General features: G+C 44.2%; 2 protein-coding genes across 3 annotated transcripts; one reads left to right on the top strand and one right to left on the bottom strand.

The window, feature by feature from the left end:
• Positions 1-14,186: 14,186 nt before the first annotated feature.
• Positions 14,187-26,963, top strand: ACP6 (acid phosphatase 6, lysophosphatidic). Its single transcript, XM_033146808.1, has 10 exons — positions 14,187-14,644; positions 19,588-19,716; positions 19,803-19,933; positions 20,270-20,349; positions 21,378-21,465; positions 23,154-23,289; positions 25,254-25,354; positions 25,629-25,724; positions 26,180-26,339; positions 26,758-26,963. The coding sequence occupies exons 1-10, from the start codon at positions 14,444-14,446 to the stop codon at positions 26,869-26,871; spliced, it is 1,236 nt and encodes a 411-aa protein (XP_033002699.1). The 5' UTR covers positions 14,187-14,443; the 3' UTR covers positions 26,872-26,963.
• Positions 26,964-28,877: 1,914 nt separating this feature from the next.
• Positions 28,878-65,505, bottom strand: BCL9 (BCL9 transcription coactivator). 2 transcript variants are annotated; one of them, XM_033146805.1, is made up of 10 exons: positions 65,324-65,505; positions 56,259-56,345; positions 48,361-48,437; positions 45,904-46,201; positions 43,715-44,031; positions 40,394-40,583; positions 38,881-38,977; positions 36,464-38,696; positions 32,641-32,901; positions 28,878-31,024 (listed from the first exon to the last, which is right to left on the bottom strand). In XM_033146805.1, exons 4-10 carry the CDS (start codon positions 45,954-45,956, stop codon positions 29,943-29,945), a joined length of 4,233 nt encoding a protein of 1,410 aa, XP_033002696.1. In that variant the 5' UTR covers positions 45,957-46,201; positions 48,361-48,437; positions 56,259-56,345; positions 65,324-65,505; the 3' UTR covers positions 28,878-29,942. The 2 variants fall into 2 exon arrangements, with proteins under 2 accessions (XP_033002696.1, XP_033002697.1); XM_033146806.1 differs by lacking the exons at positions 56,259-56,345; positions 65,324-65,505 and adding an exon at positions 50,272-50,354.
• Between the last annotated feature and the right edge of the window lie 1,319 nt (positions 65,506-66,824).

Raw genomic sequence — 66,824 nt, 5'->3', positions numbered from 1 at the left:
TATTTTGGACAAATCCTTAAACTAGCAGACCCTAACACTCTGCTATTTAATAAGGAGGTGCCATTGATTGTGACATCCACTATTTCTCTCCTCTCAAATAAAGCAGAGACACTGACTTGCTGAGCTAAACCTTTACTTCCCATATGAGGCTGGTTTCTTATATGCAGCACTGACCTGATGACTATGGGCCTCTGCTCTTCCACTTGTCCACTTCTCTTCTAGCATCATTTTCAGACATTTTGCAAGCACACCATGGGGCAGCTTCCCTTTTCCTAGAAAAATGAAAAATAAAGTGGTTTTCCTCCTCATCTTTCCACTGGACCCCACATACTATTCCAGCTTGCCCTACTTATGCCAAGTAAATGTGCAATGAATTCTACTTGAATTTTTGATATGTTTGTATATAACTACTTTAGAATTTGAATAGCCTCCTAGATAAAGACTAGCTCTGTATGACAGTAACTGAATAGACTTACTAGAGTTGTTTCAACAGAAATATTTACTCAATGGAAACAATATTTCCCATGGAAAATAATACTTCAATGAGAAACATGAAGAAATAATGCTTTATTTCTAATAATGAGAAATAATACTTTAATGAGAAGCAACCCAGTGTGGGGAAGCACATTCATATTTTGTAGTTTTTAAAATTTTGTACTCTTTTTAATCCATTCTTAATTTTAAACTTAGCGGTGATGTGTGTGTTTATTTGTTTTTGTTTTTTTAAATGGTCATGCAAGAATACACTCAGGATCAAAAGTAGAGAATGCAAGGGTTAAGAGGACCATTCCAACTAGAATGGCCTCTTGTATGCACAAAGGAGATGAAATGTTTCATCAAGAAACAGGAGCCAAGCGGATGTGAATTTGCATAAAATTTGTGTGTGTTAATTTATAGAGAGATGCAAATTTAGAACTGATTCCTTTAATTGGTAATAGTACACTTTGGGTTCATCCACACTTCTGGTTGTCCCATGCCTTGGGAAGCACAGGTCCAAGAGGTTTTCTCATGCTATATAGACACTGGTCTGAGCAATTTTCCATTTGCCACCTTCCCTGAGAAAACCCGCTCTTCACCAGTGAATGGGAGCAAACGTCAATCTGCAGAAAACCCAACTGATGTTTGCTCTAATTCACCGGTAAAGAGCAGGTTTCCCTGGGGGAAAGTGGCAGGACAAACAGAAGTGTGGACCAGAGCTACATCTCACCTTAGTGGGGAAGTCTGTGTGCCTGCTTGGTTTTCTGTTCAAATGTTAACTATCACAGCCACCTTCAAGGCACCTGCTCTCCCTTCTTTTGGTTTTTTAGCTTTAAACTGGACTTGGATCCAGTTTATGTCCCTGGACTGGATATCCCTGGACTGGATATAAGTAAGAAGGATAGCCCCATTTGCCCGATTGAACCAACCTCCACTGCTTGGACCAGAAAGCCCTTCAAACAGAAGGTTGTCCTCTGGCAGACCTTCACACAGATGACTATTCTCAGTGAAGTAGGATACATGGCCACCAGAATTTCAACATCATTTCTAGAGAGCTCTAGTCTAAACCATTTCTGTACTCAATTAGCTGATCAGGAAGCACTGGCAGAAGCAGATGAGAACTAGAAAAACCATATAGTTTTGGCAGCTGGAGAAGGAGAGTGAGGGAATCATGAGGCACCCACCTTACAGGTGCAGCAGTCAGGAATTGGGTCCAAGCAATTTCTAGAGCCTCTAGCACTGACGAAAGTCTAATCAGAGCTACAGGAAATTAACTTTTCATGAGTTAATTAGAATGATATGTTTCCTTATAGCTTTTCCTAGGTTCCCTGGAGTGGCTGTGTCTGGTCTTCATGCTCCATGAGTGACCAGGAAGGACCAGTTTGATACACTTGGGACGCCAAAAGCCCCTGAGAAGCCTCACGAGACCTATAACATGATTCACTCATGCAAAGCCTTCACTGTCTTGCAAGTTCACTTCAACTTTGCCCTCACGTGACCTCTTAAGAGGGGGAATATTATCTAGTGATGGAGTGTCAACCATGGCTGACACTTATTCTTAAAGAAACTAGAAAAATACTCAGTTCCATCCCACACCACCACCTTACAGTTTAGACTAGATGCTCAAGACAGCAAACACCACTAACCTTGTAGACTGCTCAGATGACACCCAGGAATAAGGGGATTAGTTTGTTTATCACAAAACTCAGATAAGGGATTTTTTTGTCATACTCTTTCAGGAGGATCTAATTTCCAAATAGTAATGTGTTCTGCCGCCCTTTCAAAAACATGTGTTTACTGAATTAATGTTGCATCCCACCACCTTATATTGGGCAGAGAGAACAAGGGCAATGATGTTATTTGTGATAGAAGGGTGGATGAGAAACAAAATTGTGTGCTTAATTAACATTTGCTTCCCTTATGGCCCCTGATTTCTCTATATTTCAAGAAGGAGGGTGGGAAGATGCATGTTCTCTTTTAAAGAAGTTTCAAAACTATGCTTTGTTTTGTCCTAATAAAGTTTGGACTACAACTTCTCTGATTTGTGTCTGCTCTCAACAAAGCCAAGATGGGAAAATTTAAAACGCTACATAATAAAGCTTCACACAGTGGATGAATTGTGGCCCTATATTCTGACCTTCAAAAATCATAACTACTAGAAAGGCCTTTTATTTGGTAGGAGGAAATTCCAGCAAGTTAGCCTGGTTAGTTTTCTGCATTAACACAGCAATTCATTATGGTAAAAGTCCCTATGTCCAGAGACCATGTCGTCAAATCTTTCTTCCATTTTGCTAAACAGCTCTAGCATTTCATAGCAGACAAGCAGAAATGAATTGGAAAACATAACAGTATAATTATAAGGTATATACCAAGCACAGGTTCATTGATATATCATTATATTCCGGGTAGACCCAAAGACAGACAGCAGAAGACAACTATGGGTCTTTCCCATCCTTTATTATATCCACCCAAAAGCCTCACCATAGGGTTGGGGGACCATCCTGAATAGTATGGGCTGCGGTGGAAGTGACTGCTATGGTAGGGTGACTTTTTTCACTTATGTGAGACTTTTAACCATTCCCTCCTCTCACTGCAGTCCTCTAGTGTATCAGGAAGGTCCCCCAATTGTCCAATGAGGCTTTTTGCAAGGTGAAAGGTTGAGGAAGTGACAGGAAAGAGCCATTGCTTGAGTGGTCTGCTCACCTAACTTTGGATTCAACACAAGATAGTGAAAGATATGCAGATTCTACACCGGAAGTGTTTGTGTTCCTGTGTGAGTCGCACTCCTGTTTGTAACACTCAGGCAGACACTCCCCAAAACATGTGTGCCTTCCCCACTAGAACACCCTAGCATGGACATCAGAAAGTTGTGGTGCAAATGTGCAGCCCATGCTAGCCCTACAGCATCTTTGACTGCAGCCCCTGTGCACAGGGATTTTGTGAAGATCAGGTGTGCTGCACAAACACATCTTATATCAACAACAATTAAGACCTCATCCTGATGCTTGGAATATGCTAGTTCTGTAAAGTTTACACCCTGTTGCTTTGATCGGTGGCCTGTCTTCACAAGGGACAAAGGATCTTCAGTTGTCTTAGTTCAAGACACCACTGAACGCAACATAGTAAAACCCTTTGCCCGCAAGCAGCATCACTGGTTTTGTTTTGTTTTTTAAAGCACAATGCCTCTTTCAAGAATCAGACTGCAGTCTGATTCTTCCCTTTCTCTTTCTCCACTCTGCACTTTTGTTAGTGCTGTTCCCTTTCTCCCTTTCCCAAGCTAAGTACTGTGAATCATACATCTGTCCCAAATGTCTCCAGGGGTGCAGTGCTAACAAAGGGAGGAAGCTCTGTTGAGCACAGGGAGATTTATAGAATTGCACTATAAACTGAGACAATCTGGGGACTCTGTTTTCAGCTCACCAACAAAGTGCCTATAAATCCAGTGCCTAAAAATCCAGATGTAGCATTCCTAATAGGGAATCTGTGGTCCTCTAGGTATCTGCTCCCATCGTCCCTGACCATTGGCCACACTTACTGTTGCTGATGGAAATTGCAGTCCAGCAACAACTTGTGGGCCACAGGTACCTCATCTTTGGCCTAGAATTGGTTGCAATACCCTAGGCCTTTATGAGACTTGTACAGCTATTCCTTTTCAAAAATGAAAATGATGCAGAGGATTTACATATCTCCATTCTGGGATGTGACTTGGAAAGGGCCTGGTACACAGAGGTGGAGCCAATCCAGTACACCCAATAGGGCAACCACACCACTCTGGACTCCCCACTGCCTTTCCCTCCACTTGTTAACCAGCAGTGATGCACAACACTGACACATCACAATGCTGTGCGGACATTTTTGCTTCACATGCAGAATTCAAGGACAGACACAGACATTTGGGAGCTGGTACTCCCGGCACTGTAACTCCTTCCAGAGAGGTTCAGCCACCAATCAAGCTCCAGCATCCTGTCCAACTCCAGATTATTCCAGACTGTTGGCTAGGGGTGGAAGGCTCTGTAAATGTTGGTTCTCTCAGTTTCTCATTTTTCCCATTATTTCTCGACATTTCTGCACCAGTTTGTGGATTTTCTTTTTTAAAATCCTCTTGGAAATTCTTCAAAACCTTAGTGCACACACACACACACACACACACACACACAGCACAATTTTGTATGCAGTTTTGACTGGTGCACTCCTTTTTGCAAGCAATTTCTCATGATGCAATGCATTTTTGTATGTTATTTTTACAAAGATTTTCATTTTAGGCACAATTTGACCCAGTATAAGGCATTTTTAAAAGCATTAGCTGGTTGGAGAACTGCATTGCAAAATTCAGATGTGTGAATTTTGAAAAATGGCTCTGTTTCAATTCTCACATTATTTCAGAAAGCAAAGCAAAATTCAAACTGGGCTGCATTCTCTTCATTTAAGGTGGCAGCAGAGAGATCTATAAGATCTGAGGGAAGTGGGGAATCCAGGGTGTTCACTCTCACGGAGCGAAAGAAAGAGGAGGTCCTTCTTTCTGCTTCCCTACTTCCAGCCACTTACTGAAGACTGGATAAGGAACCCACATAGTAATATTATTGGGGAGAGAGCATAACACGGCTTTGTTTTTGATGGAGAATGAAGAATTGTTTGTAGGGCCACCTTAGACCTTCCTAAATCTTTTATTAGAAGCAACTTGAAGTTGGCTGTTTGGTTTGTGGGCTGAACTGGGGATCCTGCCCTTATGTGGACCTACTTTACCATGGATTTTCCTATGTGCCTTCTAATCATGTGGAACGCCACCCCACTCTGAACTATTTTATAGCACTGATTTTAAAGCTGTCTGATGATCAGCTGTTGAGACCCAAATGCCATTGCTGAGCCTGAGCTGCACAAGTAAAGGAATTCAGAATTAAGCCAAGAACTTCAAAGAGAAACAGAAATGATTCAAGAGAGAGGAGGAGGGATGCACACTCGTCATAAACCCATGAAATCAATGGTAACTACACAGGTACAAATGTTCCCTCTAATTCCTTCAAATGAAATACTACGTGGGAGACACATAATCTGAACTCCCCATGCATTTTTCTTTCTACAAAAGTAGCTACAGAAATGTGTTTGTGAATTTGGATCCAGGCGGAGCCATGACAGTTCTATAACCTAAATCCACTCTCTCCCCTGCAGAAAACAACCACCACTGCACTAGGCACTGCACTTTGTTACTTGAAAACACTTTCCTTGGTTCTGTGGTTTATTCAAAATGTGGTTGTTCCCCACCTGGTTAGTGAACAAGGTGTTGTAGAGGTGAATTCTTACCACACATCTATTCAGAGTCCCTGTTAGCTGACACTCATCTCCTTCCAGGTCCTCAAAGCCATTGTTTACATTCGAAATTTCCCGCATCACTATGAAATGATTTATGAAACAGAAGAGTACTTTGCGATAGAAGAACCTCCAGGGTTGTGCAAACTGGCCATACTAAATTAGTACATACATTTGAATGATACCCAACCAGGCATCAGCAGTGTTGGAGGAATGGGGGCAGTGGGGGTGGTCTGCCCTGGGTGTCGTCCCTGAGGAGGGTAACATCGCTGGCCTGCCCCCCTGGGACACTCGCCGCTCGCTGTGGGCCGGGCAGCACCCCCCTGGGATGCTTGCTGCGGGCAGATAGCCCCACCCTCACGGGCAGCTAGCCCTGCCCCCAGGTGCACAGCATGTGCGCCACTCCGCATGCCGGAGCAGCTAGCTTCACCTCTGGATAATCAGTGGTTTGTTTTCTCTGTAATTTAGATTGGAATCTTATAAGAACGCAGGAAATGCTCTGCTGCATCAGGTCAAAGGCCCTTTTAGTCCAACATCCTGTTCTCACAGTGGTCAGTGAGATACCCATGGGACGCCTGCCATCAGAACCTGAGCACCACAACACTTTCCACACCACCAGTTCCCAGCAAGTGGTATTCAGAAACGCACTGCCTCTGACAATGAGACATAAGTAGTCATGGCTAGTAGCTGTAGATAGTCTTATGAATTTGTCTAATCCTCTTCTAAAGCCACCCTATCTGGTGGTTATCACTGCCCCTTGTGGAAATGAACTCCATAGTTCAACTGTGTGATTTAGTCAAAACAAAATAAAGAATAAAAAAATTCCTTCCAGTAGCACCTTAGAGACCAACTAAGTTTGTTCTTGGTATGAGCTTTCGTGTGCATGCACACTTCTTCAGATACACTGAAACAGAAGTCACCAGACCCTTATATATAGTGAGAGAGTGGGGAGGGGTATTACTCAGAAGGGTGGTGGGAATGGGTGATTGGCTGATAGGTGTGGAAAACCTGTTGACGACTGTTAACAACTGCAATTAGTCTTACAGGAAAAGGCAAGGGCTAAAGATAGCTTTGTCATGTATAATGAGATAAGAATCCAATGTCTTTGTTCAGACCAGGTCTCTGCATGGTTTTAAGTTTGGTAATTAGTTGCAATTCAGCAACTTCTCTTTCCAGTCTGTTTCTGAAAGATCTCAAAGTAGCTGTCTTACAACAAAAGAATTTTTTAATTTTTTTTATTTTGTTTTGAATATGGCAGACCAACATGGCAACCTGCCTGTAACTGTGTGATTTAGTTCAAATTTGTATAGGTACCTGGAAAGTACTAAATAGATCAGAGGGTAGGGAAGAAATTGATTAGAACTGAAGAAGGTGTGTTGGACTGGGGAGAGAAAGGGGGGAAAGGGGACTTTCTGGAACTCAGAAGCTGTACATTTAAAGGTCTCCTTCCTGTGGGGAGGGGTTGGGGGCACCCCCTTCTTTGTGCCACTTCCTTCTGAAGGAAGACGTCTGTCTCTCTGAACCAAAGACACCTTCAGGAAAATGAAGCTCATAATACCTTCTACTGCTAGTTCTGGGGTGGTTGCTTAACCAAGCCTTTACCTCCCTCCTGACCAGGGTGCTTCCAGGGTTACCTAAGAACAGGGTCATTTCAGCACATTTCGTTTCACCATTTGAGGCAAAATGGGAAGTGCCACCTTGCCCTGCTGCTGCCACCAACTGCATCACTGATTTCCAATAAGATTTTGCAAGATCTCGCCAAAGTTAGTGCCACTTCTCCACCCCATGGAGGGCAGGAGTGCCTTGGGACTTCTGCCGCCTGAGGCATGGGCTTCACCTCACCTAACGGCTGGGTTGTCCCTGCCCAAGAACACTGTCAGGAGGGAGACCAACCTGCTGCCAATCGCAGTCTGCTTGGCAGAAAAGCACAGTTGACATTGTCTGATGATCATGTATTGTAAAGGTGATGACATCCAAAAATTCAACAATTCCTGATAACTTCTGAAAACCCCATTTCAGGCCTAACTGATAACCATCAGTGGGCAGGAACACAGCAAGAGAAAGAGAGACAGAGAGAGGGAAAGAAGTTAAGAGGGTATTTGTGAGCTACAAATAGAATGAGAGGTTATGAACCTTTCAAAAAAAGGAGATTTATAATGGAAACTTTGACAAACATAACTATTCTGGCTGTCTTGGCCAGGCAGCGTTGTAATCTGCAGCATCTTTCAAATCAGTTGGAGCCATATCTGCTAAAAATATGTTCAGAAGTGGGGAAATAGATATTGTTAAAAGAGAGACAGGTGCTGTTGGGAAACAAAACTCGAAATGGGTCACACCCTTGGTTTAATTTAAGGCATTCCCATGGCCATTCATAAATCCAGTGTATTCCTACAGCCCTTTGGAAGGAACCTACGCATTCCAGTGGTGATTTGCACTGCAATCCTATACCTGTCTATATTCAGAAATCTCACTGAGTCGAATGGGACATTCTCCCAGGAAAGTATTATAGGATTGCAACCTCTTTTTTCTTCTTTAGTATCTTGCCTTCAAAAAGTCATGCCTACTCTTACCCAATCTTTGGCTCTTTTCTTCAAGATTTTGCTAGGCTGCAAATTGATATCATCTCTTTGAAATGCTCTTGCCTTTGGGACTTCCAGAGCCTCTGCACCTCAGCTACCCGGCATATTCACACAATTCCACCCATGACCCCCCTAGGGATTACTGAGCTTCTGAAAATAACACACATGCAACAGCTGGGAAGACCAGCAATGTCTTGAATGTGCATACCACGATCCCTAAGACAAGGCTAAAGCCCTCTCTATCCATTGCTGGATCCCCACCCATGTCCAGTAGTGGGGTGGCAATGGAAACAGACAGCAGTTCAGAAGGGGATGAGAAACATGGTCCACATAGGAGTACCAAACTTTATTTACATCAATTGCTTGTTGGGTGTAGCAGCAGTGGGAGTATACTACCTTTCAAACCTTTAAAATGACTGAAGACTTTTCAACACCATTGCACATTGGAACAAACTTATGACAGCAAATAAGTGCTTAAGATTGAACAGACAGGCATGGGGGTTACGTTCCTGGGTACCAGGCATATATGTGAAATATCATATAGTTGGGAACACCACAGAAAAAGCCTGTAAAAGCTCTGGAAACCCTTGAAGCCCCCTTTTAAAAAAACAAACCAGCAGCACTCACCAGACTGTCAAGAATGATGGCTCTCAGTCTTTCTCGTCACTGGAGGACAAAGTGTCAACAACAACAAATGGGGTACATCAGTACCTCAAAGTGCCTGGCAGTGATTCAGAAGTAGACTGGTACCCTGAAGTATTTTGGATTACTAGATGTTTTCCCGCTCTTTTGGGGCCATTTTTTTCAGTTTTCTCACTCTTTTCAAGCCATTTCCCCACATAATCTTTTTGCAGTTGAAATTGATTTATTTAGTTATTTTCTGGTGCCATGCGCAAGTCACATGAGCGTAAGTGGGGAGACGCCTATATTGTTATGTAATATTCCCCAGCTACCTAAGAAATGGATGAGAAACAGTGGAATTTTGAGGTATCATTGTAATAGTTCCTTCACTTACAAATTTCCCAGGTCTGAAGGTACATGAGGCCAACACTCTTGCTGAAGCTAAGCAGGCCTGGCTCTGGTCAGTGCCTGGATGGGTGACCATTGAAGAACTACTAAGGGCCCCTTCTGGGCACCCTTTTTATTGTGCATTCATGATTATTTGAGATCCCACTTTAAATACTGTCTGAATCTGCCAAAGTTTTGGGGTGGTCACATTGCCACGTTTCTGATCAGTCCATATTCATTAACTTCCTGCTGAAATCCCTTAAGTTTTTATATCACAACTACCCTGTTTCATTTTTGTCTCACTTTTGTTGCACGATATCCCCTCCAGGTAGAAATAATGTGGCAGCATTGGGGAAGCATAGCAGAACAACCTAAAGCGAGAATAAATCCTCCACTAATACAGTATTATTGTGTCACGAACATGTTGCAGAAACATCCGCGATAAAAAAACGGTCTGGAGGGCTCCCCAGTTACTTTCCCCTTGGCATAATACCTTTGGCAGCCACCTGAAGGCAACTGCCTATGGAACAGCTTCTTAATAGAGCAGAGCAGGTAGAAATGCTCAGCCTTTACTGAAGTCACAATAAAACAAAATAAAATAAAAAATTCCTTCCAGTAGCACCTTAGAGACCAACTACTGGAAGGAATTTTTTATATTATTTTGTTTTGACTATGGCAAACCAAAACGGCTACCTACCTGTCACAATAAAACAGTTCACAGTTAAAGCGCCATAGGGCTTATAAATGTTTTGTATCAATTATAGGCATTCAAGGCAATATTTGTGAAACTGTGCACCTCTTCCAATTAAATGCTGGATCTTCTCCACATACACACACTATCTGAGAAACTTGCCTAGTTCAGAATGTGCGCGCACACTCTCTGCACTGCTTTCCCATTGTCAACCCAATCAATTTCTCTCCCTCTCTCTCTCTCTCTCTCTCTCTCTCACACACACACACACACACACACACACACACTTTTCATACTTGGTCCCCATATGCACCTCTGACTGCTTATAGGTGTATTGCCACTACAATGTGCCAAATTATTACCGGTAGCACCCTCCCACTGCCTGGTAGCTGTCTACCATCACTCATTTCACCTCATTCTCATGTATAGGTTTTGAAGGGAACCTGGGGGTGGAGCTGCTCTGCATTGATAAAATATTATTTACAAGGAACTGTCAGCTGCTAAAAAAAATTTATGATTGCCTGTTGACAAGAAGGAAGATTACTTTCCTTATCTAGTTCTTTTCCCCCATTACACCCTCCCACCCACCCCTTTGGGTGCAGAGAATGTCTCTGGGGCATTTGGTTTAAACCCAGGAACATTTTGTTACAGAGTTTGCCTACTGCTTAAATGCACAGACCATGAAATATCCAGCTTGGTTGCATGGGAAATCTTGCTGTTTTCTACCACTTAAAAGGAGAAGGAACTGTTTTCCACTCTTGGTTTCAACCCAACAGAAGGGTTTTTATTGAGAAGTACAATCGATTTCCAAATCCCACTATTGCTCTCTAGTGGACAAAAATATTTTGAACACTTTATGCAAACCCACATTATAATTTCATATTAGATACTACTACTTCTCTTACCTCCTCCTTTCCTTGACACCAGCAGCAGGGCTTTGGGGGAAAGGCGAGAGAATGGATAAAGACACGGAACACATAAAGTGAAAATACACCCCAGAAGCCTCTGGTTTGTGGGGAATGTCCTCGGCACAGTGACAGGACCAGCTAAGTTAAAAGCTTTCTGCAGAGTGGTTTAGTGGTTAGTATGTTGGATTAGGATCCAGGATATTGGAGTTCAAATCCCCACTTGGCCATGAAGCTCACTGGGTGACCTTGGGCCAACCACTCACTCTCAACCTACCCTACTTCACAGGAATTTTGTGAGGCTAAAATGGGGAAGAGAACTATGAACACTACCTTGAGCTCCTTGGAGGAAAGGTGGGACATATAAATGCAATAAATCAGGCACCCTCTATCTCTTTCATATTACAGGGGCAGAGGCGCTGATCAATAGGGATCTTAAGGTGTATACCCTGGAGGAAGGCCGTGGGTAGGGCATGGAAGCGGGCCATAAAGAAAGCTCTTCTTAATGCAGGCTCCATCAGGTCACTCAAGTAACTGGCAAATGATCTTATGGCCTTCACTCTAGGGAACCACATTGAGAGGCGGGCTGACTTGGGACCGTGCCAAGTCCATAGCTTCGTCTTTAGCTAGAATCCAGTCGTGAATTTTATCTTGATCCCAGGATGACAGCTCGGGAAGTTCCAGAAGGGAATAACTCAGGGTGTGCGACCTAGCTCAGAACTATCACCACTGTCCTCATTTTGTTTTAGTTCAACCTTTTGAGCCTACCCCAGGTTTCTATTTGCTTGGTATCTATTAGTAATTTTAGATAATTGGCCTCAGGTGTTCTAGATATTCTATCTATCTGTTCTATCTGTTTTATTGACCCTGATGTTGGGAAAGATGGAGGGCACAAGGAGAAGGGGACGACAGAGGATGAGATGGTTGGGCAGTGTTCTCGAAGCTACTAACATGAGTTTGGCCAAACTGCGAGAGGCAGTGAAGGATAGGCGTGCCTGGCGTGCTCTGGTCCATGGGGTCATGAAGAGTCGGACATGACTGAACGACTGAACAACAAGTTTTATTATGCCACGCTATGTCTGCAGCTCAGTGCAACTTATGTACTCTGTTGTTTGTATTCGGTATTGTTTGTTTTTGTTTGTTGGGTTTATGCTATGGCTAAACGCTAATGCAATAAAGAATTTGACTTTGACTTTGAAATCAGGCATTCCCAAACTCGGCCCTCCAGATGTTTTGGGACTACAATTCCCATCATCCCTAGCTAACAGGACCAGTGGTCAGGGATGATGGGAATTGTAGTCCCAAAACATCTGGAGGGCTGAGTTTGGGGGTGTCTGCAATAAATAAATAAAGCCAGCCAGGCAACAGCTTTCAACTTGGGTTAGTTCCTATCCTCTGTCCCTTCCAAAGAGGGCTGAGAGAAGAACAGTAGTCTGGTTTGGTAAGTCCCCACTCAGAGCCTTGCCCACCCATGAGGCAGCATGAGGTGGCTGCCTCAGGCGGCACCCCTCAAACCATGGCACCCCAGTTCCGCAACCCAGATTTACCACTGGTCTCCCTGGCCTCTAAGAACAGAGAGGGACTGGCAGCAAAGCTCTGTGGAACACTTCCCCTCCTGCCAAGATTACCAGTACTTTCTTCTTGAGAATCCTTACTGAGTTTGCTGACTCCATTGCAGGGGCAGCAGTGAAGCATTTTCGCCCCAGGTGGCAAAATGCCTTGGGCCGCCCCTGCCCATACCCATGCCACGCCACTCGTGAAAAGCCCTTGGCAAGTCAGAGTGTCATGGAGCAATATATATGGTGTGTGAGCATGAACGGTTGTACCAACATGTTCCTCTGACTTGACAAGAGCTTAGAACATGCTGAATGCATGCAGAAGAACAGAAGAGGAGCCTTTCTGGATCAGGCCAACAAGACGCCTATGGGAAGACCACAAGCAGGATCGGAGCACAGCAGCATTCTCATCTCCTGTGGTTTCAAGCAACTGGTATTAGGAAGTATACTGTATCTGCCAGGTGCGCGTGCCTATGCCAGTATAATCAAATGAGAAGCCAACATTGTTCCTTTATGGGTGAAATGCTCATACAGTGGTACCTCAGGCTATATACGCTTCAGGTGACAGACTCCGCTAACCCAAAAATAACACTTCAGGTTAAGAACTTTGCTTCAGGATAAGAACAGAAATTGTGCTTTGGCGGCGCAGCAGCAGCGGGAGGCCCCATTAGCTAAAGTGATGCTTCAGGTTAAGAACAGTTTCAGGTTAAGAACAGACCTCCAGAACGAATTAAGTTCTTAACCCGAGGTACCACTGTATTATGATGGGAAGACATGTACCTGTATATTGTAGAAACTCTTGCCTCTGGTGATCCCAGCATCTGGAATAGGTCCTACGACTCACCACCCTCTCAGTGGCATCCCGTACAAGTTGACCAATATATCTCAGTTGGAGCCACTGAGTACAAGGCAGTTTCGATCTGCGCGAGAACCTTAAGAATGGAAAGCAGGGACTTTGGAAGTTGCTCATCAACAGTCAGCACCTGGACAGCTGGTTGATGGTCTTCCACACTGTGGTGAAATGTCCTGTTTTCCTATTTAAAGAAATCCTTTCTAAATCTAGATTTATAAAAAGCACGTACAAATGTTTTGCGAATCCATTATGCATTTCCTCCCCCTCCCCACCATGGGGGAAAAGTTCATGCAAGGAAATTCCACTGAACAAATTTGGACTTACATACATGGGATTCGACTGAAAGTGTTCAGAACTTCCCAGAGGCAAGGAATGGCAGCTAACTGGACAAAGCAGAATAAAGTGCCCTACCCATTAAAGAATAATTTGAAAACTGGACACACTGCAAAACCCAGCAAGATGCGAGAGCATAAATAAGACGAATACTGTACAACAAGATCGCCCATATGGTCCTGGGGAGAGATCTGCAAGACATCTCTCAGATCACAGTGCCTCTCATGTTTGCTGCAGAGACCAACCAGGGGGCGGATTAAGCCCGAAGGCAAAGCCGTCCTCCCGCTTCGCCGCCTGCAACGTGCTTACAAACCTGGCCGTGGGAACTCCCACGCCATACACGTGACCGGCTGGGAAAGAGCGCCCCGACGCCCGCTGGGAGATGTAGTCTTCTGGTGGCTCCTGTCCGGGGCAGGCGCCCTGCTGAAGAAACCGCATTTCCCAGGGTCCTCCTGGGGGTGGCGCCGAGTCTCCTGCCCGCGAGCGGCTGCACCCGGGCGGCGTTGCTGAACAGGGGGAGGAGGGAGGAGGTGTCTGTTCCGCGAGCCTCGGCGTTTCCTCGCGCCAGCCCTGGAAGAGGAAGGCGGGCTTCCCGTGAGGCAGCAGCAGCAGCAGCAGCAGCAACTTTTGCTTTCGCAACTCTGCCGGCAGCTGCGCAAGCGGCGAGCTGCCCCGCTCCGCTCCCTGCTCTCGGACTCGCTACGAGGGTCCCGCACCACCTGCCTCGCCCGGTCAGCATGAGTTTGTGGGCTCGCGTGGGCATCTTGGGCACCCTGGCGTACTGCGTAGCGAGCAAGAGGAGAGCCCTGGCCGAGCCCAGGAGGAGCAAAGTGCCGCGCGACGGCGACGGCGGCGACCCGCTGGAGCTGAAGCTGGTGCAGGTTCTTTTCCGGCACGGCGCCCGCACTCCGTTGAGACCCATCCCCGATGTGGAGCAGGTGAGGGGGGCCCGGCCGGGGGGGGGGGAGAGGGGCTGCGGGGAGAGGGACGGAGGTGGCAGAGCAGGGCTCGCCGTCCCACTCGGCCACCACCGAGTCAGCTTGGGCCAGGCACTGCCTGCCGTCCAGCAGAACCTGCCTCCCAGGGTCGTCGTGGGGATGAAATAGGAAGAGGGGGAAACCATCTATGCCGCCTTCAACCCCATGGAATCAATACATACATACATACATACATACATGCCTCTTTCCTTTCCCAAAAACAAGGGCCATGGGGGAAGCATCAGCTGGGGGGGGGGGCATTGCTATATACCCCGCCCTGGGTTTGTTCGACTCCTCTTGGCTTCTTGCCTCCTGCCATAGGTGCCAACTCCTAGTTCCCCCCAATAAAATATTTGAGGTGGCTCCCCCCCTAAGTTGATGGTCATTGCGATTCAAATTGAGTGTGTGTCTGCAGTGTCTTGTGATCAATTATATGGGGGTGGGGCTCACCTGCCGCCCATATTTTATTCAAGTCAGCACCCCAGCACCCCCCCACACACACTGTCTATTCACTTGCATGTGCGCGCACCCACACCCATCCACACAAGTGGGAAGCACAAGGTGAGGATCCCTTGTGCTCTCCTCGCTGTTTGCTGGCTAGGAAGATCTACAGCAGGCTTCCTCAACCTCGGCCCTCCAGATGTTTTTGGCCTACAACTCCCATGATTCCTAGCTTGCAGGACCAGTGGTCAGGGATGATGGGAATAGTAGTCTCAAAACATCTGGAGGGCCGAGTTTGAGGAAGCCTGACCTACAGAGTCAGACCACTGATCCGTTGTCCACACTGGCTATGCTTCAGGCAGGAGTTTTCCCCAGTCCTACCTAGAAAAGCCCAGGGTTGAACTTGGGAGTTCCTGCATGCACAGCTGATGCTTTGCAACTTTCCTGTTCCTAAGAGGCCAGGTGAGCAATGACACGAGGTCCAGCAGGGCCAGGAGGCTCTGCAAGTGGGGGCTTTGAATGGAGCCCCCTGGTACCTCCCCCTCTGGTGCTGCCCCTGGATCTGTGCAACACAGGCAAGCCTCAGCCACGATTACACTGGGGGGGGAAACAGCTAGTTGGGGGTGCCTGATTGTGATAGTAGTATAAAGGGGGGGGGGGATTAAAGGAACATGTTAATATTGTGTCCTTGAGTGTTCAAAGCATCTCTGCTACATTGTCTCACTAATCTTTGTAACAACCCTGCCAGGTATTATGCCCTGTGTTTTTTAAAAAATGCATTTATAACCCAGTGCTGTAAATGGGCATGTAAAGCAGCAGCTTGTCGAATAATTATCAGGCATGTTCATGCAGAAATACTAGTGGAGCAGAAGATGCCCTAGGCTTGGAAATTCCTGATGCTAACAGCAATCAATTCCTAAAGAAGTAGCTGCACTTTTATTTATTTATTTAGCTGAGCTAAAAAGCCATTTGGCACATCAGGAGCAGGTTGGAGGAAGCAGAAGTGGTTCGAGGAGCAGCAGAGGTTGCTGAGCTTATTAGCTCAGGGCTGTTAGTGTGGGCATATTCACGAGGCAGCAGGTGAAACATTGGTGGAAAATTTGGCTTTGCTCAGTGCCAGTACCCACCAAGCGGAACACAGGCCAAAGTACAGAAGGCACAGCAATAATACACCTTTATACCGCCAACCCACAATCTGATAAAGTGGCTATTTGCCCCAGAATGCCTTGGCATTCTCTGAAATTTAGAGAACATGGAAACAAACGTGGGAATTATGTTAAAATGTGGGCTGCTGCAGAGCTAAAGGAATGAGCTCCATGTGAGGTCAACTCTATTGTGGTCACTTGCTTAATGCCTGCCATAACTTGGGCTGCTCTGCTGCCTGTCAACAATGAGATGCTTCCTTCATTACAAGCTGGGCGCCCCAAGTTGTGAGCGCTGGGAGGTGTAAATGCAACTGTATGCCAGAGATGGGGATTGTGCAGTCCTCCAGACATTGCTGGACAACAGTTCCCATCATCATCCCTGACCACTGGCCATGCTGAAGGAAGTTGGAACACAACCCCTGCGATATTCAAAATTATATGTTATATGCCTATTGATGAGTGAGAATAGTGACTCATTTATAGTGCTAATTCTCTATAGCCTTGTTTTGTGCATCTCCTTACCAACCCATAGGCTAACTAACCAAGTACTATAAATAATTCGATTGGGGTGCTTGCCCCTTGCCCTTTTAACTTCAGGATATGCATGCATAAACATGCATTTGCATTGGTGCAGGATAGCAGTGAACATCAATCAGCCTTTATAGTCAGATTTGGAAATTTATCACTCTGCTTCAACCAGATCAAAGTTTGTCTGTGTCACTGTCTTTCATAAACAGGTGATGAGAGAAGGCATTGCAACTTCTACTTACCCAGTTTATGAACTACTCACCCAACATCTGCATTTCCTCTTGATTTTGTAACTGGAATAGAATTAATGGGTGTGTTTATTTTTCCTTGTGCACCATGTTCCTCTCTTGGCTCTACCTAACAACTTGTGATAACTTCTGGTGATGAACAGATTTGGCAGATTTACCACCTAGATCAGTTGTGAAGAAACTGAGATTGCTCTTTTTAAAGTTCCTAAACTCATACACTTTAAAGTGGAATTTCTGGGGAAGTGGCCAAGAACTATTGATGGCAGATATGCTTCTTAGGATGAATACAGAGAAACCCTGATATTTTAAACATTCCAGATATGTGCAAACCTCATTTACCGTATTTTTCACTCCATAAGACACACTTTTTTCCTCCTAAAAAGTAAGGGGAAATATCTTTGCGTCTTATGGAGCAAATGGTCGTCCCTGGAGCTGAATTGCCCAGGGGCCAAAAGAGGATCATGCTTTTTATTTTACAAAGAGAAAAGGGGGTGTTGAAAGGACCCCGCTCAGCAGCTGATCTGCAAGAGTTCGGGAGAGAGATCCCTTTCAGCCCCGCCCTCTTGCCCAGGCCTCCATTGTTGAATGTGCTGCAGAGGGAGGTTGTTTGTTTCCCCAGCAACATGTGACTGGCTGATTAGATTATCTGTCTGGAAACTGTAGAAAAGGCTCCCTTTCCTTTAGAAGCTGCAGAAATGTGAGTTAAACCCCATAAAAATGGGGCTTTTCCTCTTTGCTTTTCCCCCTTTGCCAAAAAAGCTGCAAAACTTTTAGCTGATCCTCAAAAAACCAGGGATTTTCCCTTTGCAAAAAAAAACAACTGCAAAACATTTGGCTGATCCTCAAAAAAACAGGGCATTTAGAGGAGGAAAACCAGAAATATATATATTTTTTTCTTGTTTCCTCCTCTAAAAATGAGGTGCGCCCTATGGTCCGGTGCGCCCTATGGAGCGAAAAATAGAGTATATTTTCTGTGTTGCAGTGTTTCCAAAGGCAAGTGCTTGGAATAGGGCAAGGATTGGGAGCCCCCCATCCAGCCTACCAGCTTCTCCTCTAAGGACAAGCTGTTTAATAACTTAAGAGCCCTGCTGGATGAAGCCCATCTGGTCTAGCACCCTGTTCTCACAGTGGCCTACCAGATGCCCATGGGAGTCCCATAAGCAGAACTTGAGTGCAACAGTGCTCTCACAACACATACCTGTAACTGATCTTCAGAGGTATTTTGTTTCAGACAGTGGAGGTAGAACATAGCCTCCATAGCTGGTGGCCATTGATAGCCTTATCCTCCACAAATCAGCTGAGCAGGGTGGGAACACCTGCCATAGGTGATGCTTTAATTGAGGCATTGAGCAAAGACCATGACTTGGTTCTCTGTATTTGTAACCCTAACTAGAAGAATTGCAAGCAATCCTCTCCGGAGAGCCAGTGTGGTGTAGTGGTTAAGAGCGGTAGACTCATTATCTGGGGAACCGGGTTCGTGTCTCCACTCCTCCACATGCAGCTGCTGGGTGACCTTGGGCTAGTCACACTTCTCTGAAGCCTCTCAGCCCCACTCACCTCACAGAGTGTTTGTTGTGGGGGAGGAAGGGAAAGGAGAACGTTAGCCGCTTTGAGACTCCTTCGGGTAGTGAAAAGCGGGATATCAAATCCAAACTCTTCTTCTTCTTCTGTTGACTTTTTAACCAGCAAAAGAGTTGAATATAGTATTTTAGCCCTGGCAGTTCTGGAGAAATCCATTTTCGGAAGACTTCCTGATATTGGTGTCCATAAGGCATGTGCAGCACATTTCATTAGGGGTGTGCTTACCCAGTAAATTAAATTGAAACACAATTCTTATGAAGCTGGACAAAGGGAGAGCGAGCACAAGGCAGGAGAACAGACAAAGACACACAAAGTGGGAGGGATAAAAAGAAGGGATGGAGACACAGGTGAGCACGTGGAGACTCCAGTCCACAAGCCCACCACCACCCCCAGTCACTACTTTGCATTATGGCTTCTGAGTCATCCCCAAAGCAAACCCAAAACTCCCCACAGGCTGACCCCACTCCTGCTCCTCCACGAAGTCAAAGTCTGAGAATGACACACAAGAACAAGCTATTTGCTGCTGCTGCTGCTGCAGCTGCTGCTGCTGCTCTTGTCACACACTCAAAACAGAGCCAGCCAAGAAGGCCTTGCCATGCTCTGACTGCCCCCTACTGCCATTGTAAAAACATTGCTGAGGCTGCAGCCACGTTTTCTTTTTCAAGACATTAGAGCATGCATGGGCACACCCAGAAAGTATGCCTACATTGATGTTTTTGTATATTTCAAAACCCTGGAGTAAGAAGATTGTGAAATGTGTCACTGCCTGCTCCTCTTGCAGCAGCACAGCCTGAGCGTTGAATGAGATGTTTTAGCAGCAAGCTTGCAGAGTTTGCCATGCCTCTAAGCCCACTGAAATAGATTGATTTTCCACAGTAGTGGGTTGTCAACCTCTTCTAGCTACTTGAAGGTCCCAGTTGCCTACTCAAATGCTTTTTCTTCATCCTTGTTTTTGGAACAGGTGGCATGGGACCCTGCTCTTTTGGAGACCCCTGCCGAAACAAAGTTTGACTACACAGTAACGAACCTCGCTGGTGGGCCAAGGCCTTATTCTCCTTTCGAAGAAAGCTACAAAAAAACAGTGCTAAAGGTGACCCAACATGTATTCCTTTGGAAATGTTGCATCTCTATTTACTTTTTCAGCCATTCCATTCAACAGAACTTTTGTCTTCCCAGGGCGGAGTGAATGCAGGCCAGCTGACGAAAGTAGGAATGCAGCAGATGTTTGCACTGGGGAAACGGCTAAGGAGATGTTACATTGAGGAGACCCATTTCCTCTCGCCAGCATTCAAACCTTCTGAGGTTTTGTGAGTCTCTGAACACTCCAGTTTCCTTCCTAACAGCTTTCTTGCTCCTTCCTGCTGACTGTTCCGCTCCCTCCCAGCCCACACGGCATCATAAGCCTTAGCAAAGTTTCATCCAAAGTCCTCGCTTGCTTTCTCCCACACACCATTGTGTTCAGTTTGATGTTAAGAATCTCCAGCTAGAACAGATTAGCAGGCATCAAGTAACATAGCAGTGCTTGGTACTGCCATATTGGTGGCTCACAGAGTGCTGAAATCCCTCAAGTCCCACCCCATGTCAGTTTGTACAGGGAGCAGCCCACTGTGCTCCCATTTCATTGGTTGCCTTCTGTCTTTCAGTGTCCGTTCCACTAACATTGTTCGGAATCTGGAGTCCACGCGGTGTTTGCTAGCTGGGCTGTTCCAACAGCAGAAAGAAGGTCAGCAATGAAGTGGAGCTCCTTGCTCCTCTGTTCAGTCCTGCCTTGGAGTCTCTCTCCCAACAGAGATCCTTGCCCTTTACACCACTGTTCTCTTTCTCGGTCTTCTGTTTATCACTGTCTATTATGCCATACCCTAGTGCAGTGTTTCTCAAGCTCGGGTCCCCAGCTGTTGTTAGACTACACCTCCCATCATCCCTATCTAGCAGGTTCAATGGCCAGGGATGATGGGAGTTGTAGTCTAACAACAGCTGGGGACCCGAGCTTGAGAAACACTCCCCTAGTGGATTCTGATAGGCTACACTTTCACTCTAAATGGGGAATTTCACGTTTAGAAGGAACTGGTGACTACTCAGAAAAGGAGTGCTATGTTGGCCCCCTTGCTGCAACTCCTAGGGTAGAGGATGTAGTTTGCAAGGTTTGTGGTGTTGGTGGGCTTTTATCAGGTACAATCATGCAATTGGGTGCAGCTCATGCACTGCATCATGTTTGGAAATGATATTGGGAAATGATATTGATTATTGGGAAATGATGAGGAAGGAAAGAACGTTGCACTTACTTCTGGTTTTGAAAAACCCAATGTTTACAACGGTGGCTGTTACAAACTGTTTTGATTAAGATAATGGCATGCTGTGGTGTAAATTAATTTACAAGTAAGAGAATCATGTGGTGTAAGTCGTTCTGTGTAAGAGCAGAATATATCACCAACAAGTATCTGAAGGCATGTGTTAATAAGTGTGCTTTGCTGAGCATTTAGCACAGTGGGCTCTTGCCTTATTAGTTTGCAGGCATGATTTAATGTTTGCTTGAAGCACAAATGTAATTGGGAGCATAGACTCGTACGCTCCCAAGTGCAGGGGAAGTTCCCTAATGAGCTTTGCACAAATGAGGGCCGAGATGGGTAGGAGGTTGTCCTAGGATTATAAACGATTTTAAATCAGTACAAGATGTGTTTGAATTAATTCTCAACAGCCCGAAAGTTTAAACCATGAATTGCAAGTGCATTCAATGTTTTTTGTCTTGTACAGGACCCATTACCATAGTTACAGATCAAGCAGACTCTGAAATCCTTTATCCCAACCCAGTGAACTGCCATGGACTGAAACTCATGAACAGGTAACTTGCCACAAACTTTCTGTCTGGTGCCACTGTGCAGGCAGAAGGTGCAGTAGTTATTGCAGAAGACCTTGACCTAAATTATATGCATGAGATCAGTTGATTGCCAAAAACAATGTGCTCCTTTAAACCCTGTGAACGGTTCTGGACCTGTTCAAGCATTTAAAAGAACATGTGAGAAGTGTTCAAACTGGGCAGAGGGGCATAGCCTAGCCACCCCTGCTCCTCCTCTTGCAAGGAGGATGGAGCTGCATTCAGAATCATCTTTAGCAAGAACTTGTGCAGTCAACATGCAAAGGTTTGCTGGGCTGGGGAGCTGCACATTTTCACATGCTCCAGTTTGAGCCTTCATACACGCTTGAACCTGAAAGGCACCTCCTGACTTCCTGGGGGCGGTTGGCTTGTTGCATCCCTCACAGAACGGTTCCAGTGTTAATCTGTGAAGCAAGCCCAGGCTTGCCATTCTTACCTTGCCTCTTTCCCCGCACCTTTTATGCCATTGCAAAAGTCTCCTTAGGGAATGATTGTGTCAGATCTTGCCATAGCCTAAAAGCTGCTGACGTGTAAGACTGTAAGATGAGGACAAAATAGCCAAAGCAAATCATGCTCTTATTGTATGTTAGAGCAGTTGTCCAACTATGTTGTGAATAACTATTTTCAAACAATTTAAAAAAAAGCAGTTGGAATGAAAACTTACGAAGTAGCCTACCATACTTCAGTGTCTTACAGCTTGACTACTTAAACGGCTCAGATGATAGCATTTTGTTTCCCCAAACCTATACTGTAGCACCCGGTTGCATTTTGTGGAATGGATAATGTGCTTGCTGTAGGCTCCTGTGGGATTATGATGGGAAAGGGCTCTCTAATATGCTGCTTGACAATTCTAGTGATTCGGTGAACTGCGTAACTGGTGCCCAGTCAGCTCAAATAAAAGGAAGTATGATCACGCTTGTGTCAAAAGCCCATGGGACAGAGAGTGAATGCCAATTCCTTAACTCCTGGCAGAGCCAATATGATGCTATTATAATCACTATATTCTAAAACAACCCCATATGCAGTTCTGCTTCTCGTTTAAAAACTGCATCCGTAATGGTTTCCTTTTCAGGGAAACTGTGGCAAAATTGGGATTTTTCAAAGGTGGCTGTAGGCAAGGATGCCACCTTGTCCCTGCAATTGAAGGGGCCGTGCAACATCAGCGTGGCGTGCACACATGATGCAAGCGTGGCCCTGGCCCCACGCTGCCGCGCCCCCCCCCCCAACTTGGTGCCCATGGCAATAGGCTACTCTCGTACAATGGTGCAGCTAACCTGTGGTCCCTTCCAGATGTTGCTGGGCTCTCAAATTCCATCACTCCTGGCCATGCTGGCTGATGGGGGGTGAGGTCCAGCAACATCTGGGGCACCATTAGTCATTAACATCTGCCCTAGTGAGGCAAGAGCTATTTAGTTATTTGCCCTGAAAAAGAACTGAATCAACTAAGGAAAAATCACTTTCACATGCTTAAGACCTCTTGCTTTTTTGTAACTAATTCTGATGCATTTAGTTGTCTATTGCTCAAGCAATCATTTCAAGCCAAACAGCCCTGCACTCCTTTTTTTCCTTCTAACAAGCAGGGGGATCCAAGCACAGTAGCTTGTGCAGATTACCATTTATGCATTATTCTGAAGCTTTCGTTTTTTCCTTGACAGAGAGAGGCTGGCCAATGTGCTTCTTCTGCAGCCAGGATTTGCAGAGGATCTGAAGACCATTAAAGAGAAGATGGGCCTTGACAGCAAGAATGGGGCGGACTTCTTTCTCCTTCTTGACAACATTTTTGCAGAACAGGTACGCTGTGCCTTCGTAGGAACAAGCCTGTTTTCCTTAGCCATCCAAGTTGATTCATGCAGGTCTGTGGGAGAAGCTGTGCTGAAGGCAGTAGAGCCGTGTGGCCGCCCAGGTGCTGATGGGCTCCAGCTCCCATTAGCCCAAGCCAGAATACCCCATGCCCAGGGATGATGGGAGTTGTAGTCGAGCAACGTATGGAGGGCCACGTGTTCACCATTTCTGTGCTAGCAGCTATTCAGCAGAGTAGCTCTTGTTGCAAATAGGAAACTCACCAAGACAGCTCTGGCAGGAGAGGAAACCATGTGCCTTCCTTCAACTCCCCCCTCAAACGCCACATTTTTTGTCTTTTGTCTTAATTGTTTTAACACTTCCTTTGTATCTTACTCTCCATCCCCCCAAAAATGTGTTGCCTTTTACACTGGCAAAATAAATAAGCTTCCTTGCTTATGAAAATCTCCAAAGTAGCTTTTATAATTATTTAATCGACTGAATTTCTCTTAATAGAGATTACCTGGGACCCGATGACACAGAAGTAGGTTACATGAAGCAGTTAGCATGATATTAGGGGTTGGGCCCGATTCTGTCATTCCCTCCTTAGCGTGTATCTGTGCTCCCCCCAATATTAGATTGATCCCCAGTGCATCGTATGAACAGATAACACATCCTGAGTTGGACCTAGCCAGAGTAAGTGGTCCAAGGTGGGATATTGGCAAAGGCCTGCTACTCCACTTTATCTCAGGTTTGGCACTAAAGATTAAACTGGATGTGGGAAAAGCTTGCGTGCCAAGACATTTTAAGGGGTTACATCAGTTGCAGCAGAGGGAATACTGAATACTGTATGCTGAACCTGACTATTAAGGATGCTTAGTCTTTTAAGTGGCCAAGGATTGTTTTGTTGTTATATCTTATCCTGAGATGAATAGATATAGAGTACGCTAGAAATGTTGTAATAGGAAAAATAATGCTCTAGCTGGGTAAACCAGTATAATTAGCAATCAGTAAAAGCAAAGCATTTAACAGCAATAAAAATGTGTGCTTTCAACATTCAGGGCTCCCTTTCTTTATGGATTTGTCTGAAAAAACTGTGCACCGTCATTATGGGGCTTCTTTCTCTGAAATGCTTCTAACCACCCCAGGGTTTCCTGCAGCTGAGTTTGAAAGCCATTTTTGTACAACCATACGCCTCACCGAACTGAATACTTAAAACTTGTAGGAAATGAAATCAAACCCAGGTTCCTCATTGTAAACTTTCCCATCCTGCGGTTGTCCTTCTGATCCAGTCTTAGAATTGTATGGTTGGAATGGGTCCTGGGAGTCATCAAGTCCAACCCCCTGCAACGCAGGAATCCTGCCCACCACTGTCCCAGGGTGGGCTCGAACCACCAACCTTCTGGTTAAAAGCCAGATGCACTGACCCATTATGCAATTGTTTTAAAATTACTGGTTTTATTTTTATTTTTTTAATGTAACTTGCTTGGGTTTTTCTTTTTGAAGTAAGCAGTATATAAATTTGTTAAATAAATAAAATGAATATTGTGCTCCTTCAGGTAATCACGTTGCCTGACTGTGGCAGCCAGCATTGTAGTAGCTGACATAAGACATGGGAGGAAATGGTAATCGGGACCATTCATATGTCTCGAACTGAAATATGTCCACTTCATGAAGATGTTTTCAGCTTGTCCAAGTTAAAACTAAAGGCTTGTTGTTGTTTTTAAAGAGAATCACTCACTTGCTTATTGTAACAGTAATATAGCTATTCATATATCTATCTGTTCACATGGTTCTTTGTCTTTAGACTTAGACAAGGAACTAGGCCATTCCTCTAACACAACTTGTTCAAGTGCATGTCCATGTTATATCTAACCATAAGCACATGTGTGTCCATGCCTGATCTAAAGTAGTGGTGCCATTTGTCACTGCTGCCTTGGAGTTGTTATTTTAATTCACACTATGCTGTCTTTCAGGCACACAATCTGCCTAGTTGCCCTATTCTGAAGAGTTTCATGCAACTGATCGAGCAGAGGGCTATAGACACACTCCTTTATGTCACAAAATCCAATTTAAGGTGAGCAGTCCCAGGGATGGTATGGGTGGTAAGCCTGGGCATATCTGCAAGACAAAACACAGGATCACTGTTCCTTTTTAAAACATGGACTTCTTGTACAGACTAGTCATGTGTCCCTGCTAGCCAGGAACCTTTACTTTTAAACCTGCTCCTGTTCCTATTAGGTTCTGCCAGTTATCTAGAACTGTTAAAAGATGTTGCAACTCTTTAAAGTCAGCCCTTGTTAGAAACATTTTTTTTAAATGGATTTCTGTTTTGTTATATTTCTGACTAGAGAGACTCTCAAGATGTCAGTTGGTCCTCTGCTCAATATAATAGAGAAGAACATTAAGGCGGCAATGGACCCTTCCTCTCCTGAAATCAAGGCCAGGTATGTAGATTATTGGTATTTACCGTCTTGGCAGAACATCTCATTGAGCAGCATCTACAAGCTAAAAACATTAAAGGGGGAAATGGGACAAACCAAGGGGAGCAGGAGTTGGTGGAACAGTGACAATTGTACCATTTAAGATTTGTGTATTTATTTTTAACTGGGTAAAAGTGACTTGTAAATATCCTAACTTTTAAACGAGAGTTATGTATAACTTGGCTCACAAAAGCAGTTTCTTATGAACAAATACAAACTATGTGCTCACATGTGGAAGACAAGAGAACAAAAAGGAGAGGAAGGAATGCTATTACCCTGATAATTCTCAATTTAGCTTATTACATCTACCAACTGACTTGAGATTCAGTGTAAATGGAAAATGCAGCTGGAATGGCTGCTATACACAATGTATGTCATCAGTAAGACTGAATTATTGGTCACTTCTGCTTTTATTTTAGGAAGCTTGCTCTGTATGCTGTTCACGATGTTACCCTCTTCCCACTGCTATTGGCTCTGGGAGTCTTTGATTCAAAGTGGCCCCCATACGCAGCAGACATGACAATAGAACTTTACCAGCGTTCCAAGGACTGGTTTATACGGCTGCTCTACAATGGAGAGGTAGGAGGCTCCATGGTGATGGTGTTACACATATAAATGGGACCTCAAGTGAGATTTGGGCAGGAGACAAATTCCATACTCTAGCTTCCACAACATCTAAATACAAAGGCTGTTAACAGATAAATAAATTACTGAATCTGGAAATCTTATACCTGTTTCAAGCTAACTTTTGAAGCAACTGTCTTCTCTTTGCAAGGCTGGCAGTACTAATGCTGTATGTCAGGATATCAGGACTCTGGCCTTCTAGTTGTTACTAAACTACAAATCCCATCATCTCTGACCACTGACTGGTACTATTAGGAGTCTAATAGCATCTGGAGGACCACAAAGTATACGAGTTGTTGTTTTTTGCCCAAGGGCCTCTTGTAATGGCAGTTTTTTGGTGACATAAATGTTGATTTGTCTTGTCTTTCCGCAGGAGCTGGTTCCAAGAGGATGCAGAGCTGGTCTCTGTCCGCTAGAGGATTTTCTAAATGCCCTTTCAACTTACAGTGCTAATCCAGAGGAATATAAAATGCTTTGCTCTCAGTGAGAAGAGACGTAGAACAGATAAATGATTAGTAATACTAAAACATTATTCACAACATTGTCTTTTTCAAATGCCATAAAGAAAAGTGTCATTCACTTGTGGTTTAACTCTGCTAACAGGACAGTTCAAGTAATGTAAAGTATAACAGGGATGAATGCTGCTGCTACATTTTGGAAATTGGGTCCCTGGCTGCAGTAAGAGTTGGTGGTGGCTTAATATCCAAAAAATTGTTACTGTAACCCAGTTTTTTAAATTAAGGGAATCTTGCAGATGGCAGCCAAGTGATGGCCCTCTGCTGACAGAAGGTATACACCAGTGAAAAAGGGAGGCAAGGCAACTTTAAATCAGTGTTTTTCAACCACTGTTCCGTGGCACACTAGTGTGCCGCGAGATGTTGCCTGGTGTGCCGTGGGAAAAATTTGTTTATTTGATTCCTATTCAAGAGAATTACTTTATATATAGTCAATATAGGCACAGAGTTAATTTTTTTAACATTTTCTAATGGTGGTGTGCCTCGTGATTTTTTTCATGAAACAAGTGTGCCTTTGCCCAAAAAAGGTTGAAAAACACTGCTTTAAATAATCCCTGCCCCTAGCCAAAGCTGCTCCAAAAGATCCCAACCCGGAAACGGAGGGGGTTCCTGAAAATTGCCTCCATCAGTAAGAGAACATTAATCGAACACCAACCATTCTGCACCTACTACTATATTTGCTTTTGAGCTCCACTGAACCACTAAACTAGTCTTTCAAAATTCTCAATTAAGGCGTTTTACCGGAGCTTAACTTTCATTCCAGGACGCCTATATATAAGCCTTGCTGCTGTCAGAAGCTACAGCCATTAGCAGGGCAAAGTCTCTTTCCTTGGAACCTTCAACCAGCCGCTTTATTATAATTATTGCCATATTCACTTTATAACTGAAGTGTTGCTTGATACGGCTAGGTAGGCCAGAGGTGAGTGGAAATGCTACAGTTAGCTAAAATGCAAAAACATGGAAGCGAGCTGATAGAAGCCTGGAAAGATGTAATTGGATGCAAGCACTTTGTCAGACTGAATGCTAAAAGAAGGCAGCAATGTTAATATAACCAACCCAAAGACAAGACAGGTGGATAGTCACTGGGTATTCAAAATGGCTGTTACTAGTTACTTGTTGTAACAGAATCATGTTGAATCAGGTAGGTGTTGTGCCCTGTGGGTTATAGGGAATACAAATTGACCCGAATCACTGTGAATGCTACAGCAACCTCTGTACCTAAAACAAAGGGTTAGTAATAGTTTGCTCCCTGTGCTAAAAAGGAAATGCAACCTGAACAAAATATAAAATCAAAAAATCCTTCCAGTAGCACCTTAGAGACCAACTAAGTTTGTTCAAGAACGTGTTTTGCATAGCTGGAGAAAACTTGACATATCACAAATATGGATCTTCCAAAGGAATCTTGGGGTAGGTGGGGTTGATGAAACAGACTTGAAAATAAAAAACTCTCAAGGGTTTTTATATACAAAGGTGCTAGTTCCTGCTCACTGGCCCTTTCCTAATGAATGTAAACAGATACCAAACTCATGGCTGTTCAAATATTCAGTTGACACTATGATTGTATTACAACTGATTCCAAGGAAATGGGAGTTAGTACCTACAGCTTCATCAGTACTCAGGCTTTGGAGTTGGAGATCTTCATCTGAAACTTATTTTGGATTACTGAAGGTAAACATTTTACAACTTCATTCGTTTTCTAGTTGCCTGACTAGAGTGGATGTCTCTGTTCCTGAGCAGCTGCTCACTGCTAGGGGATTTTCACCTGTGCACCCGTGTTAAGGCTAACCTGCCCCCATGGCAAAGGAGAGACCAGCAGCACAGCCATGCCCTTCTACACCAAGATAGAGGGTGAAAGGGGTTTAAGAAGCAGTCTACCTGGTGTGCAACATAAAAACCTTATACGCAAGCACTTTAAACTCAATACAAACAGGCATATTTAGAAGCAAGCTAGACTGTAGCAAAGGAGAAAAGAAATGGCTTTTGTAAGAAACAATATATTTTATTTTTCTGACACCACAGCCCTGGCAAGTGGTTTTGTACCAAATTTAATGGAGGTTACACAGAGAACGTTTTACGCTGGGGAACAAAAAAAAAGATAGCCACAAAAAAGGTCAGGATAACTTTTAGTGTCTGTTCCACTCCCACATTAATAAAGTCACCGGGGGGGGGGGGGTTGCCTAAGAAAAGGAGAACGAACAGTAAGACTACTGTAGAATGTAACAGTGTCAAAGTCCAGCCTCCTCCTGAAAGTAGCAACACTCTCAGAATGAGAAGGGGCTCTCCTACATATACTCCCCAAAAAATAATACAATGTATTGCAGCTGCCAGAGGAGGAGACAGTAAAGGGAAGGGGGGCAAGATGCCTTTTTTTTTTTTAAAGAGTGGGAGGGAGAGACAAAGGTGCTCGACAGCACTCCATAATTTGAAAAATATGTCCTTAACTTATTTTTTTTTAAAAGATTCCCCCTCACTGAACTTAAGTTCCTTTTGTGCTTTTCATTAATACTCTGCTCTGAGGTCGTAGTTTGGTTTTTCTATACATTGGAGTTGAAGGAAAATAGTCCAAAGTTCTGAAGATGGATTTTCCACCTAAAAGTAAACAGCCTCTCACCCCAAAGACTAAAGTCTCTGCTAAAATCCCTTTTACAATATAGTACAGTACACAAAAATAACCCCCCCAAAATAACCGAGAGTCCTGGGAGAAGCCAGTCCAAAGGACGTAAACATACAGAGAATGGTGCAACTTGTGACAAATGGCAATTCTCAAAATACAGCTACAGATTCTCAAAGCAGGTGCCATCACAGGATATCCAAGTACACAAAAATAATTTTTAAAAAATAAATTTTAAAAAAACAACCTGTTAAAATGAATTCATTTGTTTTCAGGTAATTCCATACATTCGAGATTTCCCAAAGCATCCTCTGGTCTGTTTTTTTTTTACCTATTGCATGGCCAAACTGTGCTCCTGGAGCTCTCAGGCAGCCCTCAGGACCTGGAATCTCATCTCAACAAGGATCGAACCATCCAGTCTTATGTAGCAGCTTAAAACATCATGTTCCCTGGATTTCCAGGGCCTTGGCTAAATCCTCCCATTCCTACATCTCCAGCCATTCCCCGGGGTCTCATCTGTGGAGGAATCATGATGTTCTGTTGGGGTCCTATCATGCCCTGCATTGACATCATCATACCAGGTGAACCCACAGGTCCCGGGTGGCTGTAGAGCCCAGTAGGAGCGCGGTCCTTGCCTGGAATCATGCCTACTGGGTTGCTCATTAGAGTGGGCTGGCCAGGCATGGTTGGTTGTGCTGGTGACATCATCCGATGGTGAGGTCCCATCATGCCTTGTTGCAGGAAGGCAGGAGGTCTCATTGGGTTGTGACCTGGCATGGATGACGCTGCTCCAAGCGAAATATCAGGTGCGCCCATGCCAGCTAACGCCAGCCCCATTCTTGGATTCTGTTCTGCCATCATTCCCTGCATGTGAGAAAACCCAGGCCCAACACCCTGTGGCTGCTTGCGGCCCGGTACTTCCCCGCGAGGGAAATACTGTAGTGTCTGGCTAGGCTTCTCTGATGGAATAATCCTAGACAGGTCAAATTCTGGTATTCCAGTAGCTCCAGGGCGAATCACTTCCTGCAGCTCCGGATCGGTAAAAACTGAAGGCATGTTGTTTCCTAGGACAGTGAAAGAATCTGGTCCCCCAGGACCTCCAGACTTGCAAAGTGCGGGATCCGTTGAACTTTGGGGCATGCTGGTGGGACGTCCCAGAGGTCCCTCACCGTGGAAGCTCATTCCAGCTGGGAAGTTGCCTTGTCCTCCACTTGGTCCATTATGTGGAAATGGCACCTGCTGGGGAGGGGACTGTACTGGAGGAAACCCCTGCGGGAAGCCCAGGCGTCCTTGAGGTACCATTGGTGGATCCTGGGAACCATGACCCATCATTGGATTGTGTGACATCAGGCCAGGGACCCCATGAGGAGGTATACTGGGTCCCATAGCATTTGGAGAGGGCATCTGGTTACTGTGAGTTAGAGGCTGCGTCATTCCCATTGGGCTAAGAGTTGGCATCGGGCCCACCTGGTTGGGACCTGAACTGCGAGGATTCTGGGGGTTCATGCCCATTCCTAGAGAGAATGGGAGGGGGAGAAAGTTAAGATTAGAGCAAGTAGGTGATAATACAAAAAGCTTTCAGAAATGGCAAGTACTGCATATGTGGCTTCTAATGTGGAAATGAGAAATCTATGGATAGCTAAATATCTCGTTGCTATACTACAGCCTCGCATAAGATAAGGACCATGTCGAAAACACACCAACACAAAGAGGTTGTCCCAAATGCTGACATATTTTCCACCAGAGACTGTTTCACGTACTGGAATCTCTCAATACAAAGACAAATGTCAAAGGGGAGGTTTCATGCTGGTGAAGGTATAACAACAATTGCTGAAATGAGGGAACCCTTTCCATTGTTGACTTCTCTGCCAAGGAAACCTGGTCACACTGTAATAAGGCATAATAAAGGGTTCACAGAGGACAAGGGCAAGCCCCAAGTATGCCCTACAAAACATCCACCATTTTCACCAGGGTGAATCAGAAGTATTACTCAAGCTTAAAAAGAATGGGGGTACCAATTTGGTCTTTTGCTTGAGGTATTCCATAGGTGACTGATACAACAGCAGAACAATGGAATTTAACCCTGCTCTAGGGAGGGAAAACGATGCAAGTTTACTGACAATAAGCCACTAAAATAGAAGGCAGTTATAGGAAAGGTCTCTGGGAATAACATTGCATACAAAAAGAGGGGGTCCAGAACAGAGGCAGAGTGTGTCATTCTGGAGTTGCCTGGCACAGCTAAGCTCCAAATCTTCCACAACCATCTCACTATATTTTACTGTTATAGGATTCTAGTCACTTGAACCCATTTATCTCACTATTTCCATCAGGTTGGTTAAAAGAGCAAAGGTGTGCCTTTTCAAAATAAAAGTACTACCACCTAAAGTCCAACTATCCTGGAACCTGAATCAAGAACCTAGACACACTTTTAATCTAAGCCTCAACACCTTATTGTGAAGAAGAGAAGTTGTCACTCTTCTAAGTCAGCTTGACATAAACTCAACAGCTTTTAAAACTCCTCTTAATCCAATTGGTGTCAAAATCTGACATCATTTCTCACTTCCTTGGGTGGAACTTGTTTCTGGGTTCTAAGAAAGACCCAACTGAAACAGCCACAAGCAAGTCACAGAACACACTACATCAATATCAGAATGATTCTTAGACTGGGAAGTGGCTCTCATGTACGTTATGATAAAACGTGATCACTTGAGACACACAGAGACATAATCCCTAGTCTTTTTTCACAAATTACACTTGCCGTAATAGGTTGCGCTATACTTGCAAGTCACAATGCTCCATTTTCAATGTAGATAACTACTGTTGGAAAGTTAAAACTCTGAAAAGAGGGAGAAGGGTATGATAATTTATGTAACTGCCTACATCAGCAGCCTCCTGCCAAACACTTGGGTTAAATTACACAGGCGGCTGTTTGCTGCCCCCACCCTAAGCCTAAGCCATGTCCACCCTAGGCGAGTAGTTCCTGACATCTCAATTTCAGTGAGGCTATTTCAGTGCAGCTATTTCAGTGTTTTGCCACTTGCAAGTTGCAATTTCATTAGCTTCTCCCTATGATATTCTCCAAACCACATGCTACCAGCCACAGCACACCTATACAGCATTTGTTTCTTACCCGAAAGATTGTTCATAGGTGGCAGGTTTGGGGAACGTGCTGGAGGAGAGTCATCATCTGAGGAAGCTACAGTCTTGATAGCATCATGGTAGAGTGGAGTAGAACTGGGCATTGCAAACTTGGACATCCGGGACATCATGATGGAGAGAGGATTTTGAGACAGAGTAGGCTCTGGGGGCATTGTGTATGGGCTGCTAGAAGGAAGATTTCCAGGAAGAGTCACAGGAGCAGCCTGGCTAACCGTTGAAGGGGGCGCACCACCTAAATAAATAAATACAAGTTAGCCTTTAACAACTAGTTACCTTGCCTAGAATACTCTGGAAGTTTCACTCAACAGCTTCCTGTGAGGTCTGGGTTAAATGCCAATTTGACTATATGAAACTTATTTATATCAAATAATATCACTGGTTAATCTGGCCCTGTATTACTGTCTACTCTGATTGGCAGCAGCTGTCCTCAGGCAGAGAGCTTTCCCCAAGACCTAAAAAAGGGAACTGTGCCCCTCCTTCCCTCCCTCACCCCTCTCTCATGCATATCACAGTACATCAATATACTGCAAGGCAACTGCTCCATAATCAGGCTGTCTGCAGTTTATTTAGTATTTCATTCTCTATGACACACGTTACTATACACACAGGAAGTTCATTTTCAGCCACACACAAGGACAACACTTGTGTACCACAAAGTCCAGGTATATGAGGACAACCAAGCCTTCAAGATGCTGTGACATTCTTACATTGGAAGAAGAGGGTTCTGACTTAAGAGGCATCAATCATAATCCCACAAGTTCAACCCCACTGGTTTCTCTGCCAATATACCAAATGCTCAGAAAAAAGCACGCGTCCCTAGGAGGAGTGGACTCTGCTCCCCTCTTGAATCCACTAGGACAACTGTATTGCAATGAAGTTGTTGTGAGCTGTCCCGTGTGGTGCACAGGTACACAGGCACTAAAAGCATAGGATATAAAATTTTAAATAAATCTCTGGGACAACAGCCAGCCACAACAGCAATAGCAACTACACAGCCGTGTCCATCAATGGTCTTTCTGCATAAATGAAGTTTGAGTGTGTGTACACCAGGGACCAGATCTGCTTTCTCCTGGTAACACTAGTCCCATAAATCCTTACAAGGATGGTACTATAATCTGCAGTTATGCATGAAATACACACTGTATTACCATAAACTGAATTTCAGACCTTGTTACAAAATAATTATATGAATCAGGGTATTCAGACAAATCAACCAAGAGGAAGAACTAATAAAATAACTGCAGGAAAGGGGAGAGGTTATTTTCATACTGGATCCTTCAAGCCATTTGCTTTTTGAGAGCCCAAGGTGTCAGAATCTCAACAAAATGCTATTTCCCCTGCTAAATCCCAGTTTCTCAGCAATCTGGACAGCTCATTATCACCACAACTGCTAGAAAAACTATTTTACGCCCAGCAAATGCAACTACTATGCCTGTTTTTTTGTGTGCAGAAGACCAGAATCTCTCATGACTAGAATGACAGGCACTAACTGGATAATGCCCCTTGACATCCCTACCAGCCATAGTAGCTCCAAACATCCACGCATGCTTCATGGCATTCAGCAATGCCTGCTGCTGAGACAAAGGTGGGAGGACCTGGCTCACAGAGAGACCAGGAAGAGAGCAAGTGCCTTAAAAAAAGGCCCAGTTTCATAAATACAACCAATAGTAGAGAGAACAAACTTGCCTGCGCAAAAATGTACACCCTCCAGCTACCTAATGGTTGGAATCCCAACAAACAACAGTTACCCTTTAATGCATATATGAAGCAAAGCTGAACAGCTTCGGAGAGTTCAGAAGTTTAAACACCATTATTAAATGTGCTGTTTCACTTAAGAGCACTAACCAGCTTACTAAATAAGTTCAAATTCTTATTCAACAATGCACCATGAGCTATCATTGCATATTTTTAACACATGTCAGACAAGGTCAGTGTTTTCCACTGTCAACCCAAATCTCTCAAGCAAGATTTCATTCCAATTGTGATGGAATGAAATCAGGAGCGCCTAGATTCGCCTGCAGACAGAAGAAATGGCAGTGACTATGCATTGGCTGCAAATCCAGCTACCATCAACCAAAGCATCAAGGTGACAAGAGGGGAGGCGGAGTGAATCTTGTTCCAAATTGTCAGGGAACTGTCCCCGGCTCAGCGCAGGGTGGTGGAAGGGCTCTCGGGATACAACAGAGAACCCCAGCCTGTCTCCAGTGGGGAGGGGCAGGCAGCTCCGGGGCTTGAGAGCAGAGGCTCTGGGGATATTGGAGACCCTGCACTCCCCTCGCTCAGCGGGCGAGGAGGAAGACACGCCATTTCTGGCGCCCCAAGTGCACTGAGGGGTAAAATGCAAGGAGGGTAGGTGGAGATTTCGGATACCGAAACACTTATGTTGGGGTCACAGCCAGAAGGGGCCACTCCCGGATTCTGCGAGTGACTGATACAAACATGAACTTGTAGCTCTGCACTGTAAACAGCATGCACAATAAACCTGTTAAAAGACAGGTCTGTGTCTTGCCTGGTTACTCGTGAGCAACTACCCCAAGGACCTTACACAAATCTAGTGTTTTTCAATGCGGTCTTAAATGCTATTCTATAGTTTCAGAGTTATTTCTAACTCTTACTGAGTTTTATCAAAATATAACTTAGATAATGTGTACTATTTGTCCAGAATAAAGTGTATGTAGGTCCTAATAAACCTAAAAATGTTTTATCACAGTAAAACCAATTGGAGATCTGGGCCTCAGAGCTACAGGAGAACTCCAAAAAGAGGGGTGGGGGCAAGCAGGCCATTGCAGTGATTACTCTGAAACAGTAGAGGGCAATGCAGTCAAAGTGTTGTCTTGGTTGCCTTCCTAATTCCTGGAATAATGTGATTTCACAGACTGAAGAGCTCCCAAGGCTGGCTCCCTCAAACAACTGCATGCAAACACTGCACACCTGGGGACTTCCTTTATTGGAACCTTGCAGGATGAGAACAGCAGTTGACTTTAAGCTATAAATCTGAAAGACTAAATGAGACTTGCAATTCTGTAGGGCAAACAGGACCATGTGAACCAAGCGAGGGGCTTATATTTTGTGTAAAGGCAAAAAGCACTGCAGAAATCAACTGGAATCTGTCTAAAAACCATTCACAGCCAAATCTGTGATCTAATGACAAACCAACTTCCTCCCAGGAAGCCACACATGACACAAAGTTTACCAAATGCTGTTTCTCACATCTATCCCACTTTGGCATACAAGGTTGGATCCAGACATGCATGCCCTTCTGAGAAACATCTCAGATCCAGCAGAGGCTCCTGCTGGAGGAAAGGAGAGCAATTTTTGAAGTTACCCCCTTGAGGCCTCCAACACTTCCCATGGTGTTCAAAAAGGTCCCTCAACTCCCTAGTAGCTACAGAAGGAACTGCCTCTAGCAGAGTGTTCTGCAAATAGAACTCCATTTACCCAACACACGATACACTAGTAATCGCTCCAAGTCTACCCTGTTTCAAACTAGCCTGTATACAAAAGACTATGTTTCTAAGCTAGTGAGAGTAATCAGTTTGTGCATCCATCTCTTCACAATTCAACTATGTCCATACATCAACTAGTACTATGACAATATCTTTACAGGCCCTGTTCTTGTGCCCAACACAAAGCAGTTTAGGAGCGGAAAGGTAACAAGCCAGCCTGCCAAGTCTGGTGCATCAGGTTGTCATTAAAAGCAATCAGAACAGAGTTTGTTTAAAGGAAAGATAGCACCTTACTGACTATAAAGATAGTGAAGAAAAAGGGTGGTAGAAAAAGTGAGCACAACTGACCTGATTCAACATTTCCCATCATGGCTGGTGAAGACATGGCAAGAGATGCTTTGTGGTTGGGGGGTATTCCAGGACTCTGCAGTGGGGGCTTTGGAGATGAAGTCCATCCAGGAGAAGGTGCAGGGAGGGACGGAGACTTGAGATGGACAGGAGAAGCGGCAGCAGAGCCCATAACAGGAGGAGATTTGATTGAAGCAGCAGCTGCTGCAGTCGGCCCTGCGAGTATCCCTGCCAGCTGGGATGGAGTCTGGGGGGACTTGAGGTTCCCGGAGGGCGAACCCAGCATGGGAGACTGGACCTGGCGCATGGTGGGGGACTTCAGTGGATTTATGCCTGGAGAATGAACCTGGCTGGCACCGACGGAAACATCCAAGGGCTTGCGTCCGAGGTTACGTTGAACAGGAGGAGCTGTGTTGAGGCTGTTTGGGTTGCTGGAGGGATTCAGAGGTAGTGGTGGCATGTGGCTAAGCCGGTTGTTAGTCCTTTGGTCAGGCCCCATTTGTTCTCTGTGATTCCGGAGACCAACACCTGGGCCCTGAGACATAGGATGGAAAGGTCTCGGGCCCATTCCATAGTCCTGCTGGGGATGCTCACCAAATGGCATGGGTACCATTTTCTGCTGCGAGGGGAGTATCTCCGAGACACCTGGGCGCATTTTCATCATTTCCTCCGGGCCCACTCCAGCTTCCCTCATCTTCTGAGGTATCATTGGTGGATTGGAGCTCATGTTGACATTCAGATTCACATCCCCCTTCATGCTACCAGGGCCCATCCCAAATTCCAAGTCCCTACCAGCTGTCATCTGAGGTGGCATCCCTTTGGGGAAGTCTCCCCTAGAGGGGCTCATGGACCCTTCAACCGGCATACGTGGGAAGATGGGGTTATTGCCGGACTCCATGTGTCTTTGAGAGGGAATCATCCGGTTCATTTCCATGCCAGGCCTGATGCCTTCAATGCTCATGCCAGGGGGAAGTCCTAGCTGTTTTTCTGCCAGCTGCTGTTGAAAGATCTCCTCAGGCAGGCCCTGAGGATTAGGGAACCTCTCCCCTCGCCCAGGCCCACTGAACACACCTTGCCCAGGAGGGAAGTTTCGGCCATCTGGCATTTTTGGCACATCTTCCGGCCAAGGGACACCTGAAAGCCCGGGTCTAGAAGTGGCATTTGGGACATTGGGACCCTCTATGTCAGGGTTTATCATTCCAGCAAACCCAGGCAGCCGCATCTGACCACCAGGCACATTGGGATGGGGGGCCATGCCCCTTGGGGGCAGTGAATGGGACATAGTCATACTTTCAGGAAAGGGCTCTGGGCCCCCAGGACCCCAGCCCTCACCTGGGGTCATCTGGTATGGAGGTGGGGGGCCTCTGACCAATCCTCGAGGCCCATGCTGGTGAACCATCATGTCTTGTAAAGAACACTGCTGTACAACCTGCTCCTGCTTCCTCCTCTTTTCTTCGTAGAACTCCTGTTGCAACTTCAGCCAGGCCACCTGCTCGGGGGTCATGTGATCCAGGTGCTCTGGTCCTATAGGACCAGATTGAGAGTTTAAGGATGGTGGCCCAACTTCATCTGGTGAGAAGGGCATGTCTCGGTGCCCTGGAGGACCAAAGGGAGCCCCTCCTTCTGTCCGGGGTCCTGGCCCTTTACCTAAACTTTGGGATTGAGCCATTAAGGCCTGTATTGGCCCTTCAGGCTTCTTTTGGGGACCATCCAGCACTCCAGAATTGGGTGGGGGGGCCCCAGCTTGGCCTCCAGTGAACTCCTTTTCATCTGGGAAAAGCATACGCTGAATATCTCGCAGAGTCTGCAGGGAACGCTCTCTATGCTCCAGCTGCTCCTGGGACAGTCCATCTGGATTTTCACCCATATTTGGTGGGTCCCCACCAGATACCTGCTGGTTGGGACCTTTAGGGTCCGCAGTGGAACTGTTACTTCCTTGGGAAACTGGACTAACGGCTCTATTACTGGGGGTTGAAGTTTGCCCAAATCCTTCAGTTTGCAGAGGGGTGGAGTTTGCAGGACTTCCTGCTGACATCACTTTACTTTCTAATCCAGGATTGTCCTGCTCAATAGGACATGGAGGGCCAGTAGGTTTGGGTGCTGGTGCCGGCACTGGAATGGGTGGAGTCTGCTGCATTTTGGCATTCTGGGGAGGAGTCTGCTCTTGAGAAGCAGGCAGCTGCGATGGAACTTGGGGCTTTGTATCATTTCGAAGTGGTGGAATCTGAGTGTTCTGAAGAAAAAGGAAGACAAGTAAGTAATTTCACATGGCTCAAATGAAGCCTAGTTCTAGGACAATAAGGAAGTCCAAGCTCTGAGTTCACCTTTCGCCAATCATGCTTTAACCAATCAGTCAAGCCACTGGCAACCTCACCCCTCCTGCCCACACTGTCTTCTCCAGCTGTTAAGTTACTTACCAAAGGTGCAGTGTTTCGTTCCACCTTGTTAGAGATGTTCTGAATGTGAAAAGATACAATGGTTTCCACTTGTCCTTTCAGCACAGCTTCTGCAGCCCTGAAGACAAACACAAGCAGCTGAAACATCATAGGGCATGTCAGTCCCAGCCAACCAAAGTCTGCACCCCTTTCTGTAACTGATAACATACTAGCTGTCTTTTTTCTTAATCGCTCTTCATAGAAAGATTCCAGGACAGTGTACAAAACTAAGTGAAATTCACACAATGAAACAAGATACAAGACAATATAAAATCTTAAGAACTAACATCAGGATAAAGTACAATTAAAAAGAAAATCATCTAAAATCTATAAAACATTGGCAAATGGGAAGGTCTTCCCCTGGTGCAAAAAGCTTGCTGGTGCCAGGCACACCCCATTAAAAATGGCATTCCAAAGTCCGTCGGTTACCACTCAGTAGGCCCTCTTTCTGTAAACGTAATATACCTCTACTAAAGAGGGCAACATCTATAGAAGATGTTATTTTATGATTTAATTGGTTTCTATACCACCCTCTATCTGAAGTCCTCAGTGTGCTTTGTTGTTGTTGTTCAGTCGTTCAGTCGTGTCATTAGAGGAGCTTCTGGACAGGAGGCTTCTAATGCTTTGTTGTTTAGTCATTTAGTCGTGTCTGACTCTTCATGACCCCATGGACCAGAGCACGCCAGGCACTCCTGTCTTCCACTGCCTCCCAGTTTGGTCAGACTCATGCTGGTAGCTTCGAGAACACTGTCCAACCATCTCGTCCTCTGTCATCACCTTCTCCTTGTGCCCTCCATCTTTCCCAACATCAGGGTCTTTTCCAGGGAGTCTTCTCTTCTCATGAGGTGGCCAAAGTATTGGAGCCTCAGCTTCAGGATCAGTGAGCTGATTTCCTTCAGAATGAATAGGTTTGATCTTCTTGCAGTCCATGGGATTCTCTCTCAAGAGTCTCCTCCAGCACCATAATTCAAAAGCATAAATTCTTCAGCGATCAGCCTTCTTTATGGTCCAGCTCTCACTTCCATACATCACTACTGGGAAAACCATAGCTTTAACTATATGGACCTTTGTCGGCAAGGTGATATCCCTCCTTTTTAAGATGCTGTCTAGTTTTGTCATTGCTTTCCTCCCAAGAAGCAGGTGCTTTTTAATTTCGTGACTGCTGTCACCATCTGCAGTGATCATGGAGCCCAAGAAAGTAAAATCTCTCACTGCCTCAATTTCTTCCCCTTTACAATTGCACAATTAAGTGCCAAATTGTCCACAAGGCAAAACACGGTTTTTCATTTTCCTAGAAGGATTCTGTTTCAACGTAGAACATACATTCATGCCCTTCCTCGTGTGATGTGATGGAGATACAGGTACCTATTTAAGCAGATATGGTTGCAAGTGGAAGCCATGAATGGATATAACTTGTCATCGTGTATAAGCAGCAAACAGAACTGAACCAGAGGCTGTGGCTACTACATTCAATGTAAACTAAAGTTTCACTTACTTATTAGCCATCTCTGTTGAAAAGACATAGACTACTTTGGATGGAGTCTTCTGCATACTACCTGGCTCTGAAGGGGCCGCCTGACCATGAGAAGGCGTGGAAGATCTTGGGGCTGAGGCATTTGAAGGAGCCAAGGAGTGTGTAGTATGCTGGGACTCTTGCGATTTTGCATGGTCAACAGAGCCAAGATCTGAAACGGAAGTAGTGGAGAGGTATCAGTCTCAAACAAGATATCAAAATTCCATTCCCATCTTTCAGTAGCTCACTTAGTAGCACTTTCATTTTAGATACAGTACAATCACCCACCATAAGATTCATTTGTTCTGGCATTTATAAAAGACAATTATTTCTTATGAATGCCCATCCCAATATTGATAGCTGGCATTTACAACTTCAGGCTTTTTCTCCCATTTGCTCCACAACTTCTACTATTACACTTTGTGTGATTTAAAATCCAGTCATTCATAGTATACTCTTGTACATTTGTCAATTTCCACACATCCACAAGGAAAACTCTTTAGAGTATTTTGGCCTGAGGGCCACATTCATCTTTGCCAATCCTCCAGGGTCTGCATGCCAGCAGCGGGTATTGCAAACCTATACACTTTTAATGAAAACTTTCATATGTGTGTGCACACAAAGGACGCGGTTTCACCCCTCCTCAGCTGATCCATGAAGATCCCCCCCCCTGAAATAGGAAAGGAGTGATTCTCCATCCTCATCAGGGTACCCTGTTTCACCCACAAAAATATTGTGCATGGTTCCTCCCCCCCCCCTTCACCATTGATGCGAAAAGTCATTGGGATCTCGGGGGGCAGAGCACAGATCAGCCACAGCTGTTGTAAAAAAAAAATCTGACTGGTTTCAAATCAGGAGTGTGTGTGGAATCCTCCACCAGCTACAGAACCTTCCACATTGTTCAGTTAGATAAAACACTTTCCCAGTTTGCCTCAAACTGAGATGGCCTGCCCATAGTTGTTTAGATGTTTTAGTTTAAGACATACTATAAATTCTACCAAGGTAAGGCTAACCTAGTACAATTGCTCCCACCTTGACACACCAACAATGACAACAGCACACAGGAGATTGTTCTTAGAAGCTTGACACCACTTCATTGTCTTTCCCAAGAAATACACTAGAGTCAAATCCTAGAGTCTATTCAAAATCAGTACAAAACTGATATGTAAGCATCATACAGTGGTGCCCCGCTACACGAATGCCTCGCTAGACGAAAAACTCGCTAGACGAAGGCATTCGTCTAGCGGAAGGCTGCCCCGCTAGACGAAAAAGTCTATGAGGCTGCCTCGCAAGACGAAAAATTTTCGTCTTTTTTTTCGTTTAGCAAAAGCGCGGCTGTCATTGCCGCTTCGCTAGACGAAAAACCCGCTAGACGAAAATTTTCGCAGGACAAATTATTTTCGTCTAGCGGGGCACCACTGTATGCATAGGCCAGAGCATTTTGGCTGTATAGATTTTCTCACCATATTTAGTGTAATATTTGTACATTTAAATGGCTATTACCCAACACATGAGACATGGGGGTTGGTTCAGAGGCTAAGTGAGATTCAAATGATTTCCAAAACTTCAAGAAGTCTACACCACATAGTAATAAAGTAATAAAGTTTCAAGATCCACATATGGTGATACAAAACATTTTTTTAATTATTTTTTTGCAAAACACAATTAGCCAAGTAAAATGAGAAACAAGCCACGTGTTGAAAAAAGTGCCGATGGGACCAAAAAAATGCCCTAATCCTCAGTTATGAACCCGTAATGATCAAAGCGCCCCAAACTCGAAGGTGCTGCGCAAAAATTAAATACACAACATAATCTCACCTGCAGGCTTGCAATCAAGTAAGAGAAGGGAAAGCAAAAAGTAAAATAAAAGAGAAGAAAGGGAGATGGGGTGGGGTGGGGTGGTCAGATATAATTGCATGCTTCAGCTCGCTTGAATTCAGCTAGTGGGCCCGGTGAATATCTTGAGCCCAACAGCCTCAGGACTGAGTAGAATTCAAGCAGAGCTTGACACATTTGTGCTTATGTGGAGAACACTGGCCACCATCACACAAATTATGTAAGCCACTGAAGACAGGCCCAAGCACATGTGATTTACATAAACAGCACTTCCACAAGTGCAACAACACTTGTAAGACTAACATGAACAGTTCCTATGATATTCCAAACAGAACTTCTGAGATTGACATATTAGAGCTGCATTCCTGTAGTCTAAGACACCATACAGAAACAACAGAAAGACTTTCCCTACCTCAATCAAAGCTGTATTTCAAGTGGGTGGAAATGATGGCCATCAGTTATAAGCTGTGAAAATATCTGACTGCTCAGAGACCAGCCTTACTGAGCTGGGATATACAGAAACAAGCAGTACAGAGCAAAAATTCCTCTCTGGGGGCTAAGCTCCTCTTACTGCTCCCATCGTATCCTGAAGTGGGCAAGGATGCACAGCATAAACCTAGTTCTTCCCAACCTATGAAACACAAACTATACATCACCTGTCCTACTCCAACTTTTGTTTCACAAGCTATTCCTTTCCTTATAGGCCTTCTCCAAGGGGACTAATGTTCCTCTAATGAGGTTTTTAACCCTCTCTATCCCAAGAGGGTCTCAGTGGATTAACGTATCCATGAAATTAACATGTCAACACAATGAAAAAAACAAAAATACCCACTTAAATATACTGCACACAAACAACAGATTGTGTCATTTTTGAGAAGCAAAGCTAAACCCATTCTTTTAACACTTACAGAAATACAGGCTCAGATTTTGATGGCTGCTCCTTATGCAACATTACATAATTCACTAGAGATATCCAAGCACAGAATACACTCAGATCATGTCAATCACAAATGATGCTTGGGCCTTTTTATGGTGTGGTGTTTGCATTTACACCTATGGAAAAGACACCCTCTTCCTGAGAGAAATTAGTCCTTTGCCTACAGCGGAAGAAAGGCCCAGCGCTAGGCACATATCAAAAATGACCACAGCATGCCTTCTTATCAAGCATATCAAATAAAACACTCTTGAAAAGACAAATTGTTTGCCTCTTTCTACACTTGAGGAACTATTAGTTTAAAAGGGGGTCACTGTGACAAGTTTCAGAACATGTGCTTTGGCAGGGAGCTGCTTTTTCCAAGTCTTCCAATCCAATTGTCAAAAATCTTCCTTCATGCCAATATACAGAACTGACTCATTTTGGCTGGTACAATTTCTAGGGTTCAGAGCAAGTTTTTTAAAAAAATCACAGAGGCTCTCAGTAAAACCTGACACCCACTCATATTTCTGCCCCTTCACATGTACACATACCTTTGATTTCAGATTCATCACTGGGGGTCCCAGCATCTCTTTGTTCAAATGAGTCCGCTGAAATGCTCCTCTCTCTCTTTCCTTTCCCTTTTGAACCATTGCCAGCCCCATTCTTCAACCCCATGCTTCCTCCTTGTCCTGGGAGCACTTTTGGTGTGTGGCCCCCACTCTTGGGGTCGCAGGGAGAGGGCTGGGATTGGCCAGTTGAGCCCCCCTGTTTACCCTGGTTGGAGAATTTAGAGTCCAGCTGGGGGTTGCCAGATGGGGACATCACTGTGGGGGGACGGACCATCACCTCCTGCTTTGATTTGGGACTACTGGAAAAGAAAGGTGGGGAAGATTTGTAATAAAAGATATAAGAATGCCAATATACACAGCAGTAGCCACCAGCTCAGCTTATTTTACAGTGTGTGGCCGGCACCAGTAAGTTAAATTCATCCACATGCATATTGTCCAGCAGCTATCTTAAAAAATGCCTTATTATCCAGCTTGAGGTATTACTACTTAAGCAAACAGAGAAAGGCAGCAACTACCCAGATCCTAGGAACCAGTCAGTCACATGGGGATGTACCTCTGTCACTTCTGTCAATAAAGACAATGGTTTCTATGTACAAAGACATGCCTCACACTAAGACCAGCACAAAGCAAATAAGCAGGGCACCATAAAGTTCACAATGCCACCCATCTGGATTCAAACAACACAGCTCAACTGTGTGTGTATGTGGGGGGGTGTTTTTCCATGAAAGTTCAACTGAATTTATACACAACTCTGAATTTCTATCCATTACCTGCCAGCAGAATGTAAGTTTTAAAAATGCTCGCATCAGTTATCTTTCAACTGATGTTAGAGGCAAAAATTGCCTCTTTCTGAAAACAAGTGCAAATTAATATTGTAAAATAGCACTGAACTAGATTTCATCAGCACTGTAGATGTGGGGAAAAGATGTTGAATAAAAAGAGCTGAATCTCAGAACTGAGATAGTCAGCAGCCACAGTGTATATGTAGCCAACTTGCATGAAGAGGAACACACCAGATCAGGGGTAGACCTCCCTGGTAATGGAAGCTGGTCTGTAAGATCACTCAATTTCTTTGAGTCGTAGATTACTTGAAAGAGCTGTAAGATGTATGTGAGTGGCAGAAGATATGAATCAGCTCCCAGATACAATGTAATAAAAAACAGCAATAAAGATGAGAAGGAACCCGCCTGCCCCATCACTGGGTACAAATTTGCTTCTGGGCACAATTCTTTTGAAATGGATTAGGTCCAGGATACTTCAAGGATCCCCTCCACTCATACAATTCCTAAGATCATAAGGAGAGACCCTTCTCTGTGTCCCATTGAAGGTAGAAGTCTGGCTGGATGACATGAGAGAGGACTTGTTCCATGTCAACTACCAGATTACCAAATTCATCCTACACAGCTTTTTTGCCAGTTACTGAATAACTGTCCCCCCCCCCCCCGAAGGATTTTATAATATGAGGCAGATAATGCTTTTTATGATTTTTAAACTGCTAACTCTGCCTCTTTTGCAATTGTTTTCTACCATTTTCATGAAACTGGATTTTTTTATGTTGTAAGTTGTCCTAAGTGGTGTGAGATAAACCAAAAACAATAATAATTAAGAGATCTGGTTACCTCAGGCAAAATAACTACGATTTCCATTCAAATTTTGTGTTCTAAGGATGTTTCTTTGCACTTCTACTTATTTTGGGGGGAAATGTTTTTGTTCCGTCTATACGAGGAATATGCTTCCCCCCTGAACACCAAGACAGAAGTGACATGGGAACACTTCCTCTATGTGCCAATATTTACCTTCCCCGTAAAATGGAAGTGGAAGCACTGTGTGCTGTCAAGCGGAATGGTCAAAACTGTCACCCTCTCAAAGGCTGTTTTGTCAAATTAGAGGATTGTGCCAGAGATGCTCATTGGGGGCAAAAAACTACAAGAAAACACAAGTGACTACAAAATCATGAACCTCAAAAGAGACTGCAAAAACTTGTAATTTCTTATGAAATATCATATAAAGGCAGAGAGAACCAGCACATGAAGAGAATTCTCCGTATCAGAATAAACTTGAATAGCACTGACAGGGGGCTCCAATTAAAGTACAGAAGGCAAATAGCCATTCATGTCATAATGCCACTAGAGAAAACGCACAGAGAGTGGGAGAATATATATGCTATTTACCTCTGGGCATTTCCTGATGGGGAATTTCTCACTTTGGGGTTACTGGAATGCATTGACAGAAATCCTAAGCACACAGCCACAAGCACTGAGGGGGGGCTTCTTGTCAAGTTCCTCTGTTGCTGCTGGCAGTTCTGAAGCACTTTCTGTCCCTTGCTTTCCTCAGTGCTGTCGGTCTGCTTGTCTTTTTCCTTTTTGCTTCTCTCTGTTGTTGCACTGGGCCTTTCCCTCTTGCAGCTCCAGCATTCTCCAAATGTGTGACTCCTGCTGTTGTGAGGAAGTCTCGCATCTCCAGGGCAAACTGAACCAAACCCAGTCAAAGAACAAAAAAAAAAAGACTATTAAAAAGGGGAGGAATCTAGAACTAAATGAGATCAGTATATGGCCTTTTTTTCTCCACCTTTTTAACTGGAAGGGCAAGATGAGAAAGTTCAACCAGATGGAAGCTGAATGTACATTCCGATTATAAAATAAATGCTTTTCCGGTATTAGCTACGTAAGCAACAACCAGGTGCGCTAGATCTAACAGATGAGAGGGAGGAAGTTTCTCTGTACTCCAATCCAAGATCATGTACAAACACATTTATGTGTATAGAAGCAAGTTGCTCGTATCAATCAGTTCAAGCTTTCTAAAAATACTACGCAGGCCACATCACTGCAAAAAGATATAGCAACATTTTTAGAAGATCACACAATTATTAGCACATCTTAAAAACAGGTAACAATTACCCTAGTGAAACACAAGATAGTAATGGGAGGAGGGATATTTTTCATGACTTCTGAATAATCAGTATCAACCATCAAAATTACTGCATCGAAGTGCTAAGCATCCTATGTCAAAGTTGCTAGGCCCAATTTTCTAGACTACTGTCCATAAATACTATGTCTCAATCTACATTTAAGTGAAAAGTTAGAAACATTATGGTGTTTGAGCAGATTTTAACACAAGGCTTTTTCATCACTACTATTACTAAAGGAGTCTAAAATGTTTTTCTTCTTCATGCTGAAGAGTTTTGGAAATTTTTTATATCAGATTCAATTTATTGTCACAGTTTTTATATCAGAATAATTTTTGTATCTGAATCAAAATTAGATTACCAACCTCTAACACGGGATGATAATATTAAAATTAAGTATTTTTCATAATTCATAAGTTTATAAGCTATGAAGAAAGTAAAAGTATAAGAAAGTAGTATTTACTGGTCAGATTTCTTTGAAACAGCAGTATATTTTGAAAGCAAAAAACCCTTTTGTGCTGCCGAAACATACTGCAAGCTTTTTCATATGAAATAAGTCATAATACTGAATTTTGTCACTCATATGACACAGCATCAACGTATTTTAATATTAGAAGATAGCATCAGGACATTTAAGTTCTTTTCCTCCTTCTACCATTCCTTCCTCAAATGCTTCCAAGTCTAAAGGAAGGAAGTCCTTCAAATTTGGCAAAGGATCCCCATACTGGATGTATGTAAGGCAACAGAGATTTTTTAAGATTTATTTTTGCTCACTGCGAGGAGAGGAATGTGCCAATTAAACTTCAGATAAGGTCATAGGACGGCTATTACTAATGTTGATGCCTAAGAACCTATAAGAAATACAATCCAATCTGCATTACAGGACTGTATTTTACATAAGCCATATACAGAGTTATTGTGAGAGCACAGGACTCATTCTGCCTCAGAGCATATGCTAATGTCCACAAATTAGACTTAGTGGTTTTGAGAAACTGAGACTTCTAGAAGCATTTTTAGCAGAAGTGGACAGGCATGCTTATTTAAACATTTTGGATGTGCCACATCTGAATCTGATGTAAGCCAGGCTGTATTTCTACCCCTTCACCCGTAAAACACTCACACAAGATGGTATGCAATGCTTTCACTGAAGACAAAAGAGCATAGCAGACTACACAGAATATGAAGCAGGAGATGAATTCAAACACTCCTGTCTACTACAAATCATCCCAATATAATGGGCACTAATTTCACTTATCAATCCCAAAAGGCAAATTTTATTATTATTTTTTAGGTTAATGAAGCTAAAATGCAAGTCATCTTTTGGGACATGTTGGACAGGGCACATGTCTTACAGAAAAGCAAGCTTTGCCAGCCTCATTTATGTTAATGCCACTGTCTCAGAAGAAACAATCCACAAAAGTTACTTTCAACCCAAAGTGCAGAGTTCACTGCAATCAGGACATCAATGGTCCATTCGTTCTTTTTTATAATATACTTATTATACGGGAGTATAACACCACAGCCATTTGACTTCATCCCTGGAGGCACACGCCATTGTCTCTCGAGACAGACGGATGCCAACAATGTTATGCTGTCAAATGTTACAGCCAAGCAGACCATTATTAAAAGCAATTTCTGTAGCTCATTCTTCAATATAACGTAGGGAACCTTGTATTTCTGCAAGCCTTTTGGCCTGTTCCCTTTGTTTCTAAAGGCAGCTTACCAGAACTCCAGTGTCACGACATTGTACAGATCATCCTGAAAATGGGTTCAGAAGCCCTTTGTAGACAAAAATATCACCTGAAATAAGACAAAAGCTTCATCAAGCAAAATCCACAACAAAACGAGACTTTTGCCCAAAGCAAAAGAAGATACAAGACTTACACCCACCCAGCTTTGGAAATACAGGGCCAAATAAAACTAACCAGTTCCACTACTGGAAGCCTAAACAGAGTCTCCTGTAGCGCAACAGGGGGGGCCCCACCACACCCCTCAATGGCTCGAGGTGTGTGTCGGGAGACCCCCTCCCACAACAGCACACAAGGGGAAGAGAGGGGAGATTGTTCTATCATGCAAGCAGAAATGCTTGCACTGACAAAACATTGTTAACAGCATGACATTGTGTTCCTCCCACTGCATCTGGAGGCATACAGTACTTGACAGCTTATCTGCCCTGATGTTTAAGGATTGGTAGACAAGGTATATTACAAAAGACCTGCTAAGGAGGCAATTGCTCAACAAGTTGCACTGAAACAGAAGAAACATCTCATCCAAATGATGGGAGAGATGGATGGAAACAGGGACACAATCCTCATTTCAAAATTAAAGATGTAGTGGTAAGTAAAGAATGCTTGAGGGGCACAGAAGTCTACTGCCTTGAACAGAATACTTGTTCCAGCAGTTACGATCCTCTTTTAGCCATTTAATATCTATTCTGCCCAAGTTAATGGGAACAACATTCAACTCTGAATTGTTATGTTCTTTACATAGATCCATTGAAATCCAAAGTAGACACTCTGAGCCAGGTCTGAGCTACAAAACACACAGAAAAAAACAGGATAGATCCTTCATGCTGCTGCTATTGAAAGGGTGATCACAAATGTGTCATCCCTGGATCTGTAGCTGATTAAACAAAAATATTACAGCCTACTTGTGCCAGCCAAGTTTCAGTGACTGATATGCAATTTCTGAAGAGATCTAAAACTTGATTATGACCTAGGCCTCCTGTTGTGGCATTTCCCAACTGGGGCATAATTCTAGAGAAAGGTTGGGTGAATATTATTTTTAAATATTGCATGTATTTTCAGCATTTTTGTATTATGTTCCAATTCCATCACTGTCTTCTCCACCTACTATAAGATACAGAGAGTTGCTGTTATCTGTAAGATATGCTATGGAAATGATTCTACAGTGCTAGAAGGCAACTCATAGCCAAGCTATTGAACAATAGCTGGAATACCCTTTGAAACCAAAGGCTGCCTATCTTCCTTTTTGTCCTTCCTCTCTCATTTTGTTCCTTTGTCTTGCTCTCTTTTGTGCGGTGACTGTGTGCATTGGAGTGAGTGTGTCTGTCTACAAAAGAAAACTTTATCAAAACAGATCCTAGACAGAGGAGGAGTCTAGAGATGGCACACTGATGAATCAAAGATGGAAATGCACAGAGTTCACACCTTAGAAGAGGCACTTCCACATTCCAAATAGGAATGCAGTGCATCTGCACAAATATGACAACCCACTTCTATTTCAGCAGCAATACCCACAACAGATGGATAGAGCAGCTCATGCTGAAGCTGGAAACCTTACTGGAATCAAAGCAGAATGCAACCCAACACTATATTCAATCCCAGCAATAAACCATCACACACAATTCAAGTGAGCAGGATCTACATGGCAAAGTGCAATATCTACTGAGGGCTCCAAGAAAAGACCATTAGTATCAGTAATGGTAGTGGTTAGAGGATTCTGATTTAGAAAATACAAATTGGAGACCAGTGAGCAGTTGTGGATAGAGAAGCTGAAAAGCACAAAATGGTTAAACTTCCTGTTCAACTAGGCCTGAACCTCAGCAAACTAGTAATTGCTAGATTTGGATTAGGCTCATCTAGCCCTGAACCTAAACAGGATATGTACTTACCTCTCCCACCCTGCTCTGTACAGGAGTGTTTGGGTGGAGAATTGGAGTCAGGGTAAATGTGCGGACACACATGTAAAAGCATCCTGCCAAGTATACAAGGAATAAAAGAAGTGACTAAACTGCAGTCCAGATCCAGCACAGCAAACTGCAGAAGTTGCCCACTAACTCCTTTGACCTTAGCACTGGAGTAATAGGTGGGTGGGGAAACCCAGCCAGATGGGCAGGGTATGAATAATAATTATTATATTATTATGGGGGCAGAGGTAGTCAGATAAAGGACTCTGCCTGCTATTTAAGAGACTGATCTCTGAAGCACTTTATCTCCCCCTCTCAGTGCTGTGGAGCTCTGCCTTGGAAGTAGGGGAAAGGGCTGTGTGTATGCTGGCATGTCTGAGAGTGTGCTCGGTGCCTGTATGTTGGGTGAGCGTGCACACATGCACATTCAGTATGCACAGGGCATTCCCATGGCTGGCATGTGGCCCTCAGATGGGTGGCTAACCAACAATGCAGCCCTCAGGTGAAAAATGTATTAGCCACTGGATGTGCTATTTTCATTCAAAATTTTGAAGAGGCAGCTATATTAAGCCACTCTCTCTTATGAATCAAAACCCCTGGTTCATGACAAGTTAAAATTACATCATGCAAACTTTGGAAGTTGCAGATTTCCTTTACGGCAGACTAAGAATAAAGGTTCCACGGCACACAAAGAGAAGAAATATTCGCTCCCACTCAGTGGCAAACCCTAAGATGATCTTGTACCTCTTTTCTCAGATGATTAATAGAGTTTGAGTTGGGCAGAAGCAACTGTTAAGAATACTGGATGATGAATGGCCAAGAGTTGATATCTCTGACATACAATGTCTTATGATAAAGATCTATAAGCAGAGACTTCTGTCAATAGTTCAATAAAAAATACATTATGACAGACACACACACACCCTGGACTGCAAATGCTCAAAGTCCATATTACACAGTTCCCATACAGTTCCTCAGCATCCACAAAATATACCAATGAGGCATGCAGACTTGGAAGTGTAGTCTATATGATCTGTGTTTTCCAAGTACCGCTATGTGGCAGTTTAATTGCTTCTGCAACACAGTCTCCTTGAGAGGACATTAATACACATCTCCAATGGAGACCTTCCATGCCATGTCTATCTAATACTGACTTTTCAAAAATAAAGGGCTTTTAGAAGACCTATAAAAGAAAAATGATAGCGGAGGAGTGTTTTTAATCTCACTTCAGCATGCAAAGGTGGCAGCACACAGGGAAGAATGCAACAGGTTTCTCTCCATCTTGGCAGCTCACTAAGTTTCAATGCGAAGGTGCACACAACAGGTACTTTAAATCTAAAGCTGTAATTTTGTCTGCTCCCACAAAATAGATAATATTTCATACCAGGAAAAGGTGATTCCATAAAAAAAAAGAATATGCAAGTTTTCAAGTTACAGAATTTGTCGCACCATGTAAACATAGCTTGTATGCAGTAGAGATGTTAGCTTGGTGAAAAATGCAAGTGATGTAGGGATCTGTGTGTTTCTTAACCGTGCAACTGTGTGTTCCAGTTGTGCCTGGTTGGCAGGAGGGTGCGGAGAGGGGAAAGCTGGAAGCTTAGGATCCTAATGGCACAATGAAACAAAGTTTACACAAAATTAAGTCTGACTGAATCCAGTGGGGCTTATTCCCAGTTAAGTAGGACTATGTTTGCAGCCTAAATCCCCTATGCTGAGAGATATTGAAGAAGTGCGCATATCAGGAATGCTTTGATTTCATTCCCTTGCGGTTTCACCACCAAAAACCAGTCTCTCCCAAGGTTCAGGAATTGTGGGTGGGGGTCCTGAGGAGGAAGGAAAATCCCTGAAAATCAAGAGGAGGTACCTTCTCCAAAGTAGAAAGGTACCTCCACTCTAATTTTGGGGCGTTCCTTCCACCTCAGCCTCCTCATCCCACAGCTTATTGCATTCAGCAGGGTAGGAAAGCCTGTTTCCTCTAAACCTGTTCTACAGGCTTTTCTCTGGATCCAACCCACCACCCCTTTTCAATTTCTGTGCATTAACCTCAATGCTCCCCTTTAACTGGGAAACTGGAACGAACATCAGATGTGATGTAAGCAATGGCCATTACAGGGACAAAAATCAAGACTACTGGCTTGCACTGCTGTAGCTAACATGTGATCTGATGCCCGAGAGTTAGAGCAGAGATAAATGAAGACAATGGTCAGGATTAAAATCATGGAGAAGATTCATTCATTTATTTTAGAAATATCTATCTTGTGCCAATTACAATAACTTAAGCCTTTTGTTAACACTTGGCAATGATCTTAACGTTGCTCCGATACTTTGCACATATTTTCTTTATGATTTACAGTGGTGCCCCGCTAGACGAATGCCTCGCTAGACGAAAAACTCGCTAGATAAACGGCATTCGCTAGCGGAAGGCTGCCCCGCAAGACGAAAAAGTCAATGGGGCTGCCTCGCAAGACGGAAAAAAAAAAAATTGGCGCGAAAACCTCCGCGCTGCATTGCCGCTTCGCTAGACGAAAAATTCGCTCTACGAAGACACTCGTAGAATGAATTATTTTCGTCTAGCGGGGCACCACTGTAATTAAAATTTATAGAATTGATTTGTGAAGCACAATTATCAGTATGTTGATGCAATGTAACTTTAAAAATTGAACAGTAAACAATATGCACAGACAATTCCATCATTCACATTAAAAAATCACTAAAAATAATTAAAGAGTACCTTGAGCTTAAAAAATATAATTCAAGCAAAGATGTTTTTGCCTGGTGAAAGATAAATGCAAACAGGTTTTCAAAGCTAGTGGTTAGAACACCAATATAAATAAGATCAGTTGTCTGAACAGGTGGATAACTTTGACAGTTTCAGCCATGGTCTGCTTCAAACTGCCTGCCCTAGAGATAGATAACATTTTGATTCTTTGACATGCTTGAGGCACTAGCCAACACTTACTGTCCAATAGACTGAGAATAGATGGGTAGATTCAACACCACCTATAAAAGGAAGTCCTTGAACATTCAACTAATCCTTGTGACTGCAGTATTTAAAAAGATTGCAATATCAAAAGAGGTAAATTATCTAATAAGCAGCTGTAGCCTCTTGCCCTAGCTTTAAACATCAGCAGTTTCTTCAAAGTTTCAAGTTGATGGTGAACAGTCCCCCACCCCACTGTTTTCACAGTTGTTTCTGCTGCTTGGACAGCCAGTCACTTATCTTACTGTAATGTACAGATGCTATGGTTGTGTTCAACAGCTTCCCACAACTGCTACTGATTTAGTGCTAAAGATAAACAAAGGATACAAATTTTCAAGCTGGCTTCTGCAAGCATCCTGGGGGACTCTGTGGTTTGGACTTTACTACCTCTGCCAACCTGACCAATTTCCCAGTCTGCCATTTGAACTGACAGGGATCTGCAGTTCCTTCTGTGATTTGTGAGACCTGGGTGCAATGAACCAGCATACCCAACACCCAAAAACCCTCCAACTGGAAGGGAGCCAACTTTTAGCCTGAGGGGTCTGTGATACTACACACCAGTTGTGCCTTGTATCATTGTTCTGCTTGTATACAGTTTAGAGCACCTATGAAAGATGGGGGAAACGAAAGAGCCAAACAAATCTTATCATGCACATTATAGGACTGTCACTCTGAATTCTCATCTACTTCCATATTCAGATAGTACATTCAATGACCAGACTAAGATAATTCTTTTAGTCCAGATGGATAATTTGCTATAAGGCACTTTAACATGGGTATTTAAGCAAATAAATTTGTGTGATGAAGGTTCAGAGGCCCCAAACCTCAAAATAACCAAGGAGTTCCTTATGCAAGGATATTTGACTTTCCTAAGAATATATGGATATGAGACCCATACCAAAGATTAAGCCATATGGTAAGGACATGTACCCTCAAGGTAAATATTAACTAGCCTAACATCTGCTAAAGAAAATACTGTATATTCCGGCGTATAAGACTACTTTTTAATCCAGGAAAATCTTCTCAAAAGTCGGGGGGTTGTCTTATACACCGGGTGGAGAATCTGCGGTCGAGTATATCTCAAACTCTATATTTTAACTGGAAAAGTTGGGGGTCGTCTTATACGATGGAAAATACGGTACTGTCTTGAGAGCTACTGCTGAAGTTCTTCATCAAATCTTAAAACTCAATTACAAAACATTTTCAAATAACTAGCAAAATAAGCTGTGTTAAGACAACATTTGCACTGTTCCCTTTGTCAAAGGGCTCCAGTTTCTTCAGTAAGGAAACCTAACAGCAGAATGTGATCTTTGCAACCAATAAGTGGACTACAGCTTCTTTAAGTGCCATCCTACCCTGAAATACATTTACAATATATTTGGGGGAAAGAGGACTCAATATCCATCCCTTGCTTATTAGTGCTTTAAATGTTCAGAATAGCAGGATGGATTTCATATGGGGGTGGGGGAGAAGAGGCAATAATCCTCGCCCCCCCCCCAAGCTTAGAGTGGCTTATTGAAAGATCCTACAAGGTATTTTGAATAAACACTCTGAAATATAACATTAATGAAGAGGTACAAAAATTTAGCTGAAGTTCAGTGAAATCACATTCTCCAGAGACTGAAAATTTGTCCATCAACAGTCAACCTCCTAAAATTCTGTATCAAAAGTCTGCTGTGATAACTATTACTCATTATGTTGAAGTCTTCTCACTGCTATAGCTGGAAGATGTTATACTTAAATTCTTGGCCAAGAATAAGCAATTCCAATCCATACAAAATAGACATGACAATAGCTCCAACTTGGTAACAAAATATATAAATACCTTGTGTTCTAGTGTGCCTATTTAAATTACAGATAAAAGGGCAGTGTAAGAATGTCTGAAAATCCATGAGAATTTGAAATCAGAAAGTTCACAATACGCTTCCTTCATACCTATAGCTGATATGTTAATTATAAGCAGTACCATAATAAATATCCTCTTTTGGATTATGTGAGAACTGACTTCTTAAACCGGCCTAATAGTGGGCTTTCCTGTAACCCTAAGAACAAGCTATATTCTAAAACTGGGATGGGGAACCTATTGCTCTTCAGATGCTGCTGGCATGGCCAATGGTCATGGCTGGTCCAACAAACGTTTTGGAGGGCCACAGGTTGTCAATCCCTGATTAAAATTAAAAGAGCAACTGCAAGTATGTAACACTGGACTGGTTTGCATGACACTGTAATCTGAAAGATGGCTTAGCAGGGACCATGCAAGCATGCAGACTCCCAGAGGGGATCTTGCAGGCACTTTACTGCTCCCCAGTCTCATGGCACGTTGAGCAAAGCCAAAGTTTGGCTTAGTGTGCCACCTGAACCCAGGCTCATGGTTATGTTTTCTCCTCATTATCAAAGGACTGTAGCCAACAGCAGATTTCTGCTTAACTCAGTGCAGCACAGGAGCAAAAAGGACCAGGGGACAGCAAATTGGCCGTGAGCTCCTATACATTCACATGGTCCCAGTACACCATAGTTTGGGCTTACCAGATTGTTGTGCAAACCAGGCCATTGTCCCACATAAGAACATACAAAGCTATTTTATATCAATTCAGACTACTGGTTCACTAGGCAGTGCCATCTATTACAACTGAAAGACACACTAGATTGTCAAGGAGAAGGTCTTTCCCTAGTTATTTTAAATCTGGAGATGCTACAGACAGAACCTGGGGTCTTCTACATGTACCACCGGGTACAATACAAGCTTTGGTAACAGAAAAACCAGTCAAATGTGCATCGCCCATTTGTGGTACTAACTCCACAGGCACTAGCGAGCGACACATTAGAGCACACCAAGTTTCTCAGCAAATATCAATGTTATCCTAAAACATAGTAACCTGAAGACAAAACACTGTGCATTTCCAACAGATTAACATGCAAATGAAGGTTCTTTGGAAACAGAAACTACAAGTCAAGATATAAACTTCTACAAGGAAGAAAAGTGTGAACTTACCATGATCGGAATATTAAACAAAGTACAGCATCAGTTCTGGGTATCTTTGAGCAGTTCGTCTCACAAACACGTCCAGCATTTAGTTGTCTAGGAGAAAAAGATACAGGAATGTAGTAGGTATCTTTACTGAACATAAAAGCTATGGATCACTACAGATGTTTAGAGCTGTATAAATAGTGGACTCAAGGTTTCTTTTCACAGCAGCTGAATCCTTAAGTATCAATATTCTGCTTATGGTTCTGTGATCAAGAAAACCGATTTCTTAACTGGGACTAACTTGTGCAGATTAACCAAAGACGCCTAGGTTAACTTTGTCATACTCATGTCGGAAAGGTCAAGAATATAGACTTTTACTGTTATTTTTTGGTAAGGAATTTAAGGGAAGTGGTGGTTTCAGATTTCTACACAACAGCGCTAAGTTTCAGCTCCCAAGCCCTGGGCTACACTGTTTAAAAAGCCCCACCTTCAGCTACTTGATGTTTTGCCATTATCATCTCCCATTTCTAAGCTTTTTGTAAGATATAACTTTCATCTTTGTACATAAGTTTTATTCACAACCACAGGAAAACTTGCTTTGGTTAAAATAAAATGCAAGCACTCTCATTGTAAAGGGAAGCAATGTAATCTAAGCAACATTTCATGTTGTAATCTTGGCCACCAGGGTTTCTAAACCTCACATATGGCCTGGTTCTGACAGCATGGCTAACCATGGTTTGGCTCTTAGGGCTCCGCCCTGGGTTCACAGACGCTCCTCTCTCTGGGGCTCCAATTATCTCCTCCACTTTCCAGTATGTGGAAATCACAAAAGAAGAATATTGCTCAAGGTGGGGAGAGGAGGAAACACCCATGTGCAACCCGAAGTCTAGAAATCTTAGCTGGTCTTGCTAGCCAACTTAAACTTGGTCACCAAAACTTTTCTCCTCTTCTCTATACAAGGTCAAGAAAAATGCCCTGCTCCTCAGACTTGCAAAAATAAATGTAGCTCAGGTGTGGGGCTGTTCATACACTTTGGCCTTCAGCACCAGCCCAGATTTGCAGAAATCAGAGATGATTCCTACAGTTGTAGAAGCCCAAGATGCACACAGCACCATCAGTAGTCCGGCCTAACCTCTAGGATGATCCCACTTCCCCGATAGTCACTGTGGAAAAGTTGTTTATTCAGAGTAGAATTGTGACTCTGTTCAACAACCCACCTCAATCAGCCAATAACTGTTTCTCCACTTAACTATATCTGTGAAACCAAGTGGGATATAAATACAAAATAGATACCTAGAGCTTGTTCATGCACTAAGAGCACTTCGGAAGCCAAGGGACAAAGAGACAAACCCAAATAATCCTTTCTAGATATAGAGAAGGGTGCAATAATGTTCCCTTTTCCTTACTCTGCTCCGTGTAATTCTAAAGTTCAGCATAACTGTGGAGACATATCCATGTTCCACCAGTAGGGCCAAGAGATTTATCATCCTCCGCAGAGGATGATGGACCATTCAACACGAGCAGTGATGTTATGGCCCCCTATAGGCAGTTTCTTTCAAGAGATCTCAAGATAGTTTCAATCAGACCCAGCAATTGAAATCTCTCCTCCACCACCCCCCAAAAAACCATAAAGACTAGTACCGGTAACTTCTGCTAGGAAAAAAAATAATTCAGCTCCTAGAAAAAAGCTTTCTCAAAGCATTTTCACAAAAGGAACATGCCTTCAAAAGGAGTGTTCCTGGAGCTATCATAGAAAAGGTGCTCCCCATCAGTCTCTTAAAGGAGGGCCTGTTCAACAAGTCAACTATCACCCAGAAAACCTTAAACTACCACAAAATAATTATGAAGGAGGCTTCAACTGTACTTCCCTCACCCAAACAAGCCAACACTCCTCTACATCTTCCAATCCTCTTCACTGACCATCCCTTTAAAATAGATAAAATAATACCCTCTACTTTTCAAAATCCTGAAAGCTTCATACAACCCCATATCAAAAAATTATGGGTAGACCCACGCTGAGGACAATCACCTCCAGCAGACAAACATCAGCTCACACCAAAAGGTCTCTTACACAGACCAGAAAACAAACCCCTTCTCTTCCAACACATAGGTAAGATTGGCACATTACTTAACTAACTAGTCAACAGTCAATTGACTATGTATTATTTGATAATAGTCAAATATTTTCAATATTCCACAAAACGATGATGCTTGAAAATTTGGACAGCTGCTTATTTAGCACAGCTGTCTTTTTTATTTAAAAAAATGTTTTTTAATAGATGCTACTATGTGGTTTTATTTCTGACTTCATTTTTTTGAAGTACTGCAACTGCAGGTTGGCTGTTCCAGGATAAAAGCCCAAGAGAACCTTTCCATGAATTGCACGCAATTGTAAAAACGTTGCCTACTTTACATGAACAGGTCCTTACTAAAGCTGGTATAAAAAGTGGCAGCCAAGATCCATTTCGCACAGCATACCAGAATGACACCTATTCCCACACCAACCTGACAGTGCCTTGAGAATTTTGCTGAAGCCCTTCTCCAGGTGCCCCCATCAGTGGTGAAGGCATGTTAGGGGTCAGTGGGAAAGGGATTGAAAAGAAAGCTGCCAATGCTGTGGTGCCTTTCTAGAAATCTATGGTGTGACCCCATTTGGCAAACTGCACAACTCTAATCACTGCATCTCAAGGAAGATATTGTAGAGTTGGGCACAGTGAAGAAGAGCCACAAAAATTTCCAGAGCACTACAGCAAGACACCTACAAGTAACAGATATATTTGAACCCAATTGGTAGTGGGGTGGTGGAAGAGTAAGGCAGGCATGATAAAAGTGTAATAAAATTAAGTACCAAGTAGAGGAAGTGAATAGAGAGAGGTTTTTCCTTCTTATCCCATAATACTAAAAGCAAGCGTCATCCAATGAAGCAAAGCGCTGGGAGATTCAGAACAGACAAAAAAAGGACTTCTTCACAAAGCACTTAGTTAAACTCTGGAATTCACTGGTCGGCAAGCCCTAGGCTCTGTGGTTTAGACCACAGCACCACCCGCATCCCAGCTCCTGCCCACCTAGCAGTTCAAAAGCACGACAAGTGCAAGTAGATAAATAGGTACCGCTCCGGCGGGAAGGCAAACGGCGTTTCCATGCGCTGCTCTGGTTCGCCAGTAGCGGCTTAGTCATGCTGGCCACATGACCCGGAAGCTGTCTGCGGACAAATGCCGGCTCCCTCGGCCTACAGAGCGAGATGGGCGCACAACTTCAGAGTCGTCCGCAACTGGACCTGACGGTCAGGGGTACCTTTACCTTTTTTAATTTAGAGTTTAAATTAGTTTTATCTGCCATGAATTTGTCTCCCAAGGGTTACTAATCATGATGGCTACTTACAAGCTCCAGGATCAGAGGCAGCAAGCCACTGAATACCAGTATCAGAAGAGTGGAAAGTGCTTTTCTGTTCATATCCTACCTGTGGGACTCTGGGAGGCATCTAGTTGGCCACTGTGAGAAATCAGTTGCTGGATTAGACAGGCCTTTGAACTGATGCTACAGGGCTCTTCTTCTGTTCTTACTCAATCACAAAGGAGTTTGCTTTTTCAGCATTGGCACCCCAATTATGGAATGTCGTCCCTAAAGTGGTTTGGCTTGGCACCTATGCTGCACTCTTTTCAGCACCAGGCAAAAGTTTTACTCACCCAGGCATTTAAATTGGCTTTATTTCTAGTTCTGTTTTTAGGGGTTCTATCTGATATGATATAATCTTCTAGTTGTTTCTCATACTACAATATAATTTGATTATACACTGCCTTAATGTCCAACCAGGATAAAGGATGGTATTTAAATGTGTGCATACATATGCATGTATACTTCTCTTAAATAATTAGATTAATATTCACTTATGTATTATCAGCATGCTTGTCCTATAGTTCAGACTACAATACTATGGTCTCTTGGAGGGCATCTGAGGGGCCTTAGGGTAGATCAGATCTACCTCTCCAACATGAGAGTGAGAGATCCAGTGTTGAGGCCTTCTTATTTAACTGCAATGAGTCTTCAGGAATTCTGGCCCAACCAACATCCAACACTGGATGGTCCAAGAAGGAATATGGAGGGAAGCAGCTGGGATCCTGAGTCCTCCCAGTCTCCTGTCACACTGCCAAACCAGGTTTCTTTATTTAAGTAACACTTCTGAACATGTTTAAATCTCTTCTTCCACTCCCTCTAGCAAAAATGGAAAGGGAAATGTCAAAACAGAAAACCACAGCAGGAAATGGATGGAAGAACCCAAAGGCTTCCACTACTCTCACTTTCATCCTGCTAGCTCAACTCCGCAGGATTTTCAATTAAGGCAATTGAATCTCCTTTGGATTTTGCTCCTCCCCTAACGTTAGGATTGCAGTCTTAATCACTAAAGCAAATCAATGTATCTTCCAGATACAGCAAGTTAAAGGATTCTTCTCTATGTAAATGAAGAAATGATTTGCTCATTTATCAGATATGAATACTTGTACGAAACACAAGCTTATGTTCACCTGGTGAAAATAAGTTTCCCTTGTCTGTCCAGTTACTATCAAATCTTGTATTTTTTTGTTTTTAGGAGGGTGGAGCTAGCCCAAGGCAGAATGAAACAGAAAGGAGCAATACTGGAAAAAGAAGAAAAGAAAAAATTGCCCAGTGTGCAGATTCCCACACTTAGGCTGCAATCCTAGACTCACCTGCCAGGGAGTAAATGCCTTTGAACGCAATGGGATTTACTTCTGAGTAGATATTACAAGACAGCACTATCTTGTGCAAGACTCAAACTGTCATGGGAGTTGGTTGTAAGACACAACCTATATTGAATGGCCTCTGTATAGATTTTAAAAAACTACAGCATGCAAAATTTACACAATGTGACAAAGTCAATGATAGGAGGCCTGGTTGTAATAATGAACCACTGTAGATAATATTCTAGTTGTAAATCAACAAGGTATACTCATCAGATTTAGGAAATATATGAAGTTGTATAGGCCTTGTTCCTTGCCGATTTAAATCAATTCACTCTGTTACTATGTCAGGAAATTAACTGGAAGCTATTGTAGCTCACATGGCTTCCAATTAGTAACCTGGCACAATTTAAGGTTGTTAGTAACCTGGCACAATTACCTACGAAGCTCAAAATAGTTTGCAGCCAGGTTATTTAATGGAACACATCCACCCACACAAGTCTTCCCAACATTTAGGATAATCATCAGATCCCCTGCTCCATGTCCTTTCCATGGAGAGCCATGGATGGTAGGGTGATTAGTGGGGATAGGACAGGGCCTTTTCAGAAGTGGTGTCAAGGCTATGTAATTACCTTCCCCAGGAAACCTAGTTGGCTCACACTCTCATAACCTTTAGAGAGATGATCAATATCTTATTTTAACCTGGTTTTTGGAATCTTTTAACTTTGCGTCCTGCTGCTACAAATGATTTATTGCTGGGTTTTATTACTATTTTATTACAATACTTTATGTTTTTAATATATTGTAAGCTCCTCGGGGGGCTCTTTTAACCCAAAACATGAGATATAAATATTCAAAAATAAACAACTTGCACACAAAAATCAAATGCAAAGAACACAAATCCAATTCCCAAGCCTGGAGCATATGAAAAAGTGGGAGATTTGTCTCAGCAGCTGCACAGTGCTTTGGAGATGTTCTCAGGCACTTCCACGAATCCTTAAGGCCTCTCCTTAGCTCTAAGCAAGGGACCCCATCACTTGAAGCAAGGGCATGGTGATAATGTTTGGAAGACACAACTTTTTGCTTGGCCACACAAAATCTGTATGCCCCTGACAAACTGAACTCCTTGGTTTTTGAAATTAGAAGCCTCAAACTTGTTGATTACTGAAGTATCTTTTTTGTTCTAAAAAGATTAATGCTTACACATACTTGTCAACTATTTAACCAATCGCTTTTTAAAGGTCAAGGGCACAACTATAATAATGAGATAGCCCATAGAATGCTGTCAGATAAAAGCACAGTAGGCTGTGGTAAAGGTAAATAGACCCCTGACCGTTAGGTCCAGTCGCAGACACCTCCGGGGTTGCGCCGCTCATCTCGCTTTACTGGCCAAGGGAGCCGGCGTACAGCTTCAGGGTCATGTGGCGAGCATGACTAAGCCGCTTCTGGCAAACCAGAGCAGCGCACGGAAACGCCGTTTATCTTCCCACCGGAGCGGTACCTATTTATCTACTTGCACTTCGTGCTTCCGAACTGCTAGGCTGTGGAGCACCCATCAAAGGTAAAACCATGCCTCAATTCAGCTGCTCACTGTTAGTTACATGGAGGGATTGGGAAGTGCAGAAGCAAAAAAGTTTTTACTTCCTCTAGTCAAAATGAGATGCTCAGCTAAGAAAGCAATGACTAGTATTAGTTTGGCAACTCCCTCTTATCAGCAACCATTTCACTTCACCCCACCCCCCAGATGAGGTCCCAGGTCACTCTTATTTGGCTTAAAACCGTAAGTGAGAACAACAAAAATCCTGAGCATCATTATTTAAAAGTGCAACATCTTCCAAGTTCAATAAAGATAACCCATGTTCACCATATTTTAATACACATGACTCATAAATGCAACATGTAACTTGACACCAAAATAATATGTCAAGTGACACACTTTAGATAAATGTAAATCAGTGTAAATTAGCTGCAGCTCTTCTACTGGACTCCCCCCCCCCAGCACACATTGACCAGGTTGCTGAGCCCTACCTCAAGCTAAGCAAGATCAAGTAGATACAGAGGAAATAAATGTACAGTATGTTGAATTAGTTTTACATTCCAAATTTGGTTTATGGACCAAAAATTTACCAGGTAGTTTTGAGCAAAACTACCTCACATTCATCACACTATTCCAACCAACTGGCTAAATTTCATTTCATCTGTAAACTGAATGGAAGAGCTCCATAATAATGAGAACATACATGCCATTTAAAAGCATTTCTTAACACACCACACTCAGACAACAGTATTCAAAGTGATATAAATGAAGTTCTTAGCTTCATTTGTGGAAGTGCCCTCAGTTCCCCTTAGATAGAAAGTACTGAGGAACTACCCCTCCAGGAATCTCTGCAATGACTACAGACTGTGCACACTTGAATATATGAATTAAAAATAAAGCTGAATGGAAGCAAGTGATATTTGTGGATGATATGATGTGCCCACGCTGCCATACTCCAATGTGCTTTTCTTTTAACTACTTTTACACAAATGTTTTCTACCTTGCCACCATTTTGCAACACAGTAAAATAACTCAAGTTTCAGTGTGAACCAAAATAGACATTTTTTCCTCTCATCTTAACACACGTTGATGGACTGCATTTTAGTCAGCCTACTCTGTTGTTTATTTAAATGGAGCATTAGTTTAGTAAGAAAAAAATAGCAAACAGAGAGATAGAATAAACTGAATGGAAGGACTGTCAATCTGAAGTTAAGATACCGGTAGCACACCAGAGTATTTAGCATTTCAGGGGGGGAAACCAAGTTCTCTTTGTATACTACCCCTTCAATGCTACATCAACATTCAAGTGACCTAAAGACCAGACTCAAGAAAGGCTAGGAGAAAAAGGCTCTACTGAATTGTGTGGCCTCTCCTACCTAATTCAGCTTTGAAACTACTAACTCTACATATCACAGGTCAAAACTTAGGAGCAAGTCTGTCTCCCCATTTACAAAAAAGGTTTTGGAATGTAAGAGCAATTAGTCTTATTACTTTAAGACCAATGCATAGTATGATCTAATCTCTATGTGGTTCTAACTACAGAACTAAAAAACGACTGAACGTGTAAATTTCCAGGGTGGAGATAACCCCAACAGATTTGCACCATCTACCTACGCATGCAATTAAGCAAACAGGGACTGACCAATATTCACAACACTTCAGGAGAAATTATCAAGCCCCTGATTTTTATATTCCCCCCCCCCCCGCCATCTACAGCTCCCTTTAACTAGCAATGTGGAATAGTACTCCTTGCAGACGGGGCATCTAGTTCACAATCCCTCTGACCAGCATTGGGGGGGGGGGAGCACTATGCTCTCTGGTCATGTACAGAAAGACCTCTTACTTTCTTAATAGCCACCCCATTTCCACGCACTGGATCCATAAATCGTTTTCTTACCCCCTTGCACTTTTATTCTTCTGTACTGCCCCCTAAGGTCCATGGCGACTGCCTAGGCACCCAAGACACAAACACCCACTACGTCCCTCTCTCCCCCCCCCCCACCTGAAAGCCTAAAGCAGCTCTTCACCTCCAGAAGCATCTGCAAAATCCTCCCCCCTTTCAGCGGCGACCCACAATGGCAAATCCCCTTATTTAACTGGAACGGGGGAAAGGAAAACGGGGGTGGGGGGAGTGTGAAGCGTTCTTTACCCCCAAATTCCCAGGCTCACTCCGTTTCTTCCACCCTGTTTTCCTAACCCAGGCTTCCTTCCTCCGTTACCCACAGAGACGCACGAGCCCCCCGCCCCCAAAAGGGCTGGCATCTCCTGCCCAGACACCCGCCTTGCCACAACACGCACACCATCCACACGCACGCACACCCAAGCACATCCACATACTACTCCGTGTACACAGATAGCCCACCCGCCCCCCCTTTCCCCAGACTCAAGGTTTCTCTCTCCCCCCCCCCCCAGGCCGTTTGTTCTTCCCCTCATGCGATGGACACGCCTCCTCCCTCCGGCCTCCTCCACGGCTCTCCTTCCAACCCGCCCCCCCCCGCGCCCGCCTCGGGCGACTAATCGGAGTCGCCCCCACCCCCGCCTCGCTTTGCCAAGCGCCGACCCCTCCCGCCTCTTTCCCGCCCGCCCGCGCCCCCACCTCACGCTCCCCGCGCCCGCCCGCGCCAGGTTTTTCGACCAGCCCCCAAACTCCGAAACTTTCCCCCGAACAGGCAAGCGGGCGGGCGGGCGGTTTACCCGGCGGCCCCTCGTCCTCTCGCCGCGTCGTGCCCCCCCCCCACCAGCACCACCTCAACACACGCGCGCGCACAGCCCGCCTCCCCACGGCCCGCAGTTTCCACGGGTGCCGCTGGCACCATGCGGAGGATCCTCCTGCCCGCTTCCCTCCGCACGCTCACCGCTCTTCCCCACCAAGGGCGGAGGGGCCTGGCCCGGCCGGGGGGCACCTCTCAGCCCCGGGCAGGAGGCGGCGGCGGCGCAGCGTCTCCCCCCGGCGACGGCGAACTCGCTCCTTTCCCGCAAACACACACAGGCTCCATTGTCCGCCAGCCAGCCAGCCTCCCCCCTCCTTCTCCTCCTCCCCCTCTTCCACATGGTACCGCCCATCGCCCCTCTGCCTCCCTCCTTCTCTGCGCGCCCCCCGTCCGCTCCCCGCGAATGAAGCAGCCTATCGCGCGCGCTTCCCCAAACCCCCCCCCCCGGCCCACCCAATCAATGGAACGTCCCCTCCTCACTCACGGGCAGACACCAAGCCATCGGGGCCGCCTCGCCTCCCCAGCAACGGGAATGGTAGTGTCCCAATGCAGAGGGGGGGCTAGATCCCCCCCTTTCCTCTCTCTCGGAATGGTATCAACTGATTCCTTAAAGAGACAGGCCTTGAATGCATGGGTCCTTCCTCCCCTGTAAAGCAGCACCGCCCTCACCTCCCTCCATTCATCCTAGCACCGCCCCCGCAATTAGCATAGGCCAGCCCCATACCTCAAGGTAGTTTTCTTTCCACCGCCTCTTCCCTCTTAAAGACGCAGCCACCCAATGGCACTTCTTAAAGCGACATGCTGTCCTTTAAAAAAAAAATTATTTCCCCCCAACCACACACACACCCTGCAAACCCATATCCACCAGGAACTCCTCGGAGCCACCCTGGAATCTCGGCACGTTTATTTCAAGGCATCAGAAGGCACAGCAGTGTCTCTGTGGCAATGCGGGGGGGAAGCACACGTCCCAAGCCTAAGCCACACCCAGGCAGGGCGCGCACACACAAAACACAAACACACACGGACGCTCTGCACACTTCCTACACCTCAGGGCTCCTCGTCTCCCAGGTACGGCAGCCGCACCGCACGCTGCAAAAGCACACACGACACCTCGCCGCGCTGAGATGCGTAAGCCTGAAGCAGGCTCTTACCAAAATCAAGAGACAGGGCGAGTGAGGCAGGGAGTCGGGCTGCAGAGCGCAGCACAGTGCGAACACACTACGTTCTCCTCCCGCCTCCACTTGCCCCCCACCACCACACACACAAAATAGCAGACACTGATTTAAAGAGCATGTCTGCACCATCCATCTCAATTGCAGGCGCACAAATTGGATTTTGCAGAATTAAAAGCCGAGCTCTCTGGCCGGGAGGTCGGGGTCGTTGTATTAATTCAAGAGATGCATTCCATCTCGGTGCCCGGGCGGCCCCCGAACCTGCTCGGCTCCCAGATTTATTCTCTCCTTCCAATCTCACACGCCCGCTCCCCCGTCTTGTGTGCCCTATTACATAAACCCTGCGGGCTATCAACCAAACCAAACGCATCTCACGCTTTAATTTTGCTAGGTACACTCCAAATCCATTAAATTTTATGGAATTGTGGTCATTGGTTTCGATAGGTATGTGGATTGCACCCGTATGACACTTC

The sequence above is a fragment of the Lacerta agilis genome, chromosome 4 (assembly GCF_009819535.1).
Source record: "Lacerta agilis isolate rLacAgi1 chromosome 4, rLacAgi1.pri, whole genome shotgun sequence".
Taxonomy (NCBI): domain Eukaryota; kingdom Metazoa; phylum Chordata; class Lepidosauria; order Squamata; family Lacertidae; genus Lacerta; species Lacerta agilis.
Note: the sequence above shows the minus strand (reverse complement) of the source record. Positions and strands in the feature narration are given on the sequence as shown.

What these genes read in the sequence shown, in the direction of transcription:
- ACP6 (XM_033146808.1), top strand. Translation starts at nt 14,444, where the DNA reads ATGAGTTTGTGGGCTCGCGTGGGCATCTTGGGCACCCTGGCGTACTGC. An exon ending in CCATCCCCGATGTGGAGCAG is followed by an intron (nt 14,645 to 19,587) that starts GTGAGGGGGGCC and finishes TTTTTGGAACAG; the next exon opens with GTGGCATGGGACCCTGCTCT. An exon ending in GTTCCAACAGCAGAAAGAAG is followed by an intron (nt 20,350 to 21,377) that starts GTCAGCAATGAA and finishes TGTCTTGTACAG; the next exon opens with GACCCATTACCATAGTTACA.
- BCL9 (XM_033146805.1), bottom strand. Translation starts at nt 45,956, where the DNA reads ATGCATTCCAGTAACCCCAAAGTGAGAAATTCCCCATCAGGAAATGCC. An exon ending in AACGAAACACTGCACCTTTG is followed by an intron (nt 38,697 to 38,880) that starts GTAAGTAACTTA and finishes CTTTTTCTTCAG; the next exon opens with AACACTCAGATTCCACCACT. An exon ending in ACCTATGAACAATCTTTCGG is followed by an intron (nt 31,025 to 32,640) that starts GTAAGAAACAAA and finishes CATTCTCTCTAG; the next exon opens with GAATGGGCATGAACCCCCAG.